This window comes from Primulina tabacum, chromosome 17 (assembly GCF_025594145.1).
Source record: "Primulina tabacum isolate GXHZ01 chromosome 17, ASM2559414v2, whole genome shotgun sequence".
Classification (NCBI taxonomy): domain Eukaryota; kingdom Viridiplantae; phylum Streptophyta; class Magnoliopsida; order Lamiales; family Gesneriaceae; genus Primulina; species Primulina tabacum.
Window position 1 is genome coordinate 28056745 of NC_134566.1, and position 70801 is coordinate 28127545.

The window sequence follows — 70801 nt, forward strand, 5'->3', positions numbered from 1 at the left end:
GACTTAACCCGGCATGACATAGGAGATCCTCAGATAGAAGTTTGGGAATGTTAAAGCATCGATCTCCTAGTACACTCATTATCTGCAGGTACTCCTCATCTTTCTTATAACTCTTGGAAAGTTTGGGTTTAGTGAAGACAGGGTACCAATCGGTAAAGCAAGTCAATTCTTTGGGTGGCTGTACAAAGAAGAAGTATTTTTCCAGTCCTTCACATGACTGGGTGCCCCATCGAACAGTTTGTGGCTAGATCGGGAGGTTACATAGAAAGGTCCATCTTTTAACCTGGACAAAACTAAGAAGTAGGAAAAAGTGGTGCAATTCAAAGGGAGGCCTAAAGCTCTGAATAACACAGCGAAACAGCTTATCAAACGGAAGACATTAGGCGTGAGTAAACCTAAGTGCACCTGATAGTACTTGCTTAATTCTTGAAAGAAATCACACAGGGGGAAACGAAGGCCGGCATCAAAATGATGCTGAAAAAAGGTATAGTAGCCCTTGGGGGCTAGATAAGGTCGGTCCTTTGGGCCAGGAATGATGATCTGGTGGGAGGAAGGAATGTGCCACATAGTCCTAATTTTCGACTCACTACCAGGAGGAATGTGGGATGACAAGTGACCATACCATAAGTTATCTATCTCAGATATGTTCATTTGTTGGGTCACGTGACGAACTTCCTTACCCGGACGACTATGAGCGGTGACTTCCTCCTCAGGAGGATCAAGGGTAAAATCAGGATCAGCTAAGGAAGTCCTACCCTGGCTAGACTCGCTGGACCTGCTAGACCTGCTGGACTCGCTGGACTCGCTAGACTCGCTAAACCTCTCAGAACCACTCGAAGAACTAGACTCGAAATCGGAATCGGAAGAAGACATAAGTGCTAAGGATAATCAAACAGGAAGAGGAGGGAACTGACCCGGATGAAGCAGGGGAAAATACTCAAAGCAATAGAATCGCAAGGATGGCCGGGCGAGGTGCGTTACGGCACGTGAGGGCTGGCGCGCAAGGGCGACGGGCGAGCTGGTGCTCGGGTGATGGGCGAACGTATGACGCTCGGGCGAGCGTGGCACGGCGTGGGCGAGCACGCGGCGGAGGGCGAGGGTGAGCGTGGCGCTGTCGCTGGACGAGCGTGTGCGCTGGCGAGCATGCGCGCTGGGCGCTCGGTGAAGGCGATGCGCGGCGGGGGCGCGATGGTGAGGCGTGCTGAGGGCTCGGGCGAGCAGGCGTTGGGCGAGCAGGGGGCGCTGGGCGAGCGTGGGCGATCGGGCTGTGCGGGGGCGCTCGGGCGAGCGTGGGCGATCGGGCGAACGTGGGTGCTCGGACGCTCGGGCGAACGTGGCGGTGTACGGGCGAGCGTCGGTGCTCGGGTGCTCAGACGCGGGGGCGGGCGTGGCGATGCGCGGGCGAGCGTAGGGATGCTCGGGCGAGCGTGGATGCTTGGACGCTCGGGCGAGCAGGCGTTGGGCGAGCTGAGGGCGCTGGGCGATCGGGCTGTGCGGGGGCGCTCGGGCGAGCGTGGGCGATCGGACGACCGTGGGTGCTCGGACGCTGGGGCGAACGTGGCGGTGTACGGGCGAGCGTCGGTGCTCGGGTGCTCAGACGCGGGGGCGGGCGTGGCGATGCTCGGGCGAGCGTGGATGCTTGGACGCTCGGGCGAGCGTGGCTGTGTGCGGGCGCGCACAGGGATGCTCAGGTACTCGGACGCTGGGGCGTGGCGTGGCGCGCTTGGGCGAGCAGACCCGCAGGGGCAGGGCGAGCTTGCGTTGGGGCTAGCGCGCAGATGGTGAGGGCTGGCTTGGCGAGGCGCGCAAGCGAGGCAATGGCTTGCGGCTCGACGAGGACAGCGTGGCGAGCCGGCGTGTGTGCTGGGGCGCGAGCCGGTGTGGGTGCGAGGGCAGAGAAAATTTTGCAGGGAGAAGTGAGGATTGGAGTGCGGAAGGAGCCTATATTTATAGGGGGAGCACAAATCTTACCAAGATTGTGATTTGATTTGATATCTTTTCCTTTCAGAGCAGGATTGCGATTTGATTTGTTTCCAAATCTTGGGAGACTGGAGAACGGCAGGAAAAATGCACGGCATCACCCTTGCGAGTGCTTATTTCTGAAAAAATTGTGGGGGCGTTGCCCCCACACCCTCACGACCTGCCCGGTCAGGTCGCGAGCCCAGATGGAAGACTTGGATGGGCCCACTACTCTTGGCTCATCCCTAGCCCAAGTGGAAAACAAGCCCACCAAGGGCCCATGTATTCTCCTATAAATATCAGGTTTGATTGTTCAGTTAAGCTATTCATTCATATTGTTTTCAGCAGCGCCCTTAGCTGCTCCCCCCATATATCCTCAGTCTCTGACTTGAGCGTCGGAGGGGCTACGTCAGGATACTCTCCTGGCCCCCTCCTAACGGTCTTATTTGTGATTTCAGGCCCAGGGTAATTTTGAAGCCCGTGTCTGGATTAGTGACACTTGCGTGGATCGAACCCTAAATTTCCCGTGAGTATCACTCACTAATCACCCATTTCCTATCCTAAGACACTTCATTGGCAGTATGGCACAATGGCACTCGTCGACACAGGTAGCGATTCGATCCTAACCATCAACTTCTTCTACGGGGCTCTTGCGTTGCTGTACTACTGCTTGTACGTGTACAGGAAACTCCATCTCCACGAAAAATTCACTCCGAAAATTCTTGTTGGGATTCATGATATGAATTTTGTCCACTGCAATTATGTCCTGGATCGTTTGCTTTTGCGCCCATACTATAGCACGCTAGAGGTGCTGCCATTTTACCTCTTCGTGATTTTCGGAAGCGCTTTGCTGTTTTATGTATACTTGATTTGTGATGATGAGGTTTGTTTGTTTTTTTTAATGAAATATAACATTATTAAAATGGTAAAAAAAATATTAATGTATAAATACACTGGACATCTCCATGAGATAATATTTTAAACGCCAAATCACAATACAACATATTTATAACAAAAAATCCACCACGACAATGGCTTGAAGAAGTATACTTCGAAAAATCTGGATTTTAATCTTCTTGATAATGCAATCAACATCTGGCTTTTCATTATCAAACATGACTATTCCCGAGGTTCCAAATCTGATACACAGAAGCTGTTAAAGCCGCAACGCACATCTTTGTTAACGTCGAATTTCCCTTATAAACCGTTTGAAATGCCCGTAAGACCTCCGACAGTGCCCCATCATCTTCTGCATTACAAGCCACAATCGGACACCATTCCAAATAGTCTTTGAAACTGGGCAACTAAAATACAGATGTAGAATAGATTCATTCGCACCATTACAAAGCACACATGATTTGTCTATCAAAAACTACAATCTATCTATTGCGTGTAAGTAACCTCCCATGAGCAAGTAACCACAACATAAAGCGATGCTTAGGAATGATGCTCGATTTGATCAACAGTGGCTTCCATGGCCATCCTCCCCTACAGTTTATGAAGAACTTGTATGCGCAAGTTATCCCATGATTGCCACCGAACCAATCATCTAGACATATTATAGCATCTTCAACTGATCCATAACACCGAACTAGATCATCATGAATAGATAATATTTGCTTGATCAAAGGTGAATCCTCTTTGTGCCAATCTCAATACCAAACACTGCCCAAACTACTATAGATGTGAATGACCCACCTGATCCAAAGACTATCTTTCTTCAAATGTATCTTCCACAACATTTTAGCCAAGAGAGCCTTATTCCAAGATTTTAAGTCCCATACCTCCATCCTCCACAGGTTTGCATAACACATCCCATCTAATTGGTGGATGCTTAGTTGGGAAAAAAAATTTCTGGCAAAGAGATTGTATAACATTAATCACACAAGCTTGGATAGGCAGTATCGACAACTAGAAGAATTCGACCCCTTGTATGACGGATTTGATAAGCTCTAATTTGCCAGCATAAGATAAAGAATTTATCGGCCATTTGTTAATCTTTCCTGCAGTGGCATCAACAAGGAGTGAGTAATATGAGTATCTCAATCGCGCTATTGGAACACCAAGGTACCGAAAAGGTAGCACTCCAGGAGCGAAGCCAGACATCTCAAGAATCTGTCGTCTCACAAATCCATCAATACTTGCCATGTAAATGCTAGATTTCAATAAATTGACTCTCAAACTCGTCATATCTCCAAATTCATTCAAACAATTCATAAGTAAAGAAACACTATGGACATCACAACGGGACAATAACAACAAGTCATCTGCGTAAGCAAGGTGCGTGATACGGAGGTTCCCACATTTTGGATGGAACCCAAAGTCAGTTGAATAAGATATACAACATAGAGACCAAAGCAAAACCTCCAAACACAAGGTAAATAAATATGGTGAGAGAGGATAACCTTGACGAAGTCCACGTTTCCCATTGAAATGACCGTGGTATGATCCATTAAGCAGCACTGAGAATGACGCAGAGGAAACGCATTCCATAATCCAATCAATAAATCTGGATGGGAAGTTCATAATACTAAGAACCTCTCTCAAGAAATCCCAATTCACCGTATCATAAGCTTTTTGAATGTCAAATTTTAAAATACTCGTTGGTAGACTACAGAAAGTTATTGGTAAACTAATAGATGGGGCGCAAGCTGCTTTCATTCATGATAGATCAATTGTGGATAACATTCATTTGACACAAGAGTTGTTGCGGAAATATGCGCGCAAAAGGGGCTCTCCACGGTGTATAACAAGAAATAGGTCTGTAATCAGTCACAGAAGAGGCATTCGCACATTTAGGCACCAGCGCAATGATGGAATGATTCCATAGTTTCAACAAGCGACCTGTAGAAAAAAATTCATTAACAGTAGCAAATACATCATCCTTAATAGTGTCCCAAGAGTGTTTAAAGAAGAATGATCCAAAACCATCGGATCTGGAGCTTTGTCATTAAACACGGTATCATCTACACTATTGAACTTGGTGTACATGGAGATGTGTTCAATTAATTATTTATATATCCACTTGTGACTAAATCAAATTTCGAAAACCGACAAATAATTTACTTTGTTCGTCAAGTAAACTACTAACATAGGAACCATTCAATTTTAAAATAAAAAAAAAAGACATCTAAGAAAATAGTAAAAAATCGCTTGTCATGGTAAATATGTATTGTGATTGACTCAAAATTTGTTGAAGTAAAACTGACATCCACGAATTATACCCAACTAGAATTTAAGAAATGCTTTGTTAGAAGAAGTACAAACAATCAGTGGCAGTGTTCTCGAATATAATAAGGTTAATTTTGAACGAACGTATTCTAGATGTTACTGTGAAAAGAGGCAGCTTCTTCTTCTGATTGCCTAATTCTTGGACTGTGTCAGAAATGTTGAGAAGGGCGCTGCTCCAAGCTTCCACACGTCGCCTATTCTCCTCTTCTTCTGCGATACTAGAATCCCTTGGTCAATTTCCCGCATCTTCTTCATCCTTTTCTTCGTCTTCTCAAATCCCAGACAGTCATTTCGTCGAACAATCGGAGGACGCCACAGAACTTCCCACATCTGCCGCCACCATAGCCATCGACCGCTCCGCCTTATACCACCCCCCAGGTATACATACTTTTGTGCGTGTTAATTTGCATATTCCTGTTGTGGTGCTTAATCATTTTCGTTTTTATTTGACTAAAATGGAGTGAGTGTGTAACATTTGCTTGTTAGCAGAGCATTCCCACGAACCGAATGCTGATTCCGAGCTCGTTAAGCACCTCAAGAACATTATCAAAGTACGTCATTTTATTTGTAAATGGCCTTTTAAATTTTGAATGGTAGCTTTGAGTGGTGGTTTTTGTGGCATCTGTATTAGTTCAGAGGGGGCCCGATTACTGTAGCCGAATACATGGAGGAAGTATTGACAAATCCGAAAGCTGGTTTTTATATAAATCGGGATGTGTTTGGAGCAGATGGGGATTTCATTACCTCTCCAGAAGTGAGCCAGATGTTTGGAGAGGTCGTGGCCTTTGCTACTCGCACATGATTCTTGTTGTAAATCTATCCATTTCAGTCAAAAAGATGAAAATGTTATCTTTTTTGACAATTTTTTTCAATTAAATTCAATCTTTTTCCCCCAGATGATTGGTGTTTGGGCCATGTGCCTTTGGGAGCAAATGGGACAACCTGGATAGAGTCAACTTAGTTGAGCTTGGACCTGGCAGAGGAACTCTCTTGGCCGATCTTCTACGAGTAAGATCTCACATATTGCAATTCTGCACAACAATTAGATTTATTATTAGAATTGAACTAAGTTTTTGAGTTGTAATGTGTCAGGGTGCATCAAAATTCAAGAATTTCACAGATGCTTTGCAAATACATATGGTTGAATGTAGTCCAGCATTACAGAAGCTCCAGTATCAGAACTTGAAGTGTGTGACGGAAGATGTTGCTGATCAAAATACTGAGAAGAGAACAATAAGCACATTAGCTGCGACCCCTGTATCATGGCATACCATGTTTGAGCAAGTTCCTACTGGATGTAAGGAAATCTTGTTGTCAATAACATTAGCATTTCGTGCTGCACGGTCCAGCCACCTTTGGTCTATTATGTCAGGACAGAAATACGTTTGTAGTATAACATTGTTAGTGTATGCACGGTTGATGGCCATTGTTCTAAATGGTGACCGCCCCACCACCACCTACCACCATTTACAACACTGAGATGGACAACTTAACGAGCATGTCAAGTATGGGTTTGTTTACCATCATGTCAAAGTTTTTCCAGAAATTTTGAAGCATGCAAATTCTACTTCGTCACAACTCACAAGTAGAGATTGCATTTAAGTCAAACCTCTCTTACCGGCAGGAGATAGTTTTCCATGTTGAAATTGTTAGGATAGTTGAGAATGCGTCCTTGATGTGCTTTACATTTAATTAACATACAGCTTGATGCTCTTTCTTTCAGTGCCTACAATCATCATTGCCCATGAGTTCTATGATGCTTTACCAGTGCACCAGTTTCAGGTCTATCTATATAAACCATAATGTGGTATTTGTTACAGTGCTGTTTTCTATAAATATGATTTCGCCTTTGCCCCATCCAAAAGTTGGATTTGGCATTCACATATTACTCATTTCATGATTTTCTGCAGAAAGCTTCTCGTGGATGGTGTGAGAAGATGGTTGATGTTGCTGAGAATTCATCGTAAGTTTTTGAACTTTTTTCATTGTTTCTCTATCACTGCATACTTTCTAAGAAGTAGATAGTGTGCAATAATATATCTTTTATTCATTGGATAGGTTTCGCTTTGTTTTATCCCCACAGCCTACTCCCGCAACTCTCTATCTGATGCAGCGGTTCAAATGGGCGGAGACTGATGAAATTCCAAAGATTAAGAATGTTGAAGTTTGCCCCAAAGCAATGGATTTAACTCGAGAGATTGCCAAAAGAATAGGCAGTGATGGAGGTGGAGCTCTTATAATCGACTATGGCCTCGATGGAATAGTCTCAGATAGTTTGCAGGTTTTCTTCGTCTCGTTCTTTCCACCTTGAATGCTTCAACACAAATTTTGTGTCACATGGTGCACAATGGAAGTACACTGCCACGATCACCGTCTTTCTATTTCCTCAAGTTTTCACCTGGCCGTTCTTTAATACTGGTGAATAAAAACACGCGAGACTTGTGTGCATAACAGATTGTGTTCTTTTAAAAAAAAATTGTTATGAAAGTATCAAAAACTTATTATAGAACTTGTCTTTTAAAATAATGTTTTTTGTTAATTGAGGTGAAAGCAAAATTAACTTTCAAGGTTTTTTAATAAGATTGATGTAAATGATATTACATAGTAATGATAGATGACAGATTATTGGAGTATGATGTTTTTGAAAACACATTTTTATGTATAAAGAATAATTATACCAAAAGCGCTTTAGAGAGGTCTCATTAGCGACATGTCAACTAGATTTTGTAGATGACAGATTATTGGAGTATGATGTTTTTGAAACACATTTTTATGTATAAAGAATAATTATACCAAAAGCGCTTTAGAGAGGTCTCATTAGCGACATGTCAACTAGATTTTGCTAAGATGTTCTTGCTTAATAAATAATATGTACTATAGAAAGATTCACTATGAACATCACTTCGTAAAACTGCAAAAACAGTCTCGTAAGCCATGTTATGATGCAGGCAATTCGTAAACACAAGTTTGTCGACATTCTGGATAATCCGGGGTCTGCCGATCTCAGTGCATATGTCGATTTCGCTGCCATTAGGCATTCTGCAGAAGGCATTTCAGGTTTTCAACATTCTTTTCTCACATCTTACTCCTAACTATGGTGCTGCTTAAGTTAAATTATTTAAAAAATCATATGCCCCCCAAGTATTTTTGATATTTGGATCCACTCTGTCCCAACTCCACAAGAGATTCTCAATGTCGTATGCACTGACGCAGGCGTATCCGTCCATGGACCAATGACTCAGTCGCAGTTTCTTGGTTCACTTGGGATCAATTTTCGAGTGGAAGCGTTGTTAGATAACTGCAACGAAGAACAAGCCGAATCTTTGAGAACCGGTTATTGGCGTCTGGTTGGTGAAGGTGAAGCTCCATTTTGGGAGGGCCCTGATGAAAATATTCCTATTGGGATGGGTTCCCGGTACTTAGCCATGACTATAATTAACAAGAAGCATGGCATTCCAGTTCCATTTCAATAAAAACAAGATGTGTACAATTCTTTATGCATGCTAACTCATGTTATTGTCTTTTGATTCTTAAGAGTCCTTTGGGTTTCAATGAATAAAAATCCTTTTGGAATAAAGAGGCTATACGAATTGATTTCGATTCGATTCTAATTTCGATAATTTTATGATTGGCTTGATGAGTCTGTTTGTCATGTTTGACTTGATCTAATTTGTCAAAATCTTGCTTTCAAAGATTTAATTATATTGCTTGAATTTTATTGAAGCATAGTAATTATCTTAACCAACACATGACAAAAAAATGCGGTCGATATCAAAATCCTGTATAAGCGATTAGATTCCAATACCTTTTGCTGGTACCAAAGCTGAGGTTCCAAAATCTTTTTACATTTTTTTTTAATAATCATACTTCGTTACAAATGACTTAAAAAACCATGGAATTTTTTTTATCATTAGTTTATGGGGGCGAATTACAATTTACCGTCCTCGTGTAATATTTATTGTATTATTAGCCCCCGTTTGTCATCTGAATAATATTTATTTGTCAAATTACTAAAATGGCCATGCGAAAATTTGAAGAAAAAAAAAGAATTGCCAATTACAACCATAACTGACTTTAATCAGGTGAAGAAGTAAATGACTTGTTCAAAAGATTATAGAACTAAATCTTATCGAGTTGTTGGACTCTAAGCGTCCACATGAAGCAGATCATGTAGGGGATCCACTATATTGCCTTTGCCACAGGGTTTTGGTTATCTTGCTTTAGTTGTACCGTTTCTGTCAAGAAATCCACCAGGGCTTGTGTTTTTATTGCCGTTCGGGGTTCATATCTGTTTTCATGTTCACTGAGCTCTGTTGTCCACTTGGTCAATCTTTCTGAGGCGTCTGGGTGTGTCACTATTCTGCTCAGGGTACATATTTCAAGATTAGTTTCTCAAAGAACTGAATCACATTTGAAAAAAAAGATAATAAAACATGGTGTTTATTTAATTCCCCTTCTAAACACTTTACTCTTATTAACCGATCCTAACAAATGGTATCAGAGCAGTTAAATCTTGCTTTTCAATAATTTATGCATACTTTTAATTCCATCGATGATATTGTAACCACTCTTAAAGTAATTAAAATCATGCGAATCACTAGGATATTGAATTTTTTTATCAAAAAAGATTTATTCTTCATAATTATTCATCTCCATGTATTACCAAAATAATATTGGGCACAAAAGTGACATTTTTTTTTATCAAACTTCCTCACAAACTCTGCCACAACATGGTCTCTCTATCTCAACGTCATAAACTATCTAATCAGTCGGGAGTAGACATCATCCATTAAGATATATTAGTTTAAGTTTTTATGTTTTTTTCTTACGTGACCTCTAATCTTAATGCCTCGTTTGAAGGATGATTGGTGTTAGTGGAATTGTGGGCACGTGCTGTTTTGTTAGTGGAATTGTTACACTCTTTTTCTTCTATGTTTGTAATTAGCTTATTCATTCATTTTGAGAACAATTATACAAGTCTCGTATGATAATTGATATATTTTTGTATATTATTTTGCTCATGCTCAAGGTTATAAAAAACGCCAGGTGGTAGACAGACGATCGACTGTTTTTTTTTTTTTTGTGCAAATGTTTTAATTAATTATAAAAATATATAAAATATTTTGTAATATCTAACATTAGTCAAAATATGCATAAATTTTACACTTTCATTAATATGGACAATTTTTTAATGTGCATATATTTTTTTAAAAATATGCATTAATTTGTTCATGCAATTTTTAAAATTTTTAAAAAATATCGAACTGTTTAGGCTGTTTGTTTCAGCCTAAGTGACGATTGATTTTTCCAACGATACTTATAGATGCTAATTTTATAAAAATCGGGACAATGAGTGATCGCTTAGACCGTCCTAAACGGCATCATGTTTGCACAATATTTGGTATTGCGGGCGTGCCAGGTGCGAAAATGCACCGATTTGTGTGAAAATGATAAAAATCTAACTTCTAAAAACAAACGAAAGTGAATTCTAAATTTGACCGTCGGTTCTAATCTACTAAAACAACTATAACGCTAAAATGAAGAAAACTATTGAAATTTGAGGAATAAACGCCTGACATTGTTTATATTTTCAATAAACCGTAGGAATTTACAAGACATAAACATATAAATATAAAGTTATTGAAATCTAAAACGAGAGAATGCTAAAAATATGCTAGAAATCTTAAAAACTATCGCTTGAAGATTGAATTTTTGCAGAGAGTATTTTTGCAAGTTTTTGCTGTCGAGTTTAGTTGTGTGTTGTGTTGGCCGATCTCTTTTTCTTCCCAGCGCTGCCGTTTCTCTCCACTCCCCCATGAGCCCATGATCTTTCCAACTACCTTTGCACGATCTCCATTTCCCATGTTCTTCTCTCTTTTGGCGTTATGTGACCAGTTTTTGAATCGATAAAAATCAATCCGCCACACTTAACTAGCCTATACAATTTAATTGGGCTTGTGATCAATGTGGGCCTCATAATCAATTATTTTTAGCCCAAACAATTGCCCCCCCGCAAGCATTGGCTCATTGGGCCAATATGCTTGTATGTAAACTAGCTTTAATTCTTTTATTTGAAATGGCCCGTGAGAATTTATCGTGGAGTGAGGCTAGTAAGATTGGGCCGAGCCCAACTCTTTATTGATTTCTTCACGGCCAATTTCCCTTCAATTCAAATCCCCAATCTTCAGCTGTGTTTCTTCTTCCCGCTCGTTGCTCTTCGCTCCCCTGCTGCTATCGGGAGGTCGTCGCCCCTAAGCCCTTCGATTTTCTCTGCCGCTGTTCAGTCTGCTTGCTCTCATCGCTCGTGTGGAAGACGCCGCTTCGTCCGATTGCTCCACTGAGGCGTCTCTCATTCGCGTTCTTCACCAAATCGCCTTCGGCTGTCATCGAGGAACCGCGCTGTTATTTAGATTCAATTAGTCTCGCCTCCGCCGTCGTCTCCCCTACACTGTGGTTACCGAACATTTCACGATGGCTGACGAATCATCTCCGGTGCACCCTTCTGAACCAAGCGCTGTGGGCGCGTTCTCTGTCTCGGCCGCCGCCTCCATCGTGCCGCCCATCGCGTTCACTGGCCCTGCTGTGGTTGCCGATGGTGTAACAGTGGCTCGAGGCAATCTTCCGGTGCCTCTCCGCGACTCCAGCGCCGCAGGTTCATCTTCTTCGCAAGCCAATGCCTCCGTTACCGCCGCTGCCACATTGCCCGTGGCGTTCGCCGGCTCCAATCTTGGCCCCAGTTCATTTATCGTCGTCTCTGGGTTATCTACAAGTGTACCTTCGCGTTTTGGCCAGACTTCTTCCGCAAGAGCGAGTGCTCTCCTCGGCTCGGGTCAGAACTCAACGATGGCCATGGGTATTTCCTCATTCACTTTCTTGAATCAATACTCAGTGTTTCTTGATTCCTTGAATATTGCTTGTCGTGGTGATTGACTTGCAATTCTTTTTACTGCTTTGTATGATTTTGCATCCGAGAAAACAAATGGACAATGGGTTTATCTGTGCAATTGAGTTAACTCTTTCGATGCCAGGTTTCTGAGGGGAATTATGGATTTGATATTGTTAGGCCATTCATTAGCCGTTGCTTTGTAGGTGCGGTAAAGTGGCCATTATTTGGCCCTGTGCTATACATCAGTAGCCATTGATTTTTCTGAACATTTCTTGCGTTTATGCAGTGGTTTTTGACCCCAATCAATCTGTTGGCTCTGGTTCTGTCCCTGTTGCCACCCATATTGAAGCTGGAAAAGATAGGTATGTGTTATATTTGTCCTAAGGAAGCGTGGGGAATTGCTTTGTTTATGTCTTGTTGGTTTACAGGTCGCCAGCTGCAACATCATCCCCACCTCTTACTGCTCTTAATACTCCGACCCCATCTGCGGTAAAAGTTACCCCATCTGTTCCTGCCATTATTTCAGCTTCGATTATCACTTCAGTGATGGCTACTCCCTTGATTCACTCGACGGTGTCTGGTATGTCCTTGGCTAGTAATTCAGTTGTTGGGTAAAGATGTTTAAGATACCAACGAACTTCGTGTAGGTGTACCAGCGGCTAATCAACTTTCATTCGGTTCTGGGATCTCTCACCCCTTTGTGGTTACTTCTAAGGCCGGGTATGGGCGATTTTTTATGCATGATTGTCTGTTTGCTTCTTGTATTGCAACGTTATTATATACCTGTTATTGGATTGTAGGGCCAAAGCTGCGAATTCCCTCGCCTCTGCTACTATCGGACCTATCAGACATCCTTCTTATCCGGCCAATCAATTCCTCTCAACCGGTACATCAGTCGTTCTTCCCCCTGCCTTTGCTACAGCCTAGGGATTTTGCTGTTATCCCGACATTTACTCCCTCATGGCGAACCATCCCAATTCAAGTCGTGGCCACGGGTTCCTGATGGTTGGATCGAATGGATAAACCGTTTGGAACCCCACTTTGGACGGCAGTGGCGCCATCAGGGGTTATGGCCTCTGGTCATGGTTTCTAAGGTGAAGATAACCAGGCAATCAATTCTATTCGATTGCATCCTCAGGTTTTGGTCCCCTTCCTGTAATGTCTTCATCCTTCCCTTTGGCCCATTAGCCATAACCCTCTATGACATATCCTTGCTCTTGGGGTTGCCTGTGCTGGGGGCGGATTCCCCTTATTTCATCGATGACTCTGCCGCTCCTGCTTTGGCCCACACTCGCTACTGCTATCCATCTTATAGGGCTGTGGTCAAAGAGTGGTTCTCTCATCCCGGCATTCCCACTGAAGTTGAGCACACCATGTTCCTTTGGGTGTTGATATGCCAATATATATTTTGCCCTTTGTCTGGCAAACCTTTTTCTGAATATTTACCCTTGGCGTGTTCTCTCAGTACGGGTAAGTTTATAATTTGGCAACCATGTTGTTGGGATCCGTATACCGTGGGTTGAATCAATGTGTGCGTCACGACCCCATTTCCAAAATGGGAGGGATATCATGGTTCTTGCAGGTATGGGCATTTTCCTACTTTCTCGGTGTGATAGATTTTCCCCGCTGGTCCCCAGACCATGTTGCGCACCACGTCATTAATGGGGAGCCGTTTGACCTTGTCTGCTCCTGCCTTGATGCATTATCTGCAGCATCTGGAATTGGAGTCTTTTAATCTACCATCGCGACCCACTATCGCCTGCCTAACACAGCCTCTATGGGTTGGAGCTTTTCAGGATTTCCATGATCGCTCCCCGGAAGATGTTGCTGCCTTATTACTGACCCAATATATTCATCAGAGGTTGCTGGTGGTGGATTGTTCCTCTACTCGTCCACCCTACAATGACACGTCCAGCTGGTCTTTTGAATTTTATAATCCGTCCTTGTTTGCATATCAGTTTTGGTTGTCACCGGCGGTCCCTCAGGCTACTTTATCTTTCCCGGTGGACCTCACTCATATTGCTTCTGAAGTGGCCTCTAGAAGACTTTTCAAGGCCACAGTGCAGCTTCTCTCTACACTGCCACAGAGATTTCTTGGGTCTATAGTGCAGCCAGATCATAAAACTATTGAAACATTTGTTGTTTGGTGGAGGACTCGATATCTCAACCTTATTCCCTCGGTGATACACCACCCTGGTATTGTTCCGCATGCTTCTTACTTGCATTAACATTGGCATAGTTTAATTGTTACTAGTACCTGCTTTTTTACTGTTGTTTTGGTATTTTTGTAGGTACTCGCAAGCAAGATTTGGCTCCCAGTGAGGACAGTCCTGTGTCTGCCAAGCTCCCAAGAATGGATACTCCGGGGAGTTCGAAACTCAAACAGGATCCGGTCACAGTGCCCCGAAAATCTCAATCCTCAAAGATCAAGGGCCGCTCCTAAAGTTGCTCCACCGAGAAGTATTACTCCTAAGTGCCAGACGATGGGTCGGCGATATCATACTCGTCATTCTGCCAAGCTGGTTTCGGGCCCTAGCAACACTTTTGACGATCCCATTATTCTTGGTGAAGATGATCCACATCCCGCGCCACCAAGTCCCAAGGATTCTAGCGTCGAAACCTCTGACACAAACGAAGCAATCTCTGACAACAATGAAGTTCTTGACGCTGATTTCAGTTCAGCAACATCAGGACAGGGAGCTCCTCATGCTGAAATTTCTGGTGCCAAACGAACCAATGACTTCTTGGCTGAGGATGACACGTTTGTCTTGCGAGAGTTCCCCTCTACTGTCTCTTTTAGCCCAAATCCTCCTAGTTCACTGCCTGCGGTTACTCCCTCTATGGTAATATTCTTCACCATTCCCTTTGTTTTGGATACCTCCAAGTATTTGCCATGCTCAACCTTGACTTTGTTTATTTGACAGGATTTGACGTCTCGAAGGGCTCGACTCAGGCTTATAGGGGAACCTGAGATCCAGGTTGATTTGAGCTTCTCGGACGATATCTCATCCATGCCTTCCAATCTTGAAAGGTGCACACTGTCTATGGAAGCGCTTGCTCATGCAAAGATGGCCGTTCGAAATTTCCTTGGCCTTGGCTTGCATCAACTTGGGGAGTCCCAACGATTAGCTATGCTGTCATCTGTCTCTATTCTCAAGACTTCCCCGGAATTCACCACTTCAGAGTTTGGTATACTTGACGATCTTCCTACTATATTCTCTAGGTCAGATGCTGCCTTTGCCAGTAGTGCAGATATGATATCCCACCGCACGTCATTCCAGAGTAAGCGCGAGACGAAGGAAGAGTTGGACAAGCATGCTAAGGTTGTCCGTGAGCAAATCGCCGCAGTGACAGCTAGTTATGATGTGGAAGAAGCTGAGGTCAAGCGACTGGAAGAGGAGATTCATAGGCGCCGAGCTAGGATGGTTACTTTGTTGGACGATGCAGAAACTTTGGAGGCAGCCCTGTTGGAAACTAGGAAAAACTCGCATACCATCGGCCAGCAACTTCTTGGTCTTAAGGATGATTATCACATCTGGACCAGTAGACTTTACGAGGCCGAGAACACCCAATCGGAGTGTCTGGCCAAGTGGGAGCAGCTCCGCACTTTATTCCCATGACTCTTCATTTCTTCAGTTTCTTCGTATGCAATGATTGTGAGCGGTTGTCATGTTCAGGGCAACTTGTTTTGTGGATACTTTACCAACACACTCTCGCTTTTGGGTTTTTATATTCCCATATATCCTCTTTTGCTGGTTCATTCTTTTCGTGTACATTGGCATGTTTATTTTCAGCAGGTAGCATGGATTGGCCATGGGTTGGCCTTATTTTTCTGGTGTATTCGACACCTAAGCCTTGGTGTCGTTTGGGGCTTTTTGAAACACCGGTAAGTCTTGCCCTTACATGCTCTTATGTGCTCTTACGTGTTGCATCCACTCAAGACCACTCCCTTGTCCTTTACATTATGCATTGCACTTCAGTCGGATCCCTTTCCCGCATACACGTATATTCATTTGCACTTCAGTCGGACCCCTTTCCCGCATACACGTATATGCATCTGCACTTCAGTCGGACCCCTTTCCCGCATACAAGTATATGCATCTGCACTTCAGTTGGACCCATTTCCCGCATACACGTTTATTTACTGTTTTTGCATGCGGTGACTCCGCTTCTTATATGTTGACTATTGGTTTGGTGTTGTGGTTGTTGGGTGTTGGATGTGGAATGAGGATGGGTTTATTGTGATGTTGTGTATTGGATGTGAGAAGGAGTTTCTATTCATTCTTAATCTACTTAACCCAATTTATTTCAACAATTTCAATCAACCCATAGGTTGGCTTAAAACTCCCCGCTTGATAGTATCTTCTTTCTTGGTTCCTTATCGAAACACAATGAATCCAATATGATAATTGATCTTTCTCGTTTCTTGAGTCATAAACAACAAATATTTACATTAGTGGCCTTACGGCCTACTAAAAATAAAATCTTACAACATGTAGCTAAAAACCGTACAAAAATGGCTAGATAGCCTATTTCTATACTAAAGTCAACTTCAGGGTCTCTTGTGGTCTCTTGTGGCTCGCCCTTGTTCTTTTCTGTTCTTCCTTTATTACCTGCTGTTGTTCTTTTCTGTTCTTCCTTTATTACCTGCTGTTCCGCTTGGTGAGCTCAACTCCCCGCTCGGTGCTTTTCTCTCTTGTCACATGCTAAGTGGCCTGAAGACCTACTTCATGGGCCTATAACTGCACATGCAAACAACCAATTTATATAATGGCGGTGCGGTCTTCTTCACCATGACTTCTCGTACCAATTGAGCATTAGAACTATCAATAGAATGCATATATAATAAGTGGCCATAAGGCCGACTCCCTACTGAAACAACCGGCTTTCAAAATAATGGAAACGGCTGACTGTCCCACTTTTCTTATCAATCTTATTGTTGAGTCAGTGGCCCTAAGGCCCACATCACATGACATCTTGAAATGAAGACTAAAACTATACAAAAGTGGCCATGAGGGCCAACTCCCCGCTCAATATCAGTCTTCATTCGCTCGTTTTTCCTACTTCTACCCTCATACTTGGAAAATACTGCTTGAGATAATTTCCGTTTATGCATCTCTTGTGTGAATCGCCATCTAAGCTTGATAGCCAATATGCATTTCCGTCCAACACCTTATGTACCTTGAATGGTCCCTCCCAATTGGGAGACCATTTGCCCAGCTCCCTATCCTTTGTTCCTGGTGGCAGTATAGACTTCCACACTATTTCTCCTTCGTGGAAGCTTTTCTTGTTAACTCTTTTGTTGTAGATTCTTGCCACTTTCTGTTTCTGTAACAACATAGCATTTTACGCTTGGATTCTCAGCTCATCCAGTTCTTCTAACTCCATGATCATTGCTTCATTATAATGCTCAAAGGAAAGTTCATTTTGCTTTGCCACTCGCATTGATGGCACCATAATCTCTAATGGGAGCACTGCGTCATGGCCAAAGGTAAGGGAAAAAGGGCTCACTCCAGTGGCAGTCCTCTTGGATGTTCTGTACGCCCACAAAGTTTCTGATAATAGTCTTGGCCAATCCCTGAGATTCTCCTCCATCATTTGTAGAATCTTTATCAACACTTTATTTGACGCTTCGGCTTGCCCGTTGGACTGTGGGTAATGAGGGGATGGGTTTATCAATTTAATTCCATAGTCTTCTGCAAATTCCCTCATATCTGAGCCTGTGAACATAGTTCCCTGATCCGTGGTCAATGACTCTGGAATTTCAAATCTATGAATAATATTCTCTTTCACAAAGTTAATGACATCCCCTTGCTCCGCTTTCTTCAAAGGCACTGCTTCTACCCATTTGGTGAAAAAATCTGTAGCCACAAGGATGAACGAGTAGCCTTTAGATGATGAGGGGTAGATTTTTCCTATTAAGTCCATGGCCCAGCCCTTGAATGGCCATGGTTGACAACGCTGTGAAGCTCATCCGCCGGAATTCTTTGGATGTTCCCGTGTCTCTGACATGGCTGGCATCGCTTAGCATATTTGATGCAATCTTTCAGGATAGATGGCCAATAGTAGCCATAACTCCTTATCAACCATCTCATCTTTATTCCAGATTGATGCGCTCCACACACTCCCTCATAAACTTGCTTCATGACCTCCAAAGCCTCTGGGAAGCCTATGCATCTAAGGAGCAGACCATCTAACCCTTTCCTGTACAAATCTCTCTCCACTAAAACGCAATTAATAGCTCTCATTTTTAAACCATGTGGAATATCTCTCCCGGTTGATTCTAGCACCATTTTCATGTCATCCCTCCAGTCACCAGCTAAGTTTACATCCAAGTTGAGCGTGTCTACCTGAATCCCTCTTTGCTGAATTGAAGGATGGTTTTTCTTCTGAATCAACACTAGCCTGTGTGTGAGTTCTGGAGACATCTTCAATCCCAAAGCAACCTGTGCCAACTCGTCTGCCTCCCAATTTTCTTGTCTTGGGACGTGTACTAATGACACTTCTTCAAAATCATCTAGGAGTTGGGATGCCGCAGTATAGTATGGAGCCAAGGACAAACTTGTGCATTTGAACTCCCCTGACAGCTATTTGAGTACCAGCTGAGAATCCCCTGATATTAACAATTCTCTTGCCCCCAAATCTTTCAGAATTTCCATCCCAATGACCAGTGCTTCGTATTCCGCTTGATTGTTGGTGCATGGAAAATCCAAATTAAAGGACATGGCGGTTTTCACACCTCTTGGGGAGGTGATCACAATACCAGCTCCAGCTGCTGTTTCTGTACTTGATCCATCAAACTTCAACTCCCAGGGTTGAACTCCCACTCCACAAACTGGAAATCCAACCTGTTCTCCAATAAACTCATCAAGTGAAGGATGGTCAGCCTAAAAAATCGACGATAGCTTGGCCTTTTATTGACTTTTGGGGGTAATAGGTCAATGTAAACTCGGCCAATACTAAAGACCATTTACCAGTCCGCCCCGAGAGAATGAGTCTATTAAGCATGTATTTAATCAAATCGGTTTTAGCCACCACAAACACTCTTGATTGAATCAAATAATGTCTTAACTTAGTACATGCATAATACAGTATTAAGCATATCTTTTCAATCACAGAATATTTCACTTCCACTGGAGTAAGGAATCTACTCAAATAATAGATGGCTTGTTCATTTCCTTCATTATTATTTTGAACTAGTAGGCATCCAATCGATTCATGAGCAGCAGAGATGTATAACTTAAGGGGCATTCCATACCTGGGAGGCATAAGAACAGGTGTGTTAGATAAATATCTCTTGATCACATCAAAAGCTCTCTGATGCGACTCTTCCCATTGGAACTCCCCGCTGTCTTTGAGCTTCAATAGCTGTGAAAACTCCTTTGTCTTCCCTGCAAGGTTAGAAATAAAACGCCTCAAGTAATTCACTTGCCCAAGGAAGCGTTGTAACTCTTTTTTGTTTCTAGGCGGATTTGCTTCCATAATGGCTTTGCCTTTGTTTTTATCCACTTCAACTCCCCTCTGATGCACCAGAACTCCCAAAAAGTTTCCTGCTTTCACGCCAAAGGCACATTTCAATGGATTTAACTTCAACTCATGTTGCCTCATTATTTGGAAACTCTTCTTCAAGTGTTCAATGTGATCAGCAGCTTGTTTAGACTTCACAACGATATCATCTATATATACTTCAATATGATGCCCTATCATGTCATGAAAGATCGAGTTCATAGCTCTTTGATACGTGGCCCCTGCGTTCTTTAGCCCGAATGGCATAACAAGCCATTCAAACGTACCAACAGCTCCCGGGCATCTGAACGCTGTTTTGTGAGTGTCAGTTTCCGCTATTTTGATCTGATTGTAACCCGAGAATCCGTCCATAAAAACAACAACTCATGTCTAGCCACTGAATCAATCAACATATCAGGTATCGGCATCACATATACATCTTTGGGAGTTGCACAGTTCAAGTCTCGGAAGTCGATGCATATTCTGACCTTGCCATTCTTTTTCATGACTGGCACAATGTTCGAAAGCCATTCGGTATATCTTATTGGTTTTATAAACTTGGCCTTTAACAATTTCTCAACTTCCCCTCTTTCACTTTCAATTCAACTTCTTTTGACATGCGACGAGATGGCTGTTGAAATGGTTTGAAACCTTCTTTGAGTGGAAGTCGGTGTTCGACCAATTTTCGGTCCAACCATGGCATGTCATCATAACTCCATGCAAAACAATCTTTGTATTCCTTCAACATGCTGATCAAGTCTTGCTTCAACTGCTCTTCCAGTAGCTTACTCACATATACTACTTTTGGATTCTCAAGCTCCCCCAAGTTAATCTCTTCCAATGGGTCTTGAACTTCGTGTTGGCCATCTTCCATTTGAGATGGCGCCATCAACAACTCATCGACTTGGAGCTCATCCTCTTCATATTCTTCTTCTTGGACAACTTCAGTTCCATAAGTGTCCCATGCTTCCTCTTCCTTTAGTTTGTCCGGTACTTGCTGCACATGTGCCTTCCATATAGAGGTTGCAGCTACCTCCTTTTCTTTTTGGTTCAAATCAATCATCAATCTCCTCAAGCAGCGGCTGAATTATCGGCCTAGACGGCACGATAACAGTAGGCTTGAGGATTCTTTCCAACACCGAGCTTGGAGTTGGTGTTTGCATGTACAGTGGATTTTCTTTCTTGCTATTGCTACGGATTTTGATGGCCCCAAAATCCCCATTGTAATATCTAGCCTCAACTGCACTTGCACTTGTTTGAAACGGCTGTCCATCAGCTTCTACAACCTCCACATCATCCCCTTTCCAAAATAATAACAGTTGGTGCATTGAGGATGGTATGCACTGGTTTGCATGGATCCAATCTCTGCCTAACCATGCTTGGAAGTTGGCAGAGGAGTTTACCACGAAAAATGCACATAAAGATGACATACTCCCCAGAGTAACATCAGCGGGGAATACCCCAATGGTCTTGGTGGTTTCCCCTAGTAAATGCAGCAACCGAAACTTCCGAAGGAATCAAGTCTTCTTCATTTTTGCCCAGACTTTTCAACATTCTTACTGGAAGAACATTTACAGCTGAGCCATTGTCAATCAACACCCTAGACACTGGCTTCCCATTCAATTGGGCTTTGATGTACAACGGCCTTATGTGCTTGGTCATGGCCGGTGTAGGCTTTTCAAGTATCACTTGTTTAGGATTATTCGTGTGATCTTCCTTGATAATCACTCTTGAACTCCTTTCAGAGAGTTTAATTGCATGCTCTTTCTTTTGCACTGATTCTTGGGGCATCAACTCCCCATTCTCTTCTTCCATAATTTTAAATCTCTCGGGTAGTATCACTACTCCTGTGGCACAGTCCACGGTGATGTGAAATTCTCCAACGCGAAAATTAATTGTTTTTCTTGCTTGATCATCCTCTTCGCTTAACAAATCATCATCATCTTCCACAAACTTATCTTCAATAGCGGATCTTCCATACTTAGATTTACTCCCCACTGGCTCCCTGGAGACTAGAACATCAATTGTGGGTTCATTTCTCAACTTAGCGGACTCCTCTCTTCTTGCAATAGCTCTTTCTCTCAATAGCTGTCTCTTTTGAGTCCTAGTCGGTGGCCTAAGGAACTTTTTGTGTTGGGCCACTCTCCAAGACTCACTGAACTCCCCTCTGGCTGGAAGGACGTATCTCGGCTTTGCTCTCCGGCTCTCAATCATTTTTCCTTTTGAGATTTCATATGCACGCCGCTCCATGCACTGATCAGCTGATATTTTCCTGGTTTCCACCTTTCGTGACTCAACTCTATGTATATTTCTCCTGTCTGAGTATCTCTGGTGCTGATCACGAGATGATTCCCCTCTGAACTTTTGATTCTCAAACACTGGTCTTTCAAGGAAATGTTGGTTCCTCAGCCGATAGGCCGCGGATTCACCAATATTTCTAGGGAAACGTTGCTGAACTGTTGGCATTCGATCGGCACTATGCCTTCCATGAGCTTCAAACAATTGACCCTTTGGAATCTAGTATTTCTTGATTACTCGGTCTTTCACTGCAAAGGATCGACTTCTTTTCTCATTGAGAAGATCACTCAAATATGTCACATTCACATTAACCAAAGCCACTGGGGGAAAAGGATCATCATCCACCGCCATAGACTCTTGTTTGTTAGGGAATTTCACAACTCCCTTGTTAATTCTGTCCTGCAAGATGTTTTTGAACGCCCAACAAGACTTCGTAGCATGATTGTAGGAGTTGTGGTACTTACAATACTCTCGTCCCTTCATCTCTTCTGTAGGTGGCATCTTGTGATCAGATGGGAATGTGATAAATTTTTCCTTTACCAAGAAATCGAAAACTTCCTCGGTCTTTGACACATCAAATGTATACTGCATGTCTTTGGGGAGTTGGGAGCTGTTCTTCTTTTCAGGTTCTGCTGGCTTCTTTTTTAGCAGGGGAACTGTGCAAGAACCAGCTGATCGAATCTCTGCCAATGCCACATCTTTCACATCCAGATAATAAGACCCCATAGCAGTTTTCTTCTTGTACGACTCTTCCCGCAATAGTTCTTCGTATTCAGCCACTTTGGCAGCTAGCTCGAAGAAATCCCTGAACTCCATTCCCTGGAATTTCTTCCTTAATTCAAAATCCAGTCCTTTTTGTGTCATCTTCACGAACTCTGTCTCAGGTAAGAACACCTTGCATCTATTTTTCATCTTTTTGAACCTGTCGATAAAATATTCCACAGACTCTCCTTTCTTTTGAGTGACTCTGGATAAGTCGGCAATGCACACTTCTGGCTCTGTTCTATAGAATTGAATGTGAAATTAGTCTTTCCATTTTTTGCCAATTCATCACTGAATTTCTGGGGAGTGAGGCATACCAAGCGAATGCAGTCCCAGTGAGGGAATTCGGGAATAGCCGCAACTTTAGATTGTTGAAGTTCTCCAAGTTGGCTAATTCCCCGCATTGGATGGTGAATCTGGCTATGTGTTCCATGCTGGACTGGCCATCTTTCCCGGAGAATAAACTGAAATCATGAACTCTATAACCCCTTGGATATGGGTTATTCACGTCTTTGTAGTCTGGATAGGGTTTGTGGAACTCTGGGCGGCCAATCTGTTTCAAGGCCGGCCCATATAGCTCTTGAACAGCCTCTCTCACCATTTCTGGATCAATCCCGTGTATATTCCGAGCGGGGAGTTGGTGATGGTAGTAATTTGCCCCCCGAGCTTGAAACCCTGCATTTAAACCAAAATTACCTCCTGGGAAGCCCCCATCTACTCCTTGATAATCCATGTGTGACATATCTTCATACGCTCCCGGTTGGTATAGAGGATTGGTCACGCTGTACACTTGAGTAACTGGTTGTTTCGAGCTCCCCACCCCATGAGCACGTGGATATGGCTGAGCCCTCCCTCCTAAGCTTTCTTCTCTTCTGTGAGGTGGTGTATACCTTCTTTCTGGCTGATTTGGGAGAGTAAACTCCGAGCGGCGAGGATCGCCAGCCTTTGAGTTTCCAATTCCCTGGTCGAATTCATGGACTTGGTTACTTCCCTGATCAGTCTCTTTGACAGCGGTATTTTGCTCCCCTCGGGTAGACTGGTTCGGTTTACTCAGTAGAGTCTTTAAACAGTCAGACATGGCTTTAGATAATGCCACTGAGATTTCTTCAATCTTTATAGCAGTCAATTTTTCCATCACCCTGTTTGAAACTTGATCGTATGTAGTAGGAATTTGCAGATCCACTTCTTCAACCTGTGGTTCAACAGCGTGTTGCTCTGGCTGGGGGACCTGAGTTCCCTCTTGATTAGCCAGAGACTCCCCGCTCTCCTGACTGACGTTTTCCTTTCTTCTTGGCGGCATAGTGTGGTCCCACCGGGCGTGCCAAAAATATGTTTGCACAATATTTGGTGTTGCGGGCGTGCCAGGTGCGAAAATGCACCGATTTGTGTGAAAATGATAAAAATCTAACTTCTAAAAACAAACGAAAGTGAATTCTAAATTTGACCGTCGGTTCTAATCTCCTAAAACAACTATAACGCTAAAATGAAGAAAACTATTGGAATTTGAGGAATAAACGCCTGACATTGTTTATATTTTCAATAAACCGTAGGAATTTACAAGACATAAACATATAAATATAAAGTTGTTGAAATCTAAAACGAGATAATGCTAGAAATATGCTAGAAATCTTAAAAACTATCGCTTGAAGATTGAATTTTTGCAGAGAGTATTTTTGCAAGTTTTTGCTGTCGAGTTTAGTTGTGTGTTGTGTTTGCCGATCTCTTTTTCTTCCCAGCGCTGCCGTTTCTCTCCACTCCCCCATGAGCCCATGATCTTTCCAACTACCTTTGCACGATCTCCATTTCCCATGTTCTTCTCTCTTTTGGCGCTATGTGACCAGTTTTTGAATCGATAAAAATCAATCCGCCACACTTAACTGGCCTATACAATTTAATTGGGCTTGTGATCAATGTGAGCCTCATAATCAATTATTTTTAGCCCAAACACTACTCATGCTAAAGAACTCCATAAAAACAAACCTCCATAGAAACAAACCTACGAGAGGCTTCATGTTTGCAGATCCAAGATGTGAAAATTGGTATATTAAAGTTAAAAATATGTGGTAACGGTAATTTGGGCAAAAAAAAAGTGTAAAATGTACACGCACTTCACGCGCGTGAGAAAACAAGCACCACCAGTAGGGACGGATATGCACCTAGTTTAAAAACACAAGGGCTGATAAGGCAATAAAAATCACACAGGGGGGTATCTGCTCTTAAGTAATAACACAGGAGCTAAAGTGTAATTCACGCTTAGTTTATGTGTGTGGTTTGGGGCCGTGGGCCTCGAGGAACAACATAAAACGACCATTTTAATGGGCTATTAACAAGACATGGGCCCGGCCCATTTCCATACGACTATAAGGCGACTTTGTCTTTTCATGATCACTTTCCTTGGATATCTCGCAACGGAAAAAAGAGAGAGAGGGCATGGGTTCCGTCTTATCTTCTTACCTTTTGGGAGGATCGGCGGCTGAGGCCGCGTCTACCTCCGCGGAATCACCGGAGACATCTCGCGTTAACGCTTTTCACTCGTCGCAGCGCTGGAAACTCCACTACGACTCCGCGAAGCAGTTGAATAAATTGGTCTCTCTCTCTCTCAACTTAATTCTCATTTTCGCATACTTTTAAGTTTTTCTCCGAAAGGATTTTACTGGATTTTTGTTTCTCGACTCTCGTTCTTGGATCCCGATCTATCGTTCAGTATATATCGAGCACCGACGCGGCTTAAGATTTTCCGATCTAAATAATTTTGTTTTGTAATCGATTCTTGTGTTTAATTGTTTATGTAAATGATCAGATGGTGGTGGATTTTTCGGCGTCGTGGTGTGGGCCTTGCAAATTCATCGAGCCTGTGTTCCACGAGATGTCTGCCAAATACACTGACGTTGACTTTGTCAAGATTGACGTCGATGAGCTCTCCGTACGCCATTTCTATTTCTTCCCATCCTTTTTTCTTAATTCAACGATCATATTGACATTTGTCGAATAATATATATTTTCGTGCTTACGAGTTTATTCAATTTAGTCCCCATTCGTTTCTCGCTTGCAGAAATTATCTCTGAAAACTTGAGGCTAATTTTTTCCCAAATCGGTTCAGTTTCCTGCCTAATTGCATTTCCTTCCTACAAATTTTCCTTTCCATAAGGGGAAGTAGATCAAAAATACCAATCGCATGCTCAAATCCGTTGGTTTAATGCCGAAAACTTTATCATGGTCAAATTTAGGGACATTGAATTTGGGTTATTACAGGATGTAGCTCGAGAGTTCGGGGTGCAGTCTATGCCAACATTTGTGTTGCTAAAACAAGGAAAGGAAGTGGACAGGATCATGGGAGCCAAGAAAGATGAGCTGGATAACAAAATCCGAAAGCACAGGGAAGCCCCTAAATTCGCTGCTTGATTTGTAAAGTCTGTGTTTGGTGGAATAAATGTCATCCAAAGATTAGGATTCAATGCAAATTGGTTTTCTTTCAGATATTATTTATTAAGATCTATGCCAAAAGATAAAACCTGTGCCAAAAGACTTACTTCTTTGTCTTAATGTTTATTTTTATTTGCAATTAAAATTTGCGGCCATTTTTTTTTTTATTGTGCTTCATTCTAAACCAAACATATTCAAACTTCACTAACGAAAATACACAAGAATATTGGTGGAATGATTAGACGATGTAAGATGAGATTATTATTACATATGGGTGATAAAAATTGATAAATAATATTTTGACTTTTTGATAATTAATAATTTAAAATAAAAATATAGATTTTTAAAAGTCAAATCAATTTTATATAAAAAGTTTGTATTGATCCGATCCATGTATAGATTCAAGCTATATGTAGAGTGGAAAAAATAATTTTAACATATTTTTTATAAAATAAGTTGGATATGATATCGTTTCACAAAATTAAATATTAAAACGATGTCAAATTCTCGGCTGTATTTGTTTCTTCAAAATATTAATGATGACGACGAGGAGGAGTTTGAAACCTTGGAAGATCGTTGTGTGCCCAGGGTCGAACATGGTAACAGCTCCCCTTCCTTCGACTGAGGACTAGGCAAAAATAAAAGTATTAAGAAAACTCGTGCATTCAGTAAAATAGATTTGCTTGAGTTCCACTATTCCCCTGTAAAAGTTCAAAGAATCAGAAAGGAGCCAGACATGAATATTCCAACTTTGTCCATGTAAGAAATGCTCCTGTCAAAGCAGTCTTCAGTTCTCCAACAACTGCGTATCCGGCGTTAAGGTAGTTTTCTAGATCTTTTTTTCACCCGATTTCTTCCTTCAAATTAGAATCCATCACTATGTTGCCATTATATCCTCCAGAGCTAGAACAAATAAGCTGACACTTGACTTTTCACTCGATCAATGCCCCCCATATTAGCTGTTGCTAGGTTTCCGATGCTCGTTCTAGCTACATATCCTCCTGACCAAGCGTTCTGGAACAAAAATTAAAGCACAAATGATTAAAAAAGAATGGATGATCAAATGGTGGCCTTAGAAAACTTTGTTGAATGGGATTCATCACAAAATCGCGGCATTTTATTTGGCAGTGTTAGGTGAGCTATCCAAGTTAAAGTTGGAGGCAGTAGTTTAAAGCATCAGGTTGTCAGTAACCACAGAGGAAAGGAACTTCAGAAAAAAGAATGTCCCGTTACCTGGAAATTGAAGCCTCCAGTTACACCAACTATATTCAGAACCTACACAGCATGGTGGTCCTTGTAAGTAAAACTGAAGATTCAGTATTCAACAGAGTCTTTCATCATTCTTGATCTATCCACAACAAGATACACTTGAAATAAAATCTAGTAGAAGTACCTCCCCCGCAAAGAATAGATGCTGCTGAATCCTGCTCTGCATGGTATTCAGTGATATCTGTATATAAAGCATGAGCACTACTAAAAGTCAATTTGATGCAAGCCTCATGTAAAGGAAAATGGGCGACAGAGGGCACCTCAGTCAATGGAACACCTCCAGCGGTGACAAATTCATCCTTGAATTGGCCCTACATTTTGGATACAAAGGTATTAGAAACAGAAAGAGGATGGAAAAGGATAGGGTGATCTTACTTTTCCTATCACACAGAAGGAACAATGCTTAACACAAGAAGCAATTGCTGTTATTGAGTTGTTGGATATCGAAACCCACAAAAGATCCCCATATATATCCTGTAAAAGCAAATTGAAGTCACCAAAACGCATCGATAAGATTCAACGAACCATAGCATGTTCCAGTGGAATGGCCTTTCAACCTCATGTTCCAATAGGTATCTCCAGAATCTCTTCACAAGGCCAAATTCAGGCGGAAAATAGTTGATAACCTTTTGCTTCTGCAGTGGACAAAGAGAATATTATCACAGTTATTTTGGGATTACCTACAGCAAACTTTCTCGATTCAAAGCATCTTACATAAAATTTAGATTTTCTAACCTACTTTTTTCTTTATTAATTTCCAACTCGATCAACGTAAGTAAGAGAATCCATTTCCCTCCCGTCTCGATGAGACCAGAATTCTTTCTTCTTAATTTTCCTTCTATGGGATCACATATTAAGAAAATACGAAGGAAAAGAAAACAAGCAATAACAGCGGCTAACAGGCCTTTAGGTCAGAATGCCATTACCGCAAACTTATTCCTGTGATGACAAAGAACCGACTTCACTTCTACTATATTGAGATTAGGAACAAAATCCACAAGAAGTAACCCTGGATGCATGGCCGTTTAAAACATTGAGATAACAGCACATAAATGAAATAGAAAGAAGTTATATTATACTGTGTCTCTCACCCTTGTAATCTGAATCAGAGAGCTCACGTGCTACCCAAGCAGATAACCGAAGAATAACTGGCCCGCTCAATCCCCAGTGTGTTACCAACATTGGGCCAATCTATAGTTCCAAAATAAATGATTAGATTTGTTGTCTTAATAATATTAGATAAGGCTGTCAATAAAATGTCTTGCCTGTGTATGTTCTGGGATGCTCTTTCGAACAGTTTCTAACTTCAACTTTGATCCAACAGTTGGAAATGTGATCTACGAATCAAAATGGGTAACGAATTAGTAATGGTAAAAATAACAATGCTTACTTTTGCAAATTGATTCTACCTTCAGTTCAACTCGACGTTCTGAAAACCATGACATGGTATCCATTGGACCATTAACATCAAAAAATGATCCTCGCAATTCTTTATTGCCTTTAGGATAGCTGCCTGCTAGAGTCTATGCCAGGGACATCAGTTTCATCATCTCAAAAGGACCATATAATTAAATGCATCAAATCTCACCTCTACGCTACATACCAGATAATTGACTACCAGCAAAACTTCAAGAAAATAATCCAAAATGACAATAAAATTAGACAAATTCAGACTTGTATAATTTACGGTCCAAACCTAGCATAGAACAAAAACGAGCTAATGACAACTACTGGTACAGAGTAAAGTTCGAAATACTTTTCTCATTCTTTGCATCAGAATTGACTATAAAATTGTGTGTGAATCTTGAATGAAAAAGGACTCCGAACAACAAGTTCCGACGCAGTAACTTGAAACCACACCTGATTTCTACAGCAAACTATAAGGATAACATGCAAACACGAGTACAAAATAATAGGAAAAAAACACCTCTAAATGTCGGAACATCTACTCTCCAATTGTTAATAGTATAGTTTGGCCATAGATTTCAGAAGCTCCAGCTTGTGCAGAGATTTACGAGGGGTTTGTCTTGCTTATTACGTTGTCCAGGGGAATAGCCGAATAGACAACCTAAATTTTTTTTATAAAATATTATTTATAAATTTCATTTTTCAGTTAATTAAAATTTTTGAAATTTAACTTTAAATAATCTTTTTAAATGTAATTTTTAAAATTATAGTATTCCATTTATTTACATGGAATTAGTTTAAATTTAATATATTTTATGGAAAGTATAGAATTTATGAATGAGAAACAACTTGTAAATAATTCAAAATTAAAATATAAAATATTTGAAATGGTAATTTTGAACCATAAATTTTAAAATGAGAACCCATAAATATGAAATAGTAATTAATTTCTGAAAAGAATATAATCCTAGTTCTACATTTTAAGTTTTTTAATTAATTAAATATTAAAAAAATAAAAAAATACGACAAATTAAGAGAATTTATTGATTTATTGTAACATCCCGAAAATTTTAAGGTCAACGTGAACCACATGCATGCAAGTTATTAAATTTCTTATGTATTTTAATTAAATGATTTTAATTGCATGAATTAAATATGGTGTGCATGTTTACACATTTAAAATGTACTTTTCTACATGGATGCATAAAACTGTATTTTTAAAGGTTATTCGATACGTGATCGAGGAACGGAGATCGATGTCTGGATAAGGGAAAATATTTTTATTAAATAATGGTTTTTAATTATTTAAAATAAGGTTGATGCTTGAATGATTTATTTTGAATGACTAAATGGTTAATTGTGTAATTTTGTTTGATTTCATATTTTAAAATATTTTCAGACGAATATCGGTACTTGGCCGAAACGGAGGACCGAAGACGATTAAGGTGTTAAAGATTTAAAAGTTAAATTTTTATTTTAGTGAAGAAAATATTTATTTTAAATATTTTAAGAATTATTGCATTTTTAGGGTCAAGTTTAAATTAATCAGTCGGAGCAAGGGATTTTATGTATTTCATAAAGGATTTTTTTGTAAATATATATTTTTAAATCCTTTAATTTGAGGTCTAATGATTTTATTAATTTTAATGAGCCTAATTTATTAATTAAAAACCTAGTATTGATTAAGCATATTAATTAAAAAATTAAAAAGCCTTTTTTTTTTTATATATTTAAATCTAAACTCACACACCTAAACACCAACACACAAAAACACACCGAAACACACACTAGTAACGAAAAAAATTGGGAAGAAACTAGCGGCCAAATAAGGGAAGGAAGGCAATGAAGTTTTTGATTTTTTTCTCCTTCGTTCTTCGACTTTCTTCCTCGTTCTTCCTTCCAACAATGATCACCAGACCCCCGTGCATCCCAAGGTGGGTTTTTTTTTTGAGGGGTTGGGGGGGGGGGGGGGGTTTGACAAAATAAAAGAGTAGAAAAAAATAGAAATCGTCCTCTGTTCGTCACCGACTTTCACCGCTGCGGTATTCGTATTTCGAGCGTTTTAAACGTGAAGGCTCGCCTTAATCTTCCTTTTTCTTATCTATCACACTATATTATATGTTTGATGCATGTTTTCATGAAAAATATGAAACACTACCTTGTATTTTCGTTTTTATGCCTTATTATGCATAAAACTAAAGTTTTTTTTTAAAAAAACTCTTCATAATGATGCACAAAGGGGTTGCTTGAAGGGATGTTTTTCCACATATTTAAGGGTCTCTAGGTATATGTTTAAAGGCTGGAAAATATAGGACACCATTATGAACAAAAATTGTAAGTTTTAGAGTCCTAGGGTTTGGCTAAGGTGTGGTTGCTTTCCTGGGCGCATGCGGCTACTAGCTACTGTCAAGGGCACGTCCCATTGTCTCAAAATACTGAACCAGGGTCCTTGATTGGCTGCACGATGGTTAGAACAAGGGAGGACGGGATCCGCGCCTAGGAGGGTTGCGCAAGGAGTCCTAAGGTACAGTTGAAGGGCTAGGCTTGTTTGGGCTAGTAGGTTCGATCCAACAGCATGTCATGGGTTTGTTATAGGTCCTAGGATGGTTGGGTAGAGGCTGAAAATGGTGGTTAAGGGCTGGAGTCGAAATTAGCCTAGGTTCGAATCATATTAAGACTAGAACTCTTGGTGCAGAAAAATTCAGTAGCTTCCTAGATGTGTTCAATGGACTTAATGGGCTTGATTTGGGTAGAATATGATTTAATTAGGTGTTGTTAAGATTTGGTTCAAGTTTGGTAAAATTTTTGGTTAAGTTTCGAGTCCATATGAGTCAAAACCGGGAGGTACGTCTAAGTTTAAAAACGAATCGAGGAATCTATCGAAAAGCTAAGTTTTAAGCCTAAGGAATATTTATGGGAGTATTTTAAAGTTATATGTTAAGTTTGGAATGATTTGAGATGTCGTTTCGAGGTCTAAGGATAAATACGAAAAATTATGCTGCTAGGGGTAAAACGGTAATTTTACACCTAAAAATTAGTAAACATCATGGCAGTGCTCTGATTGCTGTTTTATATGTTAAAATTTTTATTTTAAATAATTATGAAATTTTATGATCAGACATTAATGTTTATTTTAAATGTTTAAATAATTTTATGATAAAACGATAATGATTGTTTTAAATGTTTATGAATTTTTATATGTTAAAATGTTGATTTTAAATGTTTATGAACTTTTATGATTTTAATATGATTATTTTAAATGTTTATGATTTAATATGTCAAAATGGTATTTTTAAATATTATGATCTAGTATGTTAAAATGTTGGTTTTAAACGTTTATGGATTTTATAATTTAATACTGCATATTTAAAAGATATGTTGCATGCTTGGTTTAAAAGAAAAACGTTATATGCATGTTTAAATTTTATAAAGTGATGAGAATATGAAACGTTGAAGGAAGTGAAATAATTGTGACTAATACGATGATATGTTGGAGATATCGTGAGGGTTATAGTCCCAGTGGGAGCCCGACGATCGTATTTCCATTGATACGAATATGATGATATGAATAGGGATGTCGTGAGGGGAGAAGGCCCCAGAGAGAGCCCATTTACAGGATAAGGTCCCAGAGGGAGCCCCTTTATGGGAAAAGGCCCCAGATGGAGCCTGTCTATGGGATAAGGCCCCCGAGGGAGCCCCGACGATCGTATTTCCATGTAAGGATATGATAGGCCAAGGCTCAGTAGACGGGTGAGAGTGTCACTAATGTCCCTGCCGCCCAGTACTGTGGTTATATGTAGATGAATCCATCGCCCAACACGTAGACGTAGACGAACACGAAAGTCACAATTAAAGATCTGAATTCAACGAAAGGAAAAATGAATACGTATATGTTGATGATAATATGTATATGAATATGTTGATGATGATATGAAAATGTTTATGAAAAAGTTTATCAAAATGTTTATGTTTAAAGTTGATGCATCATTATGAAAATGTTTTTATTTAAAGTTTATGCATCATGAAAATGTTTACGAACATGTTATGTTTAAAGTCTATGCATCTTCATAAAAACGATATTTTAAGTACAAGTATTTTCACTGTTGTATGTGATCTGTATAGGTAGTACTTGTTATCAAGATAATGGCGTGTTGAGTCTTTAGACTCACTAGATGTGATTGATGCAGGTGAGTTTGATGTTAATGATAATGGAGGTCTTGATGGTTGACTTTGCTGGACTGAAAGTGCACACGACCCGAGGATCGACGCTAGTTTTTCGCATTAGTTTATGATTTATGATATTAAGTTATGTTAAAGATATTTTATGACTTTTATTATGATCATGCATGGTTTTTGAGAGGTTATAGTATGAGCTATACTGGTTGGTAAAATGTTTGACGATTTTACGATTTGAACTAGTTTCCTATGATTTTTAAATGTTAGTTGATTTTATTTTTAAAATGGTACAAGATATTTTTAAAAGTACATATAAGAGGAAAAAAAAATTATAGCACGTTTTAAGAAAACGAATAGGAGACGTATCATTTATAATCATCCAAATAAGAAAAACTCAAATCGAACTAAAACTCTAACAATAATTCCTTGGATTTCAACATAAGTGGATCGTTTGTAAATAAGAAGATTTTTTATATATATAAATCAATTGCCACATAATTATTGTTTGGTCGATCATAATTTTTAATAAAATATGTCCAATATTTTGAAAGTCATGTATATCTAAGGAAAAAAAACATGAAAAAACATCAATATACTCGTACTATTTTCAAAAAGAAGGAAAAAAAAAATGTGACTAATTAACTAAAAAAATTCAATCCCTTTTTACAGATGTAAGTGAAGTACTAAAAAATCGCAGTATCTAAAAAGGTTAACTACTCGTTTCAAATCTTTAACTATTGAAATAACTTCACATTCATTCTTCTAAATCTATTTTTCGAATTAAATCTTTTTACTTGTTGCATGAGCAGAGATTTTAGCAAACTCACGTATAGAATTACCTGATTCACAAGTATCATTTTTTTTTTAAAAAAAAGAAGAGAAAATGCATCCAAGCAATCCCTTTTAGAACTCGTGCCTAAATGAATATTAAATCGATTCTAATTCATATACAAGCCACATTTTTCCTATTCTTCTCAAGTTGGATGCTTAAACAACTAAAATATACAGAAAACTTCGAAAAATTTCTTCTCAACTTCATATTGCATGCCTTCTCAATAATAACTTAGGTATCAAAAAAATATTAAACCAAGAAAGATCATCAGTACATGTAATATTCTCTTAACCAAAACCATGTGAACCGAAATCGAAACCGTTCAATTAATCTTTATAAATTTCAAAGTCTTGCATTATGTACACACAATTTAATTTATATAATTAAGCTTCTTTTATTTATAAATAAATCAAATTTGATCGGTATTTTATTTAATATTTATAATATTTTGTAATATAATGATCAAATATCCCCCGGCCCTATTTGGGAATCCAAAAGTTTTAAGGCTTTTAATCTCCACCGATGTCCAGAAATGAACACATGCAATGATGGCCATTAACTAGGATATATATAACACATTATAAGAAATCATAAGGAAAACAAATCTTATAAAACCTTGAGATAATAAAAATGATATTCAAGTTCATAAAAAAATGATATTCAAGGTAAACTTCAAAATCAATCCTATTTTTACTTAACTTTAGGGAGGATAATTTGCAATCTCTAAAATAAAATATTTGATTACTAGATTTTCTTTTCGCAAAAAGAAAATCTGAAAATTACTTTACTTTAAAGCTTGCAAACACTATCTTATTGTGATCAGATATATAATATCATGCTCGCAGTTTGGGTTAATAATTAAACCATGTCATATATGTACATATACACAATGACAAATATATCCAATAAGCCAATAAAACTCGGATTATTCTACTATATTTGGAGTATTTTTTTTCTCTGAAGTGTGGTTTCAACATATATGTCAACTTCGATAAAAATATGAGCACTCACGTGATCTAATGATCCCGATGTAACATAGGCTAATTCTCACAATAAAAAAACATAGAAATCCAACTTATGACCATGATGAATGCTCATGTACACAAGGTACCATTACGTACATGTACACAATTGAAACTTTCAAGATATCTATCATTTCTCGTCCACATTTGACTTCCCATTAGAATAGAGCTTAGAAGTTAGAAGATCTTAAGATCCCAACAACTCCAAGACGTGGACAAATAGTAACCTTAATGTATCCAAATTCTTGATTCTAATCCCTTCCTCATGCAACATGTGCCACCATCAAAAATAATTTAAAAAAAAAATTAAATTATACATAGAAACTATAAACTCAACCTAGCTGCTAGCTATGTTAGGTTCCATTTATTGATATTTGGAATATGATAACATGACAGTAAAGGGTGGAACAACCCCAGCCTGTGCTGCGTGCAAGTATCAGAGAAGAAAGTGCACCCCCTCCTGCCCTCTTGCACCATATTTTCCAGCCAACCAGTCAAAAGTATTCCGAAACGTGCACCGACTATTCGGGGTCTCGAATGTCACAAAGACGCTCCGCAGCTTGGAGTCCGAGGATCAAAGGGATGATGCCATGAAATCCATTATATACGAGGCGGAAATGCGAGATAGGTTCCCTGTGTACGGCTGTTCCGTGATCATCTGTCAGCTGCGCTTCCAGCTGCAACAAGTCATGTCTGACTTGAGGGCGGTATCGTCGCAGCTCAGGGCATATAAAGAACATCCATCAAATAACCAAGTGGATCCCTATTCTTGTTACTGGCCTTCGGCCCAACTCGAGTTTGGTGGCATTTGTTCGAATATTGACGTGCCACCGTTGAGTGGGAATGAGATAATACCTTTGGCAGATAACCAATTTTTCTTAAATGAAAACAATGAATTTTACATGGAGTCTCTCGAGAACATGACCAGACCATTGATGGGATTAAACATTTGTCCCGATATTGTGAACGGCATGAGTTTTACACCATTTCATGCGCAAGAAAGGGAAGTTGCCACCCTAAATTATGAAGGCCTGCAATTTAATATGACAGCTGATGATAGACAATCGTATATCGAGACGAAGGAGGCATGTGAATCAAGGTATGATCAAACATGTTTTAGAGAAGAATTATTGTTTTCAAATAAAAACCATGAAAATTACACTTTTTTTGTCATACAATTTTTTTAACTTACCGATCAATTCACTGTTTAATCCGCTAACGTAAATTATTATTTTTCTAAATCTTTTTTCACCAAAGTGAATGTTTGTCGTCAAATTTCGGGGACATATTTACAGACATCACGTTACCAAAAAAAATGCTAAAATCGAAAAAAAAAAAACAAATTAGTTAGACCGGACATTAATCGATAAAATGACCAAAAATGAAAAAATACAAGTTACAAGGCTAAAAATATGATTCTAATAAAAACATGAGTTTACTGATACCGATCATATATGATAAAAATTTACGTGCAGCTCGGATTCGTCGGAGAAGAATTCGATGCAGTGTGTGCATCAGGTATCCCATAGTGAGCTCAAGGATGCTGCTGCAGGCTTCAGCCTTACTACGTACTACTAGAATTAATCAAAGAGAGCCCGGTTTCGAGTTTGTGAATATGACGAGTTTGCCAGATTTATTGTTATTAATTTACTCCACTTTCTTTTCTTTTTTTTTTTGTTTTTTGTTTTTTGTTTTTTGTTTTATTAACTCCACTTTCATTTTGAACGTAATGAACGAGTAACTGAAGCGATCAGTGTATCTCACATAAATTAACCTCACTTAATTTGATAAAATTGTTGTGTAGTAGTGTGAGTAGGGTTGTTTCAATGAGCATAAATGAAATTAAGTGTGGTAAAAAATGCAATAAAAATAAATAAGAATTTTTTTCCTTAATTAACTCATAAAAAGAAAATAGAAATTAATTTCTAAGTGAATATCAGTAGGGTTGACCCGTCTCACATATAAAGATTTGTGAAACCGTCTTACAAGAGAGGTCTACTCAACAATCAATTGAAAAACAAACGTTAGTTTCGAACCAATATTCTACTATTAGAATTTATTAACTCGATAATTATCATAAAAAAATCTAATTTTCTGTATCAACTTAGTTTCAGTTAAATAAAAACAAGAGTTCTAATTTATCATAATAAACACGATGCAAGTTGTTACGGTTTAAATTAAAGGCATCATTAAAAACTAGTGAGAATTATGAATTGAAAACCCATGGGAGAGATGTTGGATATGAAAGTTGATGCTTAAAAATTTTGATATGTATTACTCATACAAACAAGATATATATATATTTTTGGGGAGTTTATAACATAAAAACTGCAATATTCAACGTACTTTACTTGAGACAATATTGAGATGCGTAATACTCTGGGCATAAAATTTTTTCAAGGTGCACGTAAATGGAGACACAAGCATGCTGAAAAAACTCGATTGATTTTAAAAATAATTGTCAATTGGGGCATTACATTTGGGTAACAGAGCGGCTCTGCATGGTGTCTTAATCGTGGGGCAAATTTTAGCGAGGGCTCTAAGTCCGAAAAGAGGGGTGAGGACTATTAGTGAAGCCCTTAGGTAAATCCTATATTACAAAACTATCAGAGAGATGTTGGGCATCAAATTTAAGGAAATTGTTAAAAAGATATTATAGGTGTTAATCATATCAATAAGGTATGTCTTCTTTACGGGAGCCCAAAACTTAAAAACTTAAAAGTTAAGCGTGATTGGCTTAGTGCAATTCTGGGATATGTGGCTATATGAGAAGGTGTGCGTAAATGATGATATAAGTACGTTGGAAAGACTTTATTAGTTTGTGACGACAATCATCAAATCAAAGTGTGAATGCAGAGGTGTTGAAAGGACATGATTGTGCTTTCATTTATGTCGGATGTTTTTATTGTCAAAAAGAAAAAAAACTCAATGGTGTCTTGTATTTATTTTGGTAAAGTTTATGCTGCAAAATAATTAGTGTTGATGATACATATCTTTACACAAAATATAAGCATAAAATGTTGATTGTTGTCATTTTGGATGCAAACAATCAAGTTCTACTACTAGCTTTCGTCATAGTGGATGAAGAAACACCTGACTCGTAGAAATGGTTCTTGGAGAATTTCGGCCGACGTGTTGTTTGTGGTGAAAACGGTGCGTGTCTAATTTTTTATAGCCTATAAGGGAATTGCGCGAGGAGTTGATGATTTACCATATTTTCGACCACCACATGGTATGAATCGTTTTTGTTTGAAACATATAAGCTCAAATTTTAATGTCAAGTTCAAATATATGCATTTGAAATATTTATATTGGTAAGCTGGTACGTAATACCAAATTTGTAAGTTCGAAGCGATAATGGAGGCAATAAAAGAACAAAAACTTTTTGACTAAGAGGTATTTGGTTGGAATTACTAAGGAGAAATATAGTTTATCTCATGACGGTGGTTGACATCGTAGGGTGATGACGATTAATATGTCAGAGCGCTTAAACATATGTTAAAGGGTACTCGTAGACATCCTATTCATGTGATAGTACACTTGGTCTTTCACAAATGCCATGATATCAAATTTGATATATTATCGTGCACTATAAGGAGCAACTGGAAATATTTCGGGTCACCAGGTGGTGCAACAAGAGATACACCATATCTGTCAGGTTAACATATTTAATCATACTCAAGGCCCATATATGTCAATAATAATAAATAAAGTTAAAAAATAAACCAAATGAAGTAAATAATCAAAATACATTACATATATTGCATGATATATAAAGACCCAATTATATTATGCTTTCCTATACATGCTGCATTGCATAATTCGTGATATAGAAACGCTAAAATCGCACCCCCCAACTTTAGGCTTGCATTCGATCGATATCAAGAAGTAGCTGCAAAACAAAAGCCTGACTGGCCTCCTTAATAATCTGGAAACATTATTCATCCGATTATCATCAACGCCGCACATATATTTAAACACATCAATCTCCGATATATCATTATCAATATTTGTAGATTCAGAATGACCGTGTAAAGAGGTCATAGACAAGTACCCGTCTTTAAAATGCGATGGTAGATGCACATATCCCAACAAATCGAGGCATACATGTTGTCATTCGGTCACTGTAAATGAATAATCTACTTCAGTCACTGGGTCACCATCAATTTTTAGACCTCAAATAATTGAAATCATCTTATAATGTTATTTTTGCCTCACCACATCTAATAAAAAAAACATATGTGGCTTACGACGCCACCGTTCAACAAAACAATAATAATGTTATTATAAAAAATGTGGAAACCATATTGTAATATACCATATAACCACATATAATTTAAATGTGTTGATGTGATATGTATCATTTGCAAATACATAACACTGAGATTGACTAGACCTTTATTTCCAGTCATCCTAAAACAAATAATAAATTATTATTCAAAAATATTAAGATTTAGAAAAATATATTATATTAAATATAATAATATAATTAATATTTATAACATAATAATTAATAAATAAAATTAACGCAAATGAATACTTTTCGAATTTTCTAATATGAAGTTTGTGCAAATATTAATTAGTAGTATATTGCATTCCGAAGATAAAAATATAAATCTGAACGAAATATATAAATATAAGAAACATATTAGAATTTAAACCTACGAAGACTTCCTAGTCATATATATAAACCCTAAACTGAAGTGTTCACCATTCTCAGATCTTCATAGTCGGTGCAGTGCTTCTTTTGATTTCCTCTATGGCCTTTTGATTTGTATTCTGTTGGTTCTTTCACTACTTGTGTATTTACTATCCGAGATCGAGCGGGAGAAGGAAAGATCATTGAAAATGATCAATGGTATCCATTTCTCGCGGACCAGCTATGAATTTTGAATCCAAAAGAGGCATTGAGGAAGACTTCATGAAGTCTTTGAATGATGACCGTGTCCGTGTGATTGCAATTTGTGGCGCAGGATGTGTTGGAAGGACAACTATGGTGCAAAGGATTGAGGAGAGGGTGGGAAGTGATAAATTATTTGACGGGGTTGTGACGGTAGTAGTCGTCACTCGAGACTGTAATGCTTAAAATTCAGAAGGAAATTGCTGAAAGTTTAGGTTTGCGATCAAATACGGATAATTTGTTTGGTATAGCACATCAATTAAGCACCAGGCCCAAGGATCCATGGTTCACCGGAAAGGTCGCGGCGCGGCCGGAACGCCTGTTCCGGAACGTGAACGGTCACCGACGTTCCAAATTTCCATAGCAAATCGGTGATTGCTTTGTAGCGTTGTTCTTTGACGTTATAGCGACGCTTTAACGGTGGAATGGAACTGGTAACGATCGAAACAGAACGTGAAAGTGCTAACTAGATGTACCATCTTCAACAAGGCTCGCTTGAATCCACCGATTAGAAGCTTGTCTTTGTGTTTTTACTCTAGGTCTTTTAATCATCAAGTGTATTTGATGAACAACGTTGTTTCTTGGAAAGTTTATCAGAATTGTGTAGTGCCAGTGATCATGGTTTGCTGAAACGGTATCGGAACGACCATTCCGGAATGGGAACAAGGCCCACCTTAATGAAGTTCCGGGGTGTGAACGTTGATGCTTTGGGGCGTCGCTACGTAGATACAAAACGTCGTGTTATTGGTGGAACGACACGGATCGACGGAACGAAACAGAACGGAACGGTAAAAAGAAAAAAAAGGAATATAAGAGCAAAGTATTCTGGAATACTTGATTACACAAACAAACAATTGCAAGGCTTGCTGTAAAGAATATTTAAATGTGAATCTCGAGTCTACTTCCCGCTCCATCCAAGTAAGCTTTGAAGAAATTTGATTCCAATTTGGGTTAACTAATGTACCTCCAATTAAATTTTTTTCAAAAATTTAATTGATTATAATCTAAAACTTTATTAATAGTATATTTCAATTTTGATAGTGTTGTGAAAATTTCGGTATATAACAAAGATATGCTTTGTGATTCATCAAGGCGTGGATAAAATTTCAAAAATATATTTACTATATTGTTTTAATCAAATAATATATTTAAATGATATTTATTTTGATTTACATATTTTTAAGTATTTTTACAAAATTTTCAATTTATATTAATTTTAAAAAAAAATATCCGCGTAATGACTGTTCCGCGAAATGTCATGAGAACTGGAACGATGACCTCCGCGACCGCGATTGCGAACCATGCATGGATCCGAACAGAAACCTCGTTATTCTTGATGATGTTTGGGAAAACTTCAAAGTTGAGCATTTAGGAGTTCCGTTTGCAAATAGTTTTGACGTATGCAACCTTATTTTGACATCTCGATCCAAAGATGTATGTTAAGAAATGGAAGCACAAAAAAAATATTCACTAGAAGTCTTGGATAAAACATAAGCATAGGCACTTTTTATATCATCATGGTAAATATACACATTACCATGTAAGTGAATGAACGATTTATCTTTTGCTTGGTTATCATGCTTCAAATTTTTAGACAGAAATCTGATTATCATGCTTCAAATTTTTCTCACGTAGCAAAATGCATTGTGAAAGAATGTGGAGGTTTGCCACTGGCACTTGTAATTGTTGCCAAAGCTCTAAAAGAGGAAAAAAGAGAGTAAAAAGGCGAATATCTCGCTAGTTCATGAAAGCAATTTATATATCGCTGAAACTGAGTTATGATTCCTTGAATAAAGTGACAAATCCCTTTTCCTATTTTGTTACTTATTTCCTGAAGATTTTGACATCTGGATTGAGCAATTGACTTGGTATTGCTTTGGGTTAGGCATGCTTGAGGGAATCAGAAATATTGAAGATGGAAGAAATATAACAAATCATTTGGTGGAGAGGTTTAGGAGTCGTTTCTTATTAATGATTGGTAAGGGGGAGAAAAATATAAAAACGCATGATGTCGTTCGTTTGTGGCCATTTTCATTGGTTCAAAAGAAAAACGTGGTCTCTGGAAAAGTCTAGAAGTGCCCTCAAAGGATTTGTCAAGAAAAGAGACATTTCAATTGAAATACCAAGCTTACAGTTGGTTCAGATTTTCTAAATCTTCGTTATTTGATGATAATGCTGTTCAACTTTAAGTACTTTCCTGAAGTATTTGGAGTTGGATGTGTTGTCTTTTTCACGCTTAAATTTTCGATCACTTCCACCAACTCTAGATTTGCTCTGCACTCGCACGAATGTGAGGTGCAAGACATCTCTGTTGTTGGCAAGGTAGCAAGTTTGGAAATTCTTTGTATCCATCGATGTTCTAATATTATAGAGTTACTAGCAAAAATTGGGAGATTGAAGCGCCTGAGAGTGTTAGACTTGGACGCATGCGAAGACCTCAAAACAGTAGCAGCAATTGCTTTCATGATTGGGAAGCAAAAGGAAGTCCGACTGAAGAAAGTAATGCTAGTCTGTCAAAGCTCGAGTCTCTCCCCAACTTGACTTCCTTAAAGATTGAGATATCCTATTGCAGTTTGGTTGCCGAAGAGATGTCTTTCGCAGAATTTAGTAAGATACGAGATTTCACAACAGTTAGCATCATGTTTACGTCTACCTACTTATGATAAGTTTTAATTTAACACCATGGAGTAGGAGAGAAATATCACACTCAATTTACCTTGAGACATTAAAGAAGGAAATTGGACTCGCCAACTAGTAGTAAGGAGCACCCAATCACTGGAAATATTGGTTGGAGATGGTTCAAACAGTTTTATTCTAGCTGAGATTGAATGCCTGAGCATGCTCATATTTAGCAAGTGTTCGACGGTGAAGAAACTAGAGAATGAAATTAATTGCAAATTCCCTATGTTAGAGTTTTGATGCTGGAGGACCTTACAGAGCTAGAAGTGATAATTTATGGTACATGATGCAACCCGGGCGAAATGGACGAGTCGGGTCGGGTACTCTGCCGGATTTGCTATCAAAATGTTGAAGGAAATATGAGTTGGACGTCTATATTGAACTCCTTTCCTCCCTGAGCGATTTGAGAGATGTGCGAACAAGAAAAGAACCACGTGAATGGGCGCCGGAGGGGTGTCCGGCGTGACCACTCCAATGCTTAAGTCAGTGAGGAACTCAAGCAAGAAAACCAATGTAGCCAAGTGATGGCTGTGAGATTGGTGTGGAGAGTGGGAGTAAATGAACAATAAATGAGAGCATTCAATGTGTGTATTAATATCTGAATAGAGAATAAATGCAAGTAAAGAACCTGGTATTTATAGTAGATGATGCAATGATGACATCGTTCTTTGTGTTGAGCATTAATTATAGTAGGGCGGCTGATTATACTCTATTGTTCTGACATGTCAAATCTCATACTAGTCACATCCAGCCCACCTGGTTTTGTCAACCATTTATATTAATGTCAGAGATAGGTCGGCTGCACACACCCTACTATGTCGGCGTAATTAAATGCAGCGCTGATATCGAAGTGGCCCGGGTAGAATGCTTCTTGAGAAATCATAAGAGAGCCCGGGTATCCAATAGACCAGGAAGATAACTTCACGGGTATTCCATGGCCCGGCTCTATGGCCCTAGTCATCCCGGGAAGATTGACTCAGGAATAATCCATTCTCCTGACCCGGCTTAATCCATTCATGGCCCGGGACATCCGAGTACTATCCATGACCTGGGACATCCCGGGGTATCATCACTCCCTCCTTAAATAGTCGGGCTAGAGTCATGCTCGCTGTCCCAATTAGTCTTATGTGCCCGGTCAAGAGAAATATTTTGTCGTTTAGTCTCCCCGAGATGATAAGGATGACATCACCATATCAATGCTTACGTAAGCCCTAGCCTTAAAGTTGTCAGAAACTTTTCGTGTTCCGAAAAGATAAATCATCATGACGTCTCGAACTTCGCGCCTGTCTTTTCAAATATCCCGCCTAATCATGCCGCCCGATTTCCCAGGTCAATATGATCCGTCCGATTCTTCTTAGATTAACGGCGCAGATCAATTCTTACCTTTATATATAGTAGCTAACTGGTTTTTCAAAAATCATTTACAAATTCAAAAAGGCGGCCAAACTCTTGCAAATTTTTCTCTCGAACTTTCCGGTGTGCAAATCTCTCCTCCGACGATCTTTGCGACCAGTTCTCTACCACCATATTCACTCCGTAAGTACTTCTCACTTCCTCATTTATCCTTTCACCATGTCCAACTCCACATCTTCTACATCTGGCCGGAACGCGAGGGGTTTGTCGGAAGAGAACTCTCCGACCCCCTCTGAAGCTTCGGTACGAATCTCCATAGGCATACCTATTGTTTCCTCCCGACCCATTTCTAAAAAACAAGCTAAAGCCTCTTCCTCCCGACCTACTAGGGTCTCTGGCAAGGGGAAAGACCAGGTAGCAGGGCCCTTGTGGTTCTCTACTGTAACCTCTACCCTTCGCCCGGGTAGTATAGAAGAGATTAGGTCTTTAGGTTCCATCCCCTCCACTTACAAAATACTAATCCCTAAGCCCAATGATCACCCGGACACCCCGCCCCCGGGCTTTCAAACCTTCTTTGTGGAACAACTCAAGAGCGGGCTTCGTTTCCCGATTCACCACTTTTTTGAAGGGGTGGCCCGGTTTTTTGATCTCCCCATTAATCATCTCCACCCTAATGCTTTTCGCATTATGGCTGCCACTTTTATTTTGTTTCGCATGAAATCCCTTCTGATCAATTCTTCTATTTTTCATTATTTTTATTCTTACCAGTTCAATGACGGGGTCTTTTCTTTCATGTCCCGGATGCATTACCGGTTCTTGACAGACATCCCTTCATCTTTGAAAGGGTGGAAGAATATATTTTTCTTTTTACAACTTCTGACTCTTCCAACATGTGCCCTGGGTTTTCTATCTTCCCTTCCCAAGCAGCCTGAATTTCCCCAAGACTTCAAACTTCTTCTCCCCTTCACCCAAGCCTGGGATGCTTTTGAAAAGCAGTCCTTCCTATCCTCGGTGATAATTGGGGGGAACAATCTGGTACATTATGGGATCGGGCCCCGACCTGAAGACCCTGTGGACCAGATAATAGATGAATTCGACCAGGCCGAGTCGCAGGCTGGTAAATTATTCTTCTTAGTTTCCCTTGTACTTTCAGTTTAAATTTGTGTTATTTTTCTAATCTTCCAGTTTCCGATGCAGAAGAAGAAATTATTAAGACCAGTCTCCTGGAAGCGGCTGCCAAGAGAAAGGCAGAGCAAAAGAAAGCCCGGGCGGAGAAGAGGGCCCGGGAGATTCAAGAGCAAGAAAAGCGCCAAGCCCGGGTGGAGGCTGAGGCCCGGGAGCTGGAGGAGAACAGGATCCGGGGGGAGACCGGGATCCAAGAGGAAACAATCCCCGCCCGGGAGGAGACTACTTCCCTGGTCACTGAAGAGGACCCGGCGCCTCTTAATCACGGAAAAAGGAAAGCTGTTATGGAGTCGGTCGTTGAGATGGTGGTCATAGAGGATGTACCCGAGGAGATCGTCCGGTCTCCTCCTCTCACCGGGTCATCTGCTGGTCTCTCTGGTGGAAGGCCCTGGATCCTCCCCAGTATCTTCGGGGATGAAATCAGCTCGGATTTGTGAAGATGATCCGGGGCCTTCTTCGTCCTGACGAGGTGACGCATTTGCAAGGACTCCATCCCAACGAGATGCTATGCGAAGGAGTGGCCCGGTCTTTCTCCGTAAGTCTTCTTATTCTTGTTATTTAATCCATGTATCAAATCTGTCCTTTCCTATATATTTACAGGGTTTGCAAATACTTATGGCCTCCTGATGCGAACACGGATGATCAAGCCCCAAGGAAAGCGTGGGAACCTTTAGAGTTGCCGGAGGGACCAATCACGAGAGGACGACTGAAAAGGTTCAAGGAAGCATTGCAGAGGCTTATGAGCAAGGAAGAAGGACTTACAAGCGAGGTGCAAAGTGCTGAAGGGTTCGTGATTCATGGGAGCAAGTGCGGGAGTCAGTGGAATGCGGTTCAAATGCTAAAATATGAAGAAAATGACTTTCGGACCAGAAGCTTCCGCGCTAGGGCGTCCAAACTTCACCGCCTCAGCGCCAAACATTCTGCCCGAAGCGAAGATTTCCAAAACGTCTCGCTCTAGGGCGGCCAAAATTCACCGCCCCAGCGCGCCTGTCAAGAAAGCCTCGCGCTAGGGCGGCCAAACTTCACCGCCCCAGGCGCCGCAGCCGAGAAAAAAATATTTCTTTCCTTATTTAGAGTTTTAATTATCTTGGTAACTTGATTTTGATATCTTTCTGATATGTAAACATATATGGACGAAAATTAACACACAATACACATTATTATTGATAGTTTATCAAACTTTTTGAGATTTGCTCTCAAACTTTTTCAAAGCTTCGCTTTGTGTTCATCGAAAATCAAACTTATCAAGGTTCATACTTTGTGGCGTTTGTCGGTTGATTTCATACGGATTGTCAAGGACTAGTTCTTTGAAGGTTTGTCTTATAATTCAATTGTTTTATTCGTGATTATTTGTTGCTAAGTTTTATAATTTAGAGGTGAATATCACAAACCCATACTTGATTCAAAAGATCGGGACAACACGAATTCTTCGTTCGATATTGAATTTGAGGGCACGATTCTTCTTTAATCGTGTTTGCTATTCGTTCGTACAAAGATTCACATCATTTGGTATCAGAGCTTAGGTTCATTGAACTCAAGTAAGTTTTATCGCTTATTATCTCGTTCTATTATCAGATATGTTATCCTTTTGTTTCTTTTCAGATCCGTCTTTCTAGTATATCGTTCTTCGTCAGTTTCCGAAATTTTGGTGATATTTTTTATGGGATTTTCGAGTAAGTACTCAGCAAAAAAAAAAAAAGAGTACCAAAAATCCGAAAATTCACCAATATTTTTTTTGGTATTTTGTTCTACTCTTTTTTGTGAGTCATATACAATTGTCTCACACAGTCAAAAAAAAAAAACAATATTGATCTTCAAATTTCTTGTCTACGCAGTCCAAGTGAGTCGATCACAATTGTTCACATGTTGGACTTGATTGTTTGATATACAAATACAAAGTTTGAGCACACTTTCGAGGATACTATCAAATTTTAGTGAAAATTACTTGAGTGTGAGTGTATTTTTTTTGGAGTGACTAGTGAGTATTTGTTGTGAGCAAAAAAAAATAGAGAGGAATGACGAGCGACTTTCTTTGGAGTGATCGTGAGCATTTGGGTGAGGAATATTTTGTTTTCTACAAACATTTTCTTGCAGGTACAAATTTGAAATTAAATGGAGAGAGAGGTAGGAGATAGTTCGAACCCGGGGTTGTCTAAGGTTCAAATGGAGGCATTATTTGGGCATTTTAGTAGAATGATGAGAGTTGAATTGGAGCCATTACATGAGAGGATGAGTAGGCTTGAAGTTAGTACTAGTGGAGGTAAAACTAAGTCTAAAGATTTGGGTAGAGGAGAAGAAGAGGAAGAATATGATTTGAGAGGAGATGAGGAGAGCCAAAACGAAAATTAGGGTAGGAATGGAAGAGGTAGAGGATTTGGTAGAGGAAAAAAAGAAGCCGTACGGGGTAGATATGATGGGAATAGGGAAGATGGTAACATGGGTAGTATTAAGATGAAAATTCCTTCGTTCCATGGGAAATCTGACCCGGAGGCGTACTTAGAGTGGGAAAAGAGGGTAGAGTTTGTATTTGAATGTCACCACTACTCTGAACAAAAGAAGGTTAGGTTGGCGGTGGTGGAATTTCTAGACTATGCTCTCATTTGGTGGGATCAATTAGTGACCACTAGAAGGAGGTATAATGAGAGACCCATTGAATCTTGGAATGAGGTGAAGAGGGTCATGAGGAAGAGGTTAGTGCCCAATCACTATTATAGGGAGATGTTTGAGAGGCTACAAACTTTGAGGCAAGGGTTGAAGAGTGTGGAGGACTACTATAAGGAGATGAAAGTAGTCATGATTAGGGCAAATATTGAGGAGGATAGTGAGGCGACGATGGCTCGTTTTCTTTGTGGTTTGAAAAGGGAAATACAGGATCAAGTGGAGCTTAGGCACTACTTGGATCTAGACGAGATGGTGCAAATGGCCATAAAGGTGGAGCAGTAACTCAAGAGGCGAGGAGTTGGCCGCACTAATCAAGCTGGGAGTTCATCATCTTCTTGGCGACCAAATGTGGTGAAACGTGAGGAGAATAAGGTGGTGACCAAGCCCAAGGTTGAGACCAAACAAGAGGCGCCTAAACAAGGAGTGCAAGGTAAATCTGAAACTCCTCTTACTCGAGCTAGAGATACTAGATGTTTTAAGTGTCAAGGGTTGGGTCATATTGCTAGTAAATGTCCTAATAAAAGGGTGATGATTTTAAATGACTATGGTGAGTATGAATCACATAGTGAGGGTGATGATGATGATGAGATGCCTACATTAGAGGATCCTGATGAGGGATATGAGGCGGTTGTAGGTGAAGCACTAGTGACTAGGCGGATCATGAGTGCCCAAGTCAAGGGAGGAGGATACTAACCAAAGGGAGAACTTGTTCCACACTAGGTGTTTTGTAAATCAAAAGGTTTGCAATCTAATCATAGATGGGGGGAGTTGTACCAATGTGGCTAGTAGTGAGATGGTGGAAAAATTGGGTTTACCTACATTAAAGCATCCTCAACCATATAGTCTTCAATGGTTGAATGATTGTGCGGAGGTTAAGGTGAACAAACAAGTGTTGGTGTCTTTTTCTATTGAGAAGTATGTGGATGAGGTATTGTGTGATGTGGTGCCCCTGCATGCTTGTCATATCTTGTTGGGTAGGCCGTGGCAATATGATAGGCGGGTGACACATGATGGGTTCAAGAATAAGTACTCATTTGTACTGAAAAAGGAATCCATTGTATTACTTCCGTTGTCCCCAAAGCAAGTATTGGATGACCAATTGAAAAAAAAAAAAGAGATGAGGCCGAAAAAATGAGTGAACAAAAAAGTGAGATGGCCTTTGAAAACAAAAATGAGATGGCTGAAAAAAAGAGAGATAAAAAGAGTGTGATAGCCATACAAAACAAAAAAGAGATAAAAGAAAATGAGGGGAAAGAGGCCAAAAAAAAAACATATATGGCCCAAAAAGGTGAGTTGAAACTTTTAATGCACACACATGAGCCACTTGTGTTGATTCTTTACAAGGAGATTCTCCTTAACACAAGTGATATAGCCGGGTCCCTTCCGAGCATTGTTGTTTCACTTTTGCAGGAATTTGAAGATGTGTTCCCGGAGGAGTTACCTCAAGGCTTACCACCATTGAGGGGAATCGAGCACCAAATCGATTTCGTGCCGGGGAGTGCATTGCCAATCGCCCAGCCTATAGGAGCAATCCGGAGGAGACTAAGGAACTTCAACGGCAGGTAAGTGAGCTGTTAGATAGAGGTTTTGTGTGTGAGTCCATGTCACCTTGTGTTGTACCTATTTTACTAGTTCCTAAGAAAGATGGCTCATGGTGTATGTGTGTAGATTGTAGGGCAATCAATAACATAACCATTAAGTATAGGCATCCCATACCTAGACTAGATGATATGTTAGATGAATTGCATGGTGTTTGTATCTTTAACAAAATTGATTTGAAGAGTGGTTATCATCAAATTAGGATGAGGGAAGGTGATGAGTGGAAAACTGCATTTAAAACCAAATATGGGTTATATGAGTGGATGTTCATGCCTTTTGGCTTAACTAACGCTCATAGCACCTTTAGTGAGGTTAATGAACCATGTCTTGCGTGCATACATAGGAAAATTTGTTGTTGTTTACTTTGATGATATCCTAGTATATAGCAAAGACTTGGATGAGCATGTTGGTCCCTTGAAACTTGTGTTAATCACACTAAGGGCTGAAAATATATATGCTAACTTAAAGAAATGTGATTTTTGTACAAGCAAACTTGTCTTTCTTGGTTGTGTGGTAAGCTCACAGGGGATACAAGTAGATGAAGACAAGGTAAGTGCTATTCGAGATTGGCCATCGCCTACTACTGTTGGTCATTTCCGAAGTTTTCATGGACTTGCAAGCTTCTATAGGAGGTTTGTAAAGGATTTTAGCACATTGGCAGCACCGATGACGGCGGTAATCAAGAAGAACGTTCCATTCCATTGGGACGAGGAGCAAGAGAAGTCTTTTAATCTTATTAAGCAAAAATTGATTAATGCTCCTTTACTAGTTTTACCTGATTTTGCTAATACCTTTGAAATTGAATGTGATGCTTCAGGTGTAAGTATTGGTGGAGTCTTGATGCAAGGAGGCCGACCGATGGCGTACTTTAGCGAGAAACTCAATGGAGCCGCCCTAAACTATCCCACGTATGATAAGAAGCTCTACGCACTTGTGAGGACCCTAGAGACGTGGCAGCACTACTTGAGGCCTAAGGAGTTTGTGATTCATACGGATCACGAGTCTCTAAAGCACCTTAAGGGGCAACAAAAGCTGAACAAGCGGCATGCCAAGTGGGTGGCATTCATAGAGACATTCCCCTACATAATCAAGTACAAACAAGGTAAGAAAAATGTAGTGGCCGACGCACTATCACGGAGGTACGTGCTAATCTCTACCTTGGAATCCAAGATTTTGGGGTTTGAGCAAGTAAAAGAGTTGTATGTGCTAGATGAGGATTTTAAGAGTGTATTTGAAACTTGTATGCATGGTCCACATGAGAAATTCTATTTTCACAACAGTTTCTTGTTTAGAGAAGATAGGTTGTGCATCCCTAAATCATCCATTCGTGAATTACTTGTTAGGGAGGCACATGGGGGGGGGGGGGGGGGGGGGGGGGGGGTGGGTTTGATGGGGCACTTTGGTGTGGCAAAAACCTTGAGTGCTTTGCATGAACATTTTTATTGGCCACATATGAAATGTGATGTTGAGCGTGTGTGTGATAAGTGCATAACCTGTAGACAAGCTAAGTCTAGGACACAACCACATGGATTGTATACACCTCTTCCCGTCCCTAGTGAACCTTGGGTTGATATTTCTATGGACTTTGTTTTGGGGTTGCCTAGGACAAAGAAGAGGAGGGACTTTATATTTGTTGTTGTGGATAGATTTTCTAAAATGGCACATTTTATAGCTTGTCATAAAACTGATGATGCTTCTAACATTGCAGACTTATTCTTTAGAGATGTCGTTAGGTTGCATGGCATGCCTAGGAATATTATTTCTGACCGTGATGTTAAGTTTTTGAGTTACTTTTGGAAAACGTTGTGGGCTAAGTTTGGCACAAAATTGTTGTTCTCTACTACCTGTCATCCTCAAACGGATGGACAAACTGATGTTGTTAATAGAACTTTAGAACACTTTTGCATGCAATACTTAAAAAGAACTTAAAGAAATGGGAAGATTGGTTGCCATTTGTTGAGTTTGCTTATAATCGTTGCGTGCATTCTACTACCAATTATTTGCCGTTTGAAATTGTGTATGGTTTTAATCCTTTGACTCCGTTGGATTTGATGTCTTTACCTGTGAGTGAAAGGTTAAACATGGATGGCAAGAAGAAAGCCGAATTTGTTAGGAGTTTGCATGAAAAGGCCAACATTGAGAAGAAGAATGAGCAATATGCCAAGCAAGCTAACAAGGAGAAGAAGAAGGTGGTATTTGAGAGGGGAGATTGGGTGTGGCTACACTTGAGGAAGGAAAGGTTCCCCGAGAAGAGACGTTCAAAGCTATTACCTAGGGGTGATGGACCATTCCAAGTACTTGAAAGGATCAATGACAACGCCTACAAACTCGATCTACCAGGTGAGTATAATGTGAGATCTACTTTTAATGTTAGTGATTTGTCGTTGTTTGATGTAGGTGATGAACAAGATTTGAGGACAAATCCTTTTCAAGAAGGGGAGGATGATGTGAACACGGATGGTCAAGGCCCCAAGGAAAGCGTGGGAACCTTTAGAGTTGCCGGAGGGACCAATCACGAGGGGACGACTGAAGAGGTTCAAGGAAGCATTGCAGGAACTTATGAGCAAGGAAGAAGGACTTACAAGCAAGGTGCAAAGTGCTGAAGGGTTCGTGATTCACAGGAGCAAGTGCGGGAGTCAGTGGAATGCGGTTCAAGTGCTAAAATATGAAGAAAATGACTTTGGATCAGAAGCTTCCGCGCTAGGGCGGCCAAACTTCACCGCCCCAACGCCAAACATTCTGCCTGAAGCAAAGATTTCCAGAACGTCTCGCGCTAGGGTGGCCAAACTTCACCGCCCCAGCGCGCCTGTCCAGAAAACCTCGCGCTAGGGCGGCCAAACTTCACCATCCCAGCGCGCCGCAGCCGAGGAAAAATACTTCTTTCCTTATTTAGAGTTTAATTATCTTGGTAACTTGATTTTGATATCTTTCTGATATGTAAACATATATGGACGAAAATTAACACATAATACACATTATTATTGATAGTTTATCAAACTTTTTGAGATTTTCTCTCAAACTTTTTCAAAGCTTCGCTTTGTGTTCATCAAAAATCAAACTTATCAAGGTTCATACTTTGTGGCGTTTGTCGGTTGATTTCATACGGATTGTCAAGGACTAGTTCTTTGAAGGTTTGTCTGATAATTCAATTGTTTTATTCGTGATTATTTGTTGCTAAGTTTTATAATTTAGAGGTGAATATCACAAATCCATACTTGATTCAAAAGATCGGGATAACACGAATTCTTCGTTCGATATTGAATTTGAGGGCGCGATTCTTCTTTAATCGTGTTTGCTATTCGTTCGTACAAAGATTCACATCATTTCTTTGTACGAACGAATAGCAAACACGATTAAAGAAGAATCCCGCCCTCAAATTCAATATCGGACGAAGAATTCGTGTTGTCCCGATCTTTTGAATCAAGTATGGGTTTGTGATATTCACCTCTAAATTATAAAACATAGCAACAAATAATCACGAATAAAATAATTGAATTATCAGACAAACCTTCAAAGAACTAGTCCTTGACAATCCGTATGAAATCAACCGACAAACACCACAAAGTATGAACCTTGATAAGTTTGATTTTGGATGAACACAAAGCGAAGATTTGAAAAAGTTTGAGAGAAAATCTCAAAAAGTTTGATAAACTATCAATAATAATGTGTATTGTGTGTTAATTTTCGTCCATATATGTTTACATATCAGAAAGATATCAAATCAAGTTTCCAAGATAATTAAAACTCTAAATAAGGAAAGAAGTATTTTTTCTCGGCTGCGGCGCGCTGGGGCGATGAAGTTTGGTTTGGCCGCCCTAGCGCGAGACGTTCTGGAAATCTTCGCTTCGAGCATAATGTTTGGCGTTGGGGCTTGGAAGTTTGGCCTGCCCTAGCGCGGAAGCTTCTGGTGCAAAGTCATTTTCTTCATATTTTAGCACTTGAACCGCATTCCACTGACTCCCGCACTTGCTCCCGTGAATCACAAACCCTTCAGCACTTTGCACCTCGCTTGTAAGTCTTTCGTCCATTCTCATAATCCCCTACAATGCTTCCTTGAACCTCTTCAGAAGCCTGCTGGCAACAGCAAATGGACCTGGAACAAGCGGAGCTTGCTGAGGCCCGGGCAGAGGTGAAGGCAGCAAGGGCAGAGGCAGAGTCCTCCCGCGTCCGAGCAAAGGATTTCCAGGCTGCTGTAAGCCTCATAAAGACTACCCAGGAGGAACAAATGGCTCAATTCCTGAAGTCCCAGGAGTTCAAGAAGATAGTGGCTGACAAAGCCTTCCTCTACTTTGAAAAGGGCTTTAATAAGTGCCTGGAGCAGTTTGAAGAGGCGGGCCTTGTCCCGTCTGACCGGGAGGACTTCCCGGATTTGGAGAAAGCTGCTGCATCTCTCCCAGATGAAGAGGAGGATGAAGATCCCAATGTAGACTAGGACTGTCGTTTTTTTTAATTCCCGGGCTTCCGGGCACCCTGTAAATATTTTTTCGATATTAATGAAGTATGTTCTGTCAACTTTTCTCGCATTCGATAACTGTTAAAATATTTCCACGTATCATAAAACTCTGCTTTAAATACCCTTGTAGATTTTAATCAAACTTCACCAAGCACTATTAAGTTGGGGGCATGATCCCTTAAACAACTGATCTTGATAAATAGTTAGGATGCGAGTCCCTTAATGTAGGAGATAACTGGGGTAAATTTCCCGGGCCATGATATGGGTCCCTGGACTTAGTAGAGAACCGGGGTACGGGTACCCGGATCAGGGTGCGGGTCCCTGGTCTTTATAGATAACAAGGGTGCGGGTCCCTGGGCTAGGGTTCGGGTCCCTGGACTTGGTAGATAACCAGAGTGCGGGTCCCTGGGCCAGGGTACGGGTCCCCGAACTTGGTAGATAACCAGGGTGCGGGTCTCTGGGCCAGGGTACGGGTCCCTGGACTTTATAGATAACCAGGGTGAGGGTCCCTGGGCCAGAGTTCGGGTCCCTGGACTTTATAAATAACCAGGGTGCGGATCCTTGGGCCAGGGTTCGGGTCCCTGGACTTTATAAATAACCAGGGTGCGGGTCCCTGGGCCAGGGTTCGGCTCCCTGGACTTGGTAGATAACCAGGGTGCGGGTCTCTGGGCCAGGGTACGGGTCCCTGGACTTAGTAGACACTTCCTTGACCCTGGACTTAGTAGACACTTCCTTGAACAATTTCTTTATTTGATATATAAGCAACAGATACAAAAGCTTTAAACATAATATTTCTTCAAATGAAATGTATTCCATGGTCTCTTAAGAGTGTGTCCATGAGAATCTTCGAGATAATAAGCTGCCCCCGAGCTGACTCTTCGAACTATTTTGAAGGGTCCTTCCCACCATGCTTCTAACTTCCCCACATCACCCACTGGTTTGACATTTTTCATGACTAGATCCCCAACCTGAAAATCTCGTGATCAGACATGCTTGTTATAGGATTTCATCACCTGGCTGCGATAAGCTTCCATTCGAATGGCTGCCCGATCTCTCCTTTCTTCAACTAGATCAAGTTCAACTGCCCGGGATTGATCAATGTTGCTCGGATAAGATTCTATCCGAGTAGAAGTTTGCCCAATTTCCACAGGTAGGACTGCTTCTGAACCATAGACTAGGTTGTAGGGAGTTTCCCCAGTAGATGTTCATGGTGTAGTTCGATATGCCCATAATACACTCGGTAATTCCTCTACCCAGTCTTTACCTTTCCCATGGAGCCGGGCCTTTAATGCTTGAACAATGATTCTGTTGGTTACTTCCGTTTGGCCATTGGCTTGAGGGTAAGCCACTGAGGTGAAAGATTGAATGATCTTCATTTCCTGACACCACGAGGTGATCTTCTTTTCCTGGAATTGCCTCCCATTATCTGAAATCAATTTTCTTGGGATGCCATATCTGCAAACAATATTTTTCCAAAGAAATTGCATGACATCCTCCTCAGTAATTTTGGCTAATGGCTCGGCTTCTACCCACTTGGAGAAATAATCAACAGCCACAAGAAGGAATTTTTTCTGGGCCCGGGCTATGGGAAAGGGACCCACAATATCCAATCTCCATTGATCAAAGGGGCATGATGCTGAGATTGGTTGCATGCTAGCAGCTGGGTAATGATGAAAATTAGAATGGTATTGACAACCCTGGCATTTTTGAACAAACCGGGTAGCATCTTGATTCATTTGGGGCCACCAAAATCCGGCCAATATAGCTTTCTGAGATAGGGCAGTCCCACCGAGGTGTTCACCACAGCACCCTTCGTGTATTTCTCGGAGGACATATTCTACCTCATTCTCTGATAAGCATTTGAGCAATGGGTCCTTGATATGATCGCCTGTATAAAACATAATTCAAAAAGACGAACCTGGGTGCTTGTTTTCTGATTTTTGCAGCCCGGGCTCGATCTTCTGGGAGCTTGCCATGGACTATATATTCAATGAGAGGGGTCATCCACGAACTCTCTCGGGCAGATGGTACTTCTTCATCAACTGAGAGCATTAACCGGGTAAAACAGGGAACCTCCAGGGTGCTTATATCTGACATGGAAGCAGCCAATTTGACTAAGGTATCAGCTTCTACATTTTCCTCCCTAGGAATTTGTTCGATGCCCCAATCGGTAAAAGGGAGGCCTTGGGTTGTGATGAGTCCCAAATACTTGAGCATTTTCTCGTTCTTGGTCTCGTATGTTCCCTTGATTTCCTGTGTGACCAATTGAGAGTCAGAATAAATAATGACCCGGAAAGCACCGACTTCCCGGACAGCTTGCAACCCCACCAGAACAGCTTCATATTCTTCTTCATTATTAGTGACCCTGGAGTCGATTCTTAAGGCTAGCTTGATCTTCTCTCCTGATGGAGCAATTAGAACTACCCCAACTCCACATCCTGACAAGTTTGATGCCCCATCCACGAAGATTCTCCATATTTCCTCCTCTCTCGGTTGAATCATCTCAATCAAAAAGTCTGTCAATGCTTGGGCCTTAATAGCAACTCGAGGTTTATATTCGATGTCATATTCTCCGAGTTCTACAATCCATTTATCCATTCTTCCAGGGACTTCGGCGTGTATCATGATCTTCCTGAGTGTAGAATTGGTGAGGACCACAATGGGATGTGAGAGAAAATAAGGCCTCAGCTTCCGGGCAGTCATCACCAGGGCCAGGGCTATTTTTTCTACTTCACTGTATTTCAATTCCGCTCCTCGAAGGGCATGACTGACATAGTATATTGGCTTCTGGTGGGCTCCTTCTTCCCTGACAAGCACGAAACTAATGGCGAACTCAGTGGCGGATAAATAGATCCATAATTTTTCCCCGGGCTCGGGTTTTGCCAGTAAAGGCAACTCAGCCAGATGTTTCTTCAAGTCTTGGAAAGATTGCTCACATTTGTCATCCCAGCCAAATTTTTGTGCTTTTCTCAAAACTTGGAAGAATGGATAGCTTCTATGAAGCAGACCGAGAGATGAAGCGTGACAGAGCCGCGATCCTCCCGGTTAATTTTTGCACATCCCGGACAGATTGAGGGAAAGACATGTCCATTATTGCTTATATATTTTCGGGGTTGACCTCGATTCCCCGATCAGTTACCAAGAAACCCAAAAACTTCCCACTTCTAACCCCAAATACACATTTAACCGGGTTGAGCTTTATTCCATACTCTTTCAAAGTGGTGAAGGTCTCGGCCAGATCATCCATAAAGCGGGAGACCTCCTGGGTCTTGATTAGAATTTCGTCCACGTACACCTCAATATTCCGGTCTAGCTGCTTTTGGAAGACATGATTCATCAAGCGTTGGTATGTAGCCCCAACATTCTTCAATCCGAAGGGCATAACAACGTAGCAGAAGGTGCCACCGGAAGCAATAAAACTGGCTTTATCTTGATCTTCAAGAGCCAAGGGTATTTGGTTGTACCCCTGATAGGCATCCAAAAAGCTTAATAACTCGCATCCAGAGGTGGAATCCACCAGCTGATCAATCCGGGGGAGTGGATAACAGTCCTTGGGGCAGGACTTTATTCAGGTCCCTGAAATCGACACACATTCTCCACTTCCCGGTGGATTTTGGAACGAGGACCACATTTGAGAGCCAAGTAGGGAATTGGACTTCTCTTATATGGCCGGCCCGCAACAGCTCTCCCACTTGCTCTTCGATGACTTTATCTTTTTCACGGCCGAAGTGCCTCTTCTTCTGTTTCACAGGCCGAGATCCCGGGAGAACATTCAATTTGTGCTCGGCCACTTCTGGTGAGATCTCGGCCAGTTCCTGTTGAGACCAAGCAAAAACACCAATGTTAGCTTTTAAACAGTTTAGAAGATTTACCCGGGTGGACGTGTTGATGTCTCGGGCCACTCGGACGTGCTTTCCCGGCTCAATTTCCACCACTTCTTGCTCCTCATCCGCAACAAAATGTACTTCTCTCTCTCTGGTCACCTCTTCTTGATTCTCCTTCCCCTCCCTTCTCGCCTTTTTCTGGTCTACCCGGATGGTCTCCCTATAACACTTTCGAGAAGAGGGTTGATCCCCCTTGACTTCCCCGACCCGTCCTCGCACTAGAAATTTAATTTTTTGGTGATAAGTGGAGGCCACAACTCTCATCTCATTCATAGCTGGACTCCCCAAGATTATGTTGTATATATGAGGATGGGGTGTCTACCACTATAAAGACTATCATCACAGTTTTCCTCAAGTCCCCGATTCTCAGGGTCAGTGGCAGGGTGATTTCCCCCTCAGGGTACACGGCATGTCCAGCAAAACCAAACAGACAGTCTCAACCGCCTCTAATTGATATTCGTGCAAATCCATTTGGACCAGTGCCTCTTTAAAGATGACATTGACAGAGCTGTCATTGTCAACAAATATTCTCAGGACGTCGTAATTAGCCACTCGGGCTTGGATAACAAGAGCATCATTGTGGGGTAGACTGACTCCCCTGAGGATCTTCTGGGCCAAAGCTTATAACCGGCTCATCTCTCCCCCTCCCATAAACTTCCAAGCACTCCCTCCTGCTTCTTGCTTTCCGATCCCGGTTGGAATCGCCATCTGTTGACCCTCCTGAAATCATTTTTATTACTCAACGGCTCGGGGAATGGTCCTTCCTTTCAGCTTGTCTGCTTCTTTCTTCATGGGAGCTCCCTTCTGCTCTTCTGCATCCACTCGGGATATCTGTTGATTTATGAGGAGTGTCATGTCCGAGAAGTCGACACAACCAGGGTGGCTGTCTAGACTTATCTCGGGGAGGATGAGAGGCTGACCTGGGACGCTTGCTAGATTCCTTCCTTAAAGTTCGGCACTCATGGGTACTATGAGAACATTCTTTGTGAAGGGTGCAGAACCCTCTCTTCTCTGGTCTTGGTGCCCTCGCCATTGGACTGGGAAGTGAGGCTATGTCTGAGCTGCATTCCTGGATTTCTCGATCTCGGGCAATCCTCAGAGGAACATGAGAGAAATGTCCCTGGACCATTTTTCTTGTGAGCTCTCTCCTCGGGCTTCACAACCCGGTCTCCTCTGGCTCTTCTCAAGGCCTCTCTTTTTTGATTCTGCGCTTCTTCCATATTGATGTATTTTTCCGCCCGGGATAGGAGATCTTCAAAGTTCTCGGGCAATTTTTTGGTCAGGGATCGAAAGAAATCCCCTTCCCACAGTCCTTGCATGAACGCGGTAGTTTTTGTCTCGGGTGCACAGGCTGGGACATCCAGGGCCACCCGATTGAATCTTTTGATATACGCCCTTAAGGTTTCATCTTGTCCCTGCTTCACCTCAAACAGGCTGAAATCAGTCTTCTTGTATTTCTTGCTACTACTGAATTGATGCGAGAATACTTTTTGAAAATCTTCAAAACAATGAATGCTCTGTGGTGCCAGCCCTTCGAACCATCTTTGTGAAGAGTCGACCAGGGTCGTTAAAAACACTTTACACTTGATCTGGTCCCCATAACAATGCAACATGGCCATAATTTCAAAGAGAGCAAGATCCTTCTCGGGGTCAGAACTCCCATCATAATCTTTGATTTTGGCTGATTTGAAATGCCCGGGAAGTGGCTCCCGGACAATGACGTCAGAGAATGGGCATCCTTTGACAACCTGAGCACTGCTCTTAGAAACAACTTGCCCTTCCAATGCCTTCACCTTCTTCCTCAATTCCTCCAACTCCTCTGCCACAGTGGGAGATTTAGAACCTGCACTTGACTCCCTTTCCTCCTCCCTTCTCTCTTCCTCCTGCGGCTGCTCACGTTGCTGCTCGGGATGACTGGAATGATGAGTAGTGGTCTTCTTTGCCATGGCTGTCTTAATGGCATCAGCGATAATCTTATTCAATTCCTCAGGTGTCAAATGGATGGTCGGCTGGGGACCATTGGGTGGCGGACCACCTACATTAGAGAGACGCATGTTGTTCTCTTCCTGAATCCGGGAAGTGTCTTGGTTTGCCCTCCTAGTAGGAGCCATATCAACGCCTTAGAACTCAAATTTTCCACAGACGGTGCCAATGATACAACCTAGGAGAAATCGACGAGTCGGGTCGGGTACTCTGCCGGATTTGCTATCAAAATGTTGAAGGAAATGTGAGTTGGACTTCTATATTGAACTTCTTTCCTCCCTGAGCGATTTGAGATATCTGCGAACAAGAAAAGAACCACATGAATGGGCGCTGGAGGGGTGTCCGGCGTGACCACTCCGATGCTTAAGTCAGTGAGGAACTCAAGCAAGAAAACCAATGTAGCCAAGTGATGGCTGTGAGATTGATGTGGAGAGTGAGAGTAAATGAACAATAAATGAGAGCATTCAATGTGTGTATTAATATCTGAATAGAGAATAAATGCAAGTAAAGAACCTGGTATTTATAGTAGAGGATGCAATGATGACCTCGTTCTTTGTGTTGAGCATTAATTATAGTAGGGCGGCTGATTATACCCTATTGTTCTGACATATCAAATATGATACTAGTCACATCCAGACCACCTGATTTTGTCAACCATTTATATTAATGTCAGAGATAGGTCGGCTGCACACACCCTACTACGTCGACGCAATTAAATGCAGCGCTGATATCGAAGTGGCCCGAGTAGAATGCTTCTCGGGAAATCATAAGAGAGCCCGGGTATCCAATAGGCCAGGAAGATAACTTCCCGGGTATTCCATGGCCCGGCTCCATGGCCCGAGTCATCCCGGAAAGATTGACTCGGGAATAATCCTATTCTCCTGACTCGGGCTTAATCCATTCATGGCCCGGGACATCCCGGGTACTATCCATGACCCGGGACAGCCCGGGGTATCAGTACAATTATAGAGGGATCCAATTCCTTCCAAAAACTAAAATCACTATATGTATGTAAGCTGCCAAAGTTGAGATATCTGTGGAAGAGTCATGATCAGAATGTTTTGCTGAGCAACCTCTCATTCATATACATCGAAGGTTGCCCCAACTTATGTTACTCTTCTCAGTGGCAACACAAAAGAGTCCTGTACAAATTCAACAGATTTGCATTTATGATTGTGGGATGATTGAACAAATTGTTCTGAGAGAAATACATATGCTTCTGCTATTGAGTTTCCAAAGCTGGAGGTACAGATACTTAGAAAGCTGCCAAACCTCGTAGCTCTCTCAAGGAGTTGAAAGCATAGAATTAACTCAGTTAACACAACTAATGATTGAGGATCGCCCAAAACTCAGAACCATAAAACTTCATGCTTTCGATGGCCTACGCCATCTTTTCTCTTCACCATGCACTAGAAAATGGAAAAAACAACTTGAGTCGCTCGATCTACTTTATTACGACGCCGTAGAAGAAATTTTTTGGGATAAAGTCAAAGATGAAGGATATCACCGTATCATATTCCCTAGATTGAAGGTACACGGATTATTGGATCAGCCATGCCTCACAACATTCTACAGAGGTGTTGATAGTATCAAGTTTCCCAAGCTGAATAGTCTGTTACCACTTGATTCAGAACCTGCCTACGACGATCCTCTATCCTCGCTCTATATCACCCTTCCTCACGTGTGTTTTCTATTTCTTCATAGTGAATGCATTCTGGATAATGGTCCTCTTTTTCTTTTTGTTTTTGTTTTTGTTTTTTTGCCCTATATTGCCTCGTATCATTCAGAACTGTATCACGGTGATGGTGAAATGGAATTGATAAACTACAATTGCATGATGGAATTTTAGGATTCTTTGATGTTTTGCTGCAGCAACAAATAAGTAGTTGTTGTTATTATTCTTATTGCTACTTGTAAGTTGTTTTAAATTTGGTGTGAACTAGCACACTCTAAAAAGGATAAATTAACAATAGACTTAAATTCATGATATTTATCATAAAAAGTCTAGTTGAATTCTATATATGTGGTGACTTTTAGATGGAATAATTTTATAGTTTAAAATAATTTCATTTTGAGGAAACGTTAATCTGTCATTCAATGTCTTCATCTTCTATAGGTTGAAATTCCTGGCTTAAAGATGCTGAACATGTTCTGCCGGGTATTGTTAGCAAATTATGTTGTTGCCATACCCCAATCAAATTATTTCTTAATCTCGAATCTTCAACAACCAAAAATCTTACGAATCTTAATTTGCATGTAGAAAAATGCTCGGGGATAGTTGAAGTGAATCAAGTGATTGGAGATGAGGACGAAGTATCTATTAAGTCTATGTTTCTTAATTTGAGAAAGTTGTATACGATAAATCTAGGTAAGTTGAGAAGCCATGCTTTTGAGTTGCAATCACTAAAAGAAGTTAAAATTGATGCTTGTCTGGGGATGGAAATTTTTACTTAATACACCAAATTTAACTAAGTTATAAACAAGGAGAAAGTTGAAACAAAAAACCTGAAAAATAGCAGCATTCATCACTTTTTGATAAAAGAGTGGAAATACTAGGACGATCAGGACTGAGTGAAGGCGAGGACGGGGATGAGGAGCAAGAGCATAGGACGGATAAAAGACGATAAGGCTACGAGGAGGAAGAGAGCAAACTAGAAGGTATTAGCAAACTAAGGAGTCGTGATTTGTAGCCAATTGATTCTAGTGTTGAAGCCTGTGACCCTGAGTTTTGAAACTTGATAAAGAGATGTTTTATTTCTTTAGCCAAAAGACCAAATGACTGATGCAAAAAAGTCCCAATTGTAATATGACGGTTTAGTGTCTTATAATAACAAATTTTGATACTCGAAATATAAAAATATTCACTTTTATTTATAATATTTTATTAGAAAACCCTGTAAAATATTAAATTATTGCATATACATTTATATTATCTATATCTATATCTATATCTCTTATCTTGTACACAAACTCGATCTCGAAGGCTTCGTAAAAAGTTTCATTTCACGAAAGGGAGAAAATGTCGCTTCCCAAGGCTAAGGAACTCGTCTCTGCAAACCCAGTCATCGTTTTTAGGTTCTCTATCTGCAATTTCTTTATTTATTTTTCTTGTTTTTGCTCATACAAAACACCACTCGATGGTTCTTTCTTAAATTTTCTAATTTTTTTACGATGGGACTCGTTTGGTGATCTTTTAGGATTACAATGGTGAAAATTTTACAATTTTTTTTTTATCACAAAAAGGTTGAAACTTTGTGAACGGAGAATTGTGTCTTGGTGTATACGGATTTTGGGTGAATTATGTATGGATCTGCGTTTTTAATGGCAGCAAAAGCCACTGCCCGTTTTGCGTGAGCGTGAAGAAATTGCTGACGGAGATCGGCGCGTCGTACAAGGTCGTTGAGTTGGATGCAGAGGGTTTGTTCTTTCTTTTCTGCCCTAATTTTTTACATCAATACTACACTTTATTTTTTTATGATGCTTAAAAAATTTTGTGTAATCTTTCTTTGCGATGGTAGATTTTTACATTCTCTAGTTCTTTGATTTGTTGTGTTTCTTCGCAGACAGGTTTTTTTAGAGTTTCCGTGAACTGGGAAGTTTGAATTTGTGATAAAGCTGTGAAATTTCTAACATAGTTAAATTTTTATGTTCTCTTATCCTTTGATATGTCATGTCTACTTGCATACTGGATTTTCAGTGATTTCGCGAACTGGAATTTGAAATTTATGGTAGATCTAATCTGAAGTAAAACAACAGAAAATAGCTCAGGGTGGAGACAGCCACTCTAGTAAAGCCATATCATAGCTTCCGGTTGGTGTAATACTCTGAAAACGTGGTCCTTAATGGACTCCATATGTTTAGCTTTCAATTCGAGGTTTTGATAGGCCCACTGCTTCAATATTCAATGGCGTTTCAACCCACAACCACTAACATCAACATGGTAAATTTGGGGAGATGAAAGGATGGATTTTTGAAATTTAGATATGGAATTGACATTTAAATGAAATATACATTGATTCAATACCAATTTTTTTCTTGTACACATGAGATTTGCGCGATAATTTTCATTCTAAGTCCACAATTTTCCATCAACTCCCGATTTGATATTTTACACTCCTTAATAGACATTCAAACTTGATTAACAGTTTCCATTGTCATAAATAAAGGATTTTTATGTCCTTGTGGCTTTTCAAAAATGAAGCAACTCAAGTCGTCCAACCAATGGAGCTGCAAGAATTATTGAGTTTTTTTCTAGTATGTTTATAACCAGACTTAGCATATGAACTGTTATGGTCTCAGTCAATTGCTGAACGAACTGTGGAGCCAATTTATACCATCCTGACCTTGAGATAATCCATAGTATTTTCTTTATTTGCCCTTATTAACATTTTTTATCTTGTTGAGAGCTATCTTAAACATGGATTGCTCGTCAAACAACATTGTCAAGTCCTTTGTTTCCACTTGGATTTCACATATTACCGTTTCTGTTAACGGAAAACGAGTTTATGATATGCGTGGAACCTCAAGGCTTCAGTTGGCTGATCCCAAACATGGGAAATAATATGTTTGATTTAAAACACCTATATTTTGAGATAAATGCTATTTTTTCTTATCTGTCATTGTGATTTAAGTAATGCTTTATGTGTTAGTTATGGATGGCATGACTCGTGAGGGCAGGCAAAATTGTACTTTTAGCTTTTATTTTTGTCACTGATTATATCCAGTTGTTTGCTTTGTGAGAAAAATAATTACTTTAGTTGAATCATCTGACATCAAGTTGAGTAATTTAAAAAGTGCAATTTCTGAGGATGGTACTACTGAAATTTAGGCTTAGTTTGGAAGTTGTAAGGGAAAAGAAAGGAGTAGAAAAGTAAAGAAGAAAAGTGAAAAGAAGAGGAGAGGAGAGGAATGATATATATTTTTTTATTTGGGAGTTGAAGAGAGGAAAAAAAAGGAAAAGAAAATGATGTATCATTGTTATAATTTTTCCCCAACATGTGTTTCCCCCTATTTCCTCCCACTTTTGGGTGTGAAGGAGAAAATTTTCCCCCTATTTACTTTCTTCTCTTTCTCTTAAAAAAATCTCAAACAAAACTTTTTTTAAATTTTTCCCTCCAAATCTTTTATTTCTCTCCATTTTAATACTCCCAATGAAGCCAGAGATGACAACGGATTCGGGTATAATGGATAACTGACCTAGGCCGACCTAATGTAAGTCTAGCTAAACGGGTGTTGGGTTGGGTATGGGCATTAACTTATATACATATATAGATTGATAGATAGTTAGATAATTAAAATAGTGTATATTATCATCTTAAGAGAGAATCTTCTTGTCAATCTTCACCTGTATTGATTATTATTTTTTGGTTCAAATTTCAATGGATTAAGTGCTTGGAAAACTTTGCTCTTTCTCTAATTTCTAAATTTATCCCCCTTCCCATGCTTGTACCATTTTGTTTAATGTTTTTTGGCGTATTTTGTTTAATTTGTTTTGAACAAAGTTTAAAATTAGATATGTCCAAACGGAAAATTTGAATTTTTGTTCGACGGGTCTGGGGTCTTACTAAATTTAGGTATGGGTCGGGGTGGGTATGTGTTAAGATTTAAACGGGTTGGGACAAGTATGGATCTTCCATAATTTAAACGGGTTGATCCCTACTCAAATTATTCATTGTCTTCACCGTTGATGGTTATGAACCATGTTCGGATGATCATTTTTCCTTTTCAATTAATGTTAAAAATGAATAAAGTCATTTAGTATAATTTGTTATGCAGTATCAATTCTTAAATCTCAAATCAATTGTTTGAATGGGTATATTATTTTGATTGTAGTACATTTTGAAGATATAATGTTTATTCGAGTGGTTTCTCATGATAGAGCTTTTGTGCTTGTTGAAGCATTGTTTATTGATGAGAAAGTAACTATCTTAGTGATTGGGTACTCTCCAACCAAAAACTTTGAAAAGTTTTTTGAGCCTAAAAGTTGCCTGCACTTTAATATCCCAATCTTTGGAAAAACATTCATCTTGTGCATAATTGGTGCAATAACTCAAGTATCACATGATTTAGAGATTTCAACTGTTTTGACGACTATGAAGGTGATGGTAGTGAGATACAAGATGCGCTGCTAAAATGGACTGGACAGCGCACTGTTCCAAATGTATTCATCGGTGGGAAGCACATTGGTGGTTGTGATGGTATATGATCTATCATTTAACCAATTTCGGATTAGTTGCATACTTCTTTGTCTTCGGTCCCTGTTATATTCTCTCTTGTATATTGCAGCGACAACAGCCTTGCACAGGGTTGGAAAGCTTGTGCCTCTGCTAACTGAAGCTGGAGCAGTTGCAAAATCTTGTGCTTAGAGGGTTGATGGATTACTATATCTGGTTATATTTGCTATGATAAATAAGCTATTTCTCGTTCGATGTTACCTTGTTCGTTCTATGATGTGGACTCTGTAAAAAACTTGTGTTGAAATTGCTGAATAATGGCATGTTTGTGGGTGAATTATACATGTTAATTTGTATGAAAGCTGCTGAAGATATTATTAGTTGGATGGATTATTATGTTCGGAAATGCATGCTATGCCTAGGAATGACAATGCTCGTGAAATTTTTTTCATGCCTGCAACATGCTATACTTTACTCGTCGACCAAATTAATTTTTTTTATAAATTGAATTTCCATTTTTTTTGGAAATGCATTTAGTCCTTTTACCTTTGACAACGTTTTGTCTGTATCGCAATTTTTTTGGCAAAAGTGCTTAGAAACAGAAACTTTTACTAAGGCAATATGATGCGTGTAGTCCAATCATTGTTTTTTTAATATATATATATATATATATATTTCAACTAGTGTTTATTATAATAAACTGCCATGATGTGATGGATATTGGATGTCTTTTTTTTTTTTTTTTTAAACACTACATGATCAACCCCTTCGTCCGGTTGCTCGATAGTATTTGTATCTCGTACATAGCAAGTTTCGGACACTCCCTTGCAATACACGGACATTTGCATATGTAGCAATAACCCTTGGCCACAAAATTCGTCTTCAAATCCTCATATAGTAATGCTCATTCCATCTAGGCGACTTACTTTTTCCTAGGGATCGTAGTCGAGCCGAACTCTTGAATGTTTGAACTTGGTTCGTTTATAATCGAGCCGAGCTCAAGCTTTATTTAACGAATATATGCATGGCTCACAAGCTTATTCAAGTATTTATCGAGCCTAAACAAGCTTAATAAATATGAATTATACATTTAAATTTGCATTAAATTAATTAAAAAATAAATTATATATTTAAAGAAAAATATATTATTTTTATTAAAATTTGTAAATTTATTATAATAAATAATTTAATAGCTTTTTCTGTATATTTCATAAATAATATGTAAAATCAATAAATCAAATATCAAAACTATTATTTTTCATCTAAAAGATTACTCATGAACTTACCAACGAACATGTTCACGAGCTAACGAGCCGAATACTGTAATGCTTGAGTTTGGTTTGTTTATCTTAACGAGCTTCATTAAACGAGCTCAAACGAGCTTTTATCGAATCGAACTTCGAATAGCTCACAAACGGTTTGGTTCGTTTACATCCCTACCTTTTCTCCTTTGGCAAAGAAATGAGCCTTCTTGTCCACCATTTCTTCTCTCACACTAAAGGATCGGTAAACGTAGCCTTTCCTTTTGGAAGAATCTCTCTTTCCTAGGAACTCCATGAGTAACTCTGCCATGACGATGGCTTTATCCACTCACTGTCTTCACTTATCGATGCCGCACCTCTTGCTTTGCCGAATTTTGGAGACTATCCATGAAGTAGAATAGTAGATCTCCATTAGTCATCTTAGGAATTTAGGAATAGTGACCTTTTGCCTCAACTCCGTAATATATATATTTTTTTTCCGTAGATAACATTCTTAGGTTAGAAGTGGCGCTTAAGTTCCCTCTTTGACTCATCCCGTGTGTCAATCCAACATAGAACCCTTTCCATATCGGCATGTTTCCTACACTACCATAATATAGCGGTGTCGGAAAGATAGAGTCTTGAACTTCATACCTTAGTTGTCTCATTCACCAAGTTGAAACACTTGAAGTATAAGTGCAATTTGCCACAAGAAGTTCTCGACCTCCCCAACCGATGATAGACCCATTAGCCAATGCCCACTTGTACAGTGGCGGAGCTAGGAATATAGCTCAACCCAGATTATAATTTTAAACTCTAAAATCTTTTAATATTTTAAATTGATATATGCGGGTTAATATCATATTAATCCAAAATTATATAAAATTTACATATAAATTTTTTTAAAAATAAAATGAGGCACCCGGGCTCAATGACTGTGGCTCCATCACTGCTTGCACACCACTATATCCGCCTGCATCACCCCAATGCCAGCCCTCATGCTCTAACCATAGCTCTTTTAAGTTAACGTGTGACCTTTTTCTTTCAACTTTGCCTCTCTAAGTACTCAACAAAACCACCGTAGACAGTGATTGTGATGAGAAATGTATGTGAAGTTGGAGTAACTCGGAGAATTTGTAATAGAGAGAAAAAGTATCACTTAAATAATATACTTGGTTCAGTGATAGTTGAGTAATTTATAGGTCTCACTACGCTAATAAATAATAATACTTGGTTCAGTGTGTGATTCCACAAAATCCTCATCCGTTTTTGACTTTTTCAAAGGGCCACGAATGTAGTTTGCTATTTTATTAGTCTAATGTAGAGTTTAAAACGAGATTAATGGACAGTTTTTGAATAAAAAACATCCTAAAACTTTTACCTTCGATTCTTCTTCTTACCTGAAAACACACCAAATTGACCATTGCCAAAATCACATTCCACCTCTAATCTTGATTTTAGATAATATATGATTATTTTAATATATTTTGAAAGCATTCTCAATCACGGAGAAGTGGTTGGCTGGCACCTTCTGTTCTGATCTTGTCATAATGTGAAGTTGTCTAAAGTCAATCAATCACACACATTGTTGTTGTTGTTGTTATTATTATTCTTTTTATTTTTTTAAGAAAAACCAATCACACGTTATTATAAAAAAAAGAAGGAAGGTAGTGTTGATTTAGAGTAGTTTAAAAAAGAGAAAATCTTTCACTGAGCTTAATATCAAGAACAACTAATATTGGCTTTTTATAGTATTGATGACTTAAAATTCAAACTTAACTTCCAATATCCATTCAAGTTCCTAAGATTTTTTATTAAAAAAAATTGATATCAAAAACTAAAAATTGTCCAAACCGGAACGACAACTCAGCCTAAAGATTCTTCATTCTTAGCATATATAGCAAGTCATACCATATTTTTTTACTATTCCAATTCGAAGAAATTAAATTTTGTTAAAATGAATTCCAACCATAATCAAACCAAAAAAAAAAAAAAAAACAACCCGCGAGGAAGCCAAACCGAACTTTCTCCAATGCTCCTTGTTGGCACACAACTCTCACCAATGGAGGCAAATATACGATGATACCCCGCCCGCGACGACGGAAACAAAAACGAGAAAACAACCAGACGAGAGGGATTGGAGACAAGGGACCGTGAATGAAACAAATGTCTCAACTTCACTTTTCAAAATGGTTCAACCAATACAACTATTTCCACGATTTCTTCTCAATTCACGCCCCCACATAATAATACTTGGAAGCATTATGAGATGGGACAAATCTATAATGAACTAAAAGTATTCCCCAACCAAATCTTCAATGAAACATTTCAAAGCATAGCACTAGCAGCAAAAGAGAAACAACAGATACCAAGAACCAAGGAGTACTTGTCTTACAATAAATTCAAGCATAAAATCTTAAGCAGGCAACCTATTTATACAGATATATTCAGCCAATATCACTTGATATGGAATATAAATCGAAACGGCCACCACACACTTTGCTCGTGCGAACTTACCCGAGGCCGCAGAAATATGTGCAATAATCATTAGCCATACATCTCACACTAGGTTTCCCAAGCTAAATGGGAGAGGTGGACTCTTGTTTCCCAAAAAGTAGTGGAAATTCATCATACTGTTCCGAGAAACCCCGTTCTTCGGCCATGCTCTTAAGTGACTCATAAACCTGGTACATAGACCACCTATCCTTTGGCCTAGAAATCACACAGTTACATGCAATTTTCAAAAATCGCACGATCTCCTCATCGTTACCCCGAGCACACAATATCTTATCGATACTGTCTTTAATTCTACCAGATGCAGAGAGCTGATTCACCCAATCCTTCAGATTACCCTTATAGCCTTCGTCAGCCATGCTAACATTCAGCGCCTTTTGTCCCGTTGCCAACTCGAGAAGTACCACCCCAAAACTGTAAGCATCCCCTTTCAGGGAAGCAACCATTGTGCTCGAGTATTCCGGAGCAACATACCCAATTTCACCCAAATCCCCTACGACATAGTTAGAATCTGAAGAAGTTACAAGTCTTGCCAAACCAAAGTCCATTATCCTAGCATCAAAATCCTCATCAAGCAGAACGACGTTAGAGCTAATATTCTGATGCAAGATAGGAGGCTGGCAACCATGGTGAAGCCAAGCAAGTCCTCTTGCTGCCCCCAAAGCAATCCTAAACCTGGTTCCCCAATCAAGAACACCAGGATTGCCATTCAACACAGATCCCAGAGTCCCATTCGACAAATGCTTATAAACCAAGAGTTTCTCCTCCTCGACCAAGCAAAACCCCAACAGCGGAACCAAATTCGGGTGCCTTAGCTGCCCTAATCTATTCATCTCCATCCTAAACTGCTTCTCCCCCATCTTACCTGCACAAAGCCGCTTAATTGCAAGTGCTGACCCATCTGGCAAAACCGCCTTGTATGTCGTCCCCGTCCTACTCGTGATTATGATATTTTTCTCACTAAAATTATTCGTGGCAGCCAACAAATCCACCAACTTAACCTTTACAAGCGGTTTCTGGAACAACACAACCTGAGTAAGCCTGTGAGACCTCAATTTTTCAGCCCAACTACTCCCATCATCTCTTCCTTCAATTCCATCTCCGCCCTTTCTCTTCCTACTCGACTTGGAAAAGTACCACCACCACAAACCGAATCCCAATAGCAAAGAAGCTGCTGCACCAAAAACCCCAGCAGCAATGATTATCGCCAAACTTTTCTTACTCAAGCCTCCGCACTTACCCAACGTACCTCCGCAAAGCCCACCGTTTCCACCATAATCCTGCTCCAAAGCATAGTTAAACAAAGGCACTCTCCCCGACAAATCATTATTCGCAACAGAGAACTTTTTCAACCTCCCCAAATTCGAAAACTGTAAAGGAATGCTCCCAGACAATTTATTGCCAT

General features: G+C 40.0%; 7 protein-coding genes across 10 annotated transcripts in view; 5 read left to right on the plus strand and 2 right to left on the minus strand.

The window, feature by feature from the left end:
- Positions 1–5241: 5241 nt before the first annotated feature.
- On the plus strand, positions 5242–8783 carry LOC142531712 (uncharacterized). Its single transcript, XM_075637936.1, is given in 11 exon segments — positions 5242–5568; positions 5680–5741; positions 5822–5965; positions 6087–6134; positions 6136–6198; positions 6283–6487; positions 6914–6972; positions 7101–7153; positions 7249–7471; positions 8139–8247; positions 8404–8783. Coding segments are annotated over 11 exon segments (1449 nt in total). The 5' UTR covers positions 5242–5345; the 3' UTR covers positions 8664–8783.
- A 5776-nt stretch (positions 8784–14559) lies between these two features.
- On the plus strand, positions 14560–15812 carry LOC142530639 (uncharacterized). The gene is made up of 2 exons (XM_075636463.1): positions 14560–14919; positions 15001–15812. The coding sequence occupies exons 1-2, from the start codon at positions 14560–14562 to the stop codon at positions 15694–15696; spliced, it is 1056 nt and encodes a 351-aa protein (XP_075492578.1). The 3' UTR covers positions 15697–15812.
- Positions 15813–25025: 9213 nt separating this feature from the next.
- LOC142531457 (thioredoxin H2) lies at positions 25026–26228 on the plus strand. Its single transcript, XM_075637584.1, has 3 exons — positions 25026–25228; positions 25443–25565; positions 25895–26228. The coding sequence occupies exons 1-3, from the start codon at positions 25073–25075 to the stop codon at positions 26042–26044; spliced, it is 429 nt and encodes a 142-aa protein (XP_075493699.1). The 5' UTR covers positions 25026–25072; the 3' UTR covers positions 26045–26228.
- Positions 26229–26799: 571 nt separating this feature from the next.
- LOC142531456 (uncharacterized) lies at positions 26800–28705 on the minus strand. 4 transcript variants are annotated; one of them, XM_075637581.1, is made up of 9 exons: positions 28600–28705; positions 28426–28525; positions 28261–28343; positions 27892–27969; positions 27710–27808; positions 27595–27645; positions 27459–27515; positions 27299–27340; positions 26800–27079 (listed from the first exon to the last, which is right to left on the minus strand). In XM_075637581.1, exons 2-9 carry the CDS (start codon positions 28514–28516, stop codon positions 26969–26971), a joined length of 612 nt encoding a protein of 203 aa, XP_075493696.1. In that variant the 5' UTR covers positions 28517–28525; positions 28600–28705; the 3' UTR covers positions 26800–26968. The 4 variants fall into 4 exon arrangements, with proteins under 4 accessions (XP_075493696.1, XP_075493697.1, XP_075493695.1 ...); XM_075637583.1 differs by having other exon boundaries at positions 26978–27079; positions 27299–27358; XM_075637582.1 differs by lacking the exon at positions 27595–27645.
- Positions 28706–35044: 6339 nt separating this feature from the next.
- Positions 35045–36536, plus strand: LOC142531607 (uncharacterized). The gene is made up of 2 exons (XM_075637807.1): positions 35045–35870; positions 36247–36536. Exons 1-2 carry the CDS (start codon positions 35161–35163, stop codon positions 36347–36349), a joined length of 813 nt encoding a protein of 270 aa, XP_075493922.1. The 5' UTR covers positions 35045–35160; the 3' UTR covers positions 36350–36536.
- A 25852-nt stretch (positions 36537–62388) lies between these two features.
- Positions 62389–66027, plus strand: LOC142530958 (glutaredoxin-like). The gene is made up of 4 exons (XM_075636906.1): positions 62389–62543; positions 62797–62885; positions 65567–65665; positions 65754–66027. Exons 1-4 carry the CDS (start codon positions 62488–62490, stop codon positions 65831–65833), a joined length of 324 nt encoding a protein of 107 aa, XP_075493021.1. The 5' UTR covers positions 62389–62487; the 3' UTR covers positions 65834–66027.
- A 3169-nt stretch (positions 66028–69196) lies between these two features.
- The window catches only part of LOC142532027 (inactive LRR receptor-like serine/threonine-protein kinase BIR2), a 2219-nt gene continuing 614 nt past the window's right edge, over positions 69197–70801 (minus strand). The window contains exon 1 of the mRNA XM_075638328.1: positions 69197–70801. This exon is cut by the window's right edge and continues 614 nt beyond it. Within this exon, the coding sequence (XP_075494443.1) occupies positions 69462–70801 (1340 nt within the window). The 3' untranslated portion in view covers positions 69197–69461.

What these genes read in the sequence shown, in the direction of transcription:
- LOC142531607 (XM_075637807.1), top strand. Translation starts at nt 35,161, where the DNA reads ATGACAGTAAAGGGTGGAACAACCCCAGCCTGTGCTGCGTGCAAGTAT. An exon ending in AAGGAGGCATGTGAATCAAG is followed by an intron (nt 35,871 to 36,246) that starts GTATGATCAAAC and finishes ATTTACGTGCAG; the next exon opens with CTCGGATTCGTCGGAGAAGA.
- LOC142531457 (XM_075637584.1), top strand. Translation starts at nt 25,073, where the DNA reads ATGGGTTCCGTCTTATCTTCTTACCTTTTGGGAGGATCGGCGGCTGAG. An exon ending in CGAAGCAGTTGAATAAATTG is followed by an intron (nt 25,229 to 25,442) that starts GTCTCTCTCTCT and finishes GTAAATGATCAG; the next exon opens with ATGGTGGTGGATTTTTCGGC. An exon ending in TTGACGTCGATGAGCTCTCC is followed by an intron (nt 25,566 to 25,894) that starts GTACGCCATTTC and finishes GGGTTATTACAG; the next exon opens with GATGTAGCTCGAGAGTTCGG.
- LOC142530958 (XM_075636906.1), top strand. Translation starts at nt 62,488, where the DNA reads ATGTCGCTTCCCAAGGCTAAGGAACTCGTCTCTGCAAACCCAGTCATC. An exon ending in AACCCAGTCATCGTTTTTAG is followed by an intron (nt 62,544 to 62,796) that starts GTTCTCTATCTG and finishes TTTTAATGGCAG; the next exon opens with CAAAAGCCACTGCCCGTTTT. An exon ending in CGTTGAGTTGGATGCAGAGG is followed by an intron (nt 62,886 to 65,566) that starts GTTTGTTCTTTC and finishes ACGACTATGAAG; the next exon opens with GTGATGGTAGTGAGATACAA.
- LOC142531456 (XM_075637580.1), bottom strand. Translation starts at nt 28,516, where the DNA reads ATGTTGGTAACACACTGGGGATTGAGCGGGCCAGTTATTCTTCGGTTA. An exon ending in CTCTGATTCAGATTACAAGG is followed by an intron (nt 28,344 to 28,425) that starts GTGAGAGACACA and finishes CCATGCATCCAG; the next exon opens with GGTTACTTCTTGTGGATTTT. An exon ending in ATCACAGGAATAAGTTTGCG is followed by an intron (nt 27,970 to 28,260) that starts GTAATGGCATTC and finishes TGTCCACTGCAG; the next exon opens with AAGCAAAAGGTTATCAACTA.
- LOC142530639 (XM_075636463.1), top strand. Translation starts at nt 14,560, where the DNA reads ATGGGTCGGCGATATCATACTCGTCATTCTGCCAAGCTGGTTTCGGGC. An exon ending in CTGCGGTTACTCCCTCTATG is followed by an intron (nt 14,920 to 15,000) that starts GTAATATTCTTC and finishes TTTATTTGACAG; the next exon opens with GATTTGACGTCTCGAAGGGC.